At 34.5% G+C, this 54,421-nt stretch overlaps 5 protein-coding genes and 1 long non-coding RNA gene across 12 annotated transcripts; 3 read left to right on the forward strand and 3 right to left on the reverse strand.

Annotated features, from left to right (window-relative positions):
* Positions 1-8,393: 8,393 nt before the first annotated feature.
* On the reverse strand, positions 8,394-9,497 carry LOC142527394 (uncharacterized). Its single transcript, XM_075632180.1, has 3 exons — positions 9,330-9,497; positions 8,936-9,046; positions 8,394-8,722 (listed from the first exon to the last, which is right to left on the reverse strand). Exons 1-3 carry the CDS (start codon positions 9,439-9,441, stop codon positions 8,568-8,570), a joined length of 378 nt encoding a protein of 125 aa, XP_075488295.1. The 5' UTR covers positions 9,442-9,497; the 3' UTR covers positions 8,394-8,567.
* Positions 9,498-10,679: 1,182 nt separating this feature from the next.
* Positions 10,680-19,589, forward strand: LOC142528123 (gamma-soluble NSF attachment protein). The gene is made up of 9 exons (XM_075633207.1): positions 10,680-10,884; positions 10,954-11,021; positions 11,149-11,233; positions 11,385-11,543; positions 11,918-12,055; positions 17,369-17,447; positions 18,190-18,269; positions 18,615-18,744; positions 19,287-19,589. Exons 1-9 carry the CDS (start codon positions 10,754-10,756, stop codon positions 19,389-19,391), a joined length of 975 nt encoding a protein of 324 aa, XP_075489322.1. The 5' UTR covers positions 10,680-10,753; the 3' UTR covers positions 19,392-19,589.
* Positions 19,326-25,348, reverse strand: LOC142528122 (subtilisin-like protease SBT2.2). 4 transcript variants are annotated; one of them, XM_075633205.1, is made up of 11 exons: positions 24,888-25,343; positions 24,636-24,807; positions 23,927-24,080; positions 23,357-23,754; positions 23,110-23,205; positions 22,789-22,870; positions 22,237-22,519; positions 21,575-21,903; positions 21,199-21,466; positions 20,851-21,132; positions 19,326-20,479 (listed from the first exon to the last, which is right to left on the reverse strand). In XM_075633205.1, exons 2-11 carry the CDS (start codon positions 24,803-24,805, stop codon positions 20,055-20,057), a joined length of 2,487 nt encoding a protein of 828 aa, XP_075489320.1. In that variant the 5' UTR covers positions 24,806-24,807; positions 24,888-25,343; the 3' UTR covers positions 19,326-20,054. The 4 variants fall into 4 exon arrangements, with proteins under 4 accessions (XP_075489320.1, XP_075489317.1, XP_075489318.1 ...); XM_075633202.1 differs by having other exon boundaries at positions 24,636-25,343; XM_075633203.1 differs by having other exon boundaries at positions 22,789-22,861; positions 24,636-25,340.
* Positions 25,349-38,632: 13,284 nt separating this feature from the next.
* Positions 38,633-40,405, forward strand: LOC142526705 (uncharacterized). Of its 4 annotated transcripts, XR_012815316.1 has the most exons (7): positions 38,633-38,821; positions 38,854-39,056; positions 39,147-39,217; positions 39,460-39,559; positions 39,639-39,692; positions 39,879-39,998; positions 40,092-40,395. It is a non-coding gene; the product is annotated as an uncharacterized LOC142526705 (long non-coding RNA). The 4 variants fall into 4 exon arrangements; XR_012815315.1 differs by having other exon boundaries at positions 38,633-39,056; positions 40,092-40,399; XR_012815317.1 differs by having other exon boundaries at positions 38,633-39,056; positions 39,460-39,545; positions 40,092-40,398.
* Positions 40,406-41,216: 811 nt separating this feature from the next.
* Positions 41,217-45,170, reverse strand: LOC142526704 (UDP-arabinose 4-epimerase 1-like). Its single transcript, XM_075631256.1, is given in 12 exon segments — positions 41,217-41,718; positions 41,791-41,935; positions 42,047-42,147; positions 42,150-42,175; positions 42,355-42,449; positions 42,535-42,676; positions 43,111-43,202; positions 43,297-43,404; positions 43,497-43,610; positions 43,974-44,098; positions 44,197-44,355; positions 45,070-45,170. Coding segments are annotated over 11 exon segments (1,254 nt in total). The 5' UTR covers positions 44,258-44,355; positions 45,070-45,170; the 3' UTR covers positions 41,217-41,473.
* Positions 45,171-45,282: 112 nt separating this feature from the next.
* Positions 45,283-53,916, forward strand: LOC142526305 (vacuolar sorting protein 3). The gene is made up of 14 exons (XM_075630601.1): positions 45,283-46,311; positions 46,613-46,888; positions 47,401-47,597; positions 47,721-47,862; positions 48,613-48,870; positions 49,027-49,099; positions 49,326-49,374; positions 50,336-50,627; positions 50,795-50,850; positions 51,204-51,272; positions 51,351-51,462; positions 52,681-52,770; positions 53,041-53,211; positions 53,592-53,916. The coding sequence occupies exons 1-14, from the start codon at positions 45,379-45,381 to the stop codon at positions 53,682-53,684; spliced, it is 2,811 nt and encodes a 936-aa protein (XP_075486716.1). The 5' UTR covers positions 45,283-45,378; the 3' UTR covers positions 53,685-53,916.
* Positions 53,917-54,421: the final 505 nt, after the last annotated feature.

Consider the following 54,421-nt stretch of genomic DNA (forward strand, 5'->3'; position numbering starts at 1 on the left):
TTAAAAAAATGTAAGCTCTTTTTTTTTTTTTTTTAAGAAACAAAAGTTAGATATCGATTGATTTCAGTTCATTCAATTTCATTATTATTATTTTTGAAAAAACAAGTGATGGAAAAGGAATGAAGGTGGCAAGTAGCCGCAATTCTCGGACAAAGGTAGCTTCAGACCTTTTCGTCCTGGGACAGGTGACACCACTCTCGATCTCTTTTTCAGTATGTTCCAATATTTATTATGTTTTTTACTACATCATAATATTATATTAAACAAGGATCGACTCACGCACCTTCAAAATATACTAAAAGTTTGAGTTTCTCCACCGTATGTAAGAAATAATATATATATGTATATCTATATACTACTATTTATTATCTTATTGTCAAAAACGTGTGTGAGACGGTCACACGTATCGTATTTTGTGAGACATATATCTTATTTGGATCATCCACAAAAAAATATTATTGTTTATGCTAAGAGTATTAATTTTTATTGTGAATATCAGTATGGTTAACCCGTCTCACATATAAAGATTCGTGAGACCGTCTCACAAGAGACATACTTTATCTTATTTATGTTGCTATGATTGATTTTTCTAAGTTGTTTCGATAATTTATTTTATTGTGTTACATTCATTTTAGCTCATAATTAATACTCTCTGCATGAACGCACTATTTTTATTAATTGATTATCATCCCTGGTTTATAATTTTGCGCGACCAATTGTTATTTCGAAGTTAACGTTGCTTTTAATTTGCTAGGCAGCGTATGTAATCTACAACTAAAATATTGATTTAAGATATATTCACCAGACCAATATTGTTTTTTAAGACAATGGACATTTTCCGTATTATTTATTGATATTAATTTTTATTTTTTTGAATTGAGGGAGGGTTTTATTACAAATCGTATAAAGAATTTTTATTGAAAAATAAACAAATGAATAAATTTATAATCTAAACACTATATATATGGATTATAATATTTTTTAAATCAAATATTTTAAATTCGTTTATATATCAAATTATTGTATCCATTCCAAGAAAAATGTAAATGTGCTGCACAGTACTGAGTAATATTTAGATCATTCTCAATGTAATCACCAAATAAAAAATGTTAAGATACTCTCATTAGATATTAATTAAGCACAAAAATAGCTACAAAACATATGTCTATTCAGATTATCTGTTATATATCAATATCATGAGATATTATCATAAATTGATTTCACTTTATCATTTTCTTAACCATTTTTTCTAACAAATATTTTGTTTTCAAAAAAATCAATTTTTATACACATACAAATTTTATTTAATAATAAATAATAAAATATTTTTTTAGGAGAAAAGTATAAAAATATCTTTTGTTTAAAAAATCAATCTTCGTATTTAATATGCATGCTTTCTTAATTACTCGATAAACTTTTCAAGTTGCGCTTCTGAGTATTTCTTGACTAGATATCATTCAATATTCCAAAGTTTTACCGCATATTTTTCTTTGGTTTTTTTTAAATATATTTCTTGAGTATTTCTTGACTGATGTTTTTAGCCCAAAATAAAGAAGGCGAAAACTTTGTCAACAACCATGAAATCACTGGATTCAGAGATAAAAACAAGTACCTATATTTAATTATAATTTGAATTTTCAAGCTTTACCAGAAGTGCGCGCTGTGTCCTTGACCCCAAGATTTGGTTGGACGCGAGACTCTCCCTAGCTAGAATTGATCAACACAATTTAGAATTCAAAGAATCTCAAGGAATATATATACATACTTGTGTTTGGATCCAGTATTTAGAAGGGTTGAATAAACATTTATACTAAAAATATATTGTTTTCATGAGCTCTAAGCTGTGTAAGCAGCTAAAGTGAATTTTTCAACCAGACTGACTACTTCGAGCTTCTTAAACAGATAATTGCGGAATCAGCACGATGTACTTGGTGAATATTACAAACTCAATATCAGCTTAGATCATTTCAAATGAAAAGATATACAGTAAATGAAGAGGACAAATATTTGTTTACGGAAGTTCGAAAATTAAACTTCTAGGTCTCTACTTTTCATGTTTCCAGAAAGATTTTACTAGAAGATTTGATCGATAAAACTCTTTGTACAAACTCATTTCAGCTCGTTGTAACAACCCTATTGAGCTGAAACTCCTAACGGCTAACTTCTTGATTCAATCTCTTAAGAAACAACTTTATGACATTTACAATGATTTCTCACAACGCAAATCAACACGAAATAAACAAAAGATGTGTGAGAACACAAGTGCACATAATGATCCTTAAGTAATCGGACGAAACTTTCTGCTTGTGCAAGTCAGCTTGAAATAGATCTTGATAAGATGCTTGATAAATCTGAGAACGTATGAAGAAAGATTCAGAGTAGTAGCTTTTAAATGGATCGGATTCATTCGTCTTTTATAGGTGTCGATCAAACGTTAATAAATATGGTTGGTACTACTAGTCTATGCACGACAATTCTACACAGATTGTCACCTGTCTTTGTCATATTTCCAAATATAATACTGAGCAAATTCAAATTCATTGGACACTAGTTGAAATAGAAACTGCGGAAATCTTTAAACAATGATGGTCCTTTCTAAATAAGAACAGCAGTGAACTGACTATTGCACCTAGAGAATGTCATCAAATAAGCTTGAACCTGATCTAGATCAACTTGATCTGTTACATTGTTATTTCTTTGATCATCAGCTTGATCTCCCAAATCGATATTGGTTGCATCATCTATTTGATAAAAAGGTTCTCGTGCTGGATCATTTTTTCTCCTGATCTGAATCTCATCTACACGCTCAAGATTAAGATTAGTAGATTCTAATTTGTTACTCATATCATTTAATTTTGCATTGTGTGAAATAACAGAGGACTCGTCAAAAACAACATGAACTGACTCTTCAACAGTTAAAGTCTTATAATTAAACACACGATAAAATTTTCTAACAGACGAGTATCCTAAAAATATACCAAGTGGATTTCTTTAACATCTTAGTTTGACTTACTTGCAATCACTAATTAAAAGTAACCTTTGGTACTCATATCTCATCTGGGTCCAGATCGGATTAGTCCTTCTTGGGCCCACACTTGAATTATACCAACAGATTGATCATTGTATGTCTCCAATATAGTTTGTGATTATGCTGAAATCTTATTGGTGTTGTATGATGAATGGTTAACAAATATTTCTTTAGGACTTTCCTTCGGATCAAAAGCCTATATCATTTTTGAACTGGTTTGCAATTGTAGTAGTTGCTATGTATGACCTTCATAGAATTCTGTCTAGTTTGACTTTTATCAGACCAGCTTGATCTATAATTGGAACCATATCAGTTCTTGCTGAGTTTGTTTTTATCCAACTTGACTTAGACTTTCAGGTTCTTCATATCCAAGTCATCAATGCATTCTTATGTTCTTCTGATAAAAATGCTAATTTTTGTGAAATTATGGTTCTATATGTTCATATATTGTGCTAGATCTAATAAAATCTATGAATTTAGATTTATTCTTTTTCCAAACACAACTGAGTACTTGTTTATGAAGAACTACATTCATTATGATCAAAGCCTAAGCCTGATCCGTTACAAGCTAGCTTTTGACCTTCATGCAACTTCCCAAGTGAAACAAAAGACTTAGTACAAGTATTGACCAACTTTTTCAATATTTTATTTTCAATAATTATAACTTGGAATTCAGATTGCATGTTCTCATTTTCAGTTGTTAGCATAATAACTTTGGTCTTAAGACTATCTAGCTCATCAAGTTGTTCACAACTTGAGCGGCTACACTTGTATGTCAGATATTTGTTTTCTGTTTTGACTTCATCAAATGATTAGTGTTCTGTACTCCATGAACATTTCATTGGTGATTTAGTCATCTCATGTAAACTTATATGAGGTAATGTCAAATACCTCATCATTGTTGGATTCCAAATCGTCATTTGCTATTAGACACTTTGCTTGATTGATTTCTCATCAATCTCACTAAATGCATCTTTTGAGCCGGTGGTCTATGAGTTTGGCTTCACCCACTTGCTCTTGTTGTCTTTAGCTCGCAACACCTTCTGTTCTCTTTTGTTCCTAATGTATTTCTTCTCATATGTTGTCATTCTTCTTTCAAATGACTTTTTTCCATCCTTTTTTGGTTTGGTATAGTCGACAATGAAGTGGAATGTTTTTCAACAGTTAAAACAAGTTTGATCAGAAGAGTTTGATTATTTATTGTAATTATTTTTCTTATAAGAAATTTGAAAGTTAGTGTGATCATTCCTCATAAATTTTCTGAATTTCTTTACAAACAATGACACGACATCATTGGTAAGTTGTCCAGCGAACTTTGGTGGAGATTCTTCTGCTACCACAAAAGCTTTTGTTTGATGAGAGGTTGATGGTTCTTTTCATTTCTGATTCTTAGCTCGAACTCATAAGCCTTCAGATGAATGAACAAATCGTGCATCACGAGCTTGTTCAGGTCTTTGATTCTCGCATGTCAATGGTCTTCATGTTTTCTTCTATTAGTAAGGCTCTTATCACTTTCACTGCAACCTCTCTGTTGCTGTAGTCCTTCACAAGAGCAGCCGGCTCGATCACAATGCTACTTAATATTCCATCAAACTCATTCATCGTGTCTCAAGCTTTCATCTTGATGATATCAAGCTTCGGAATAGCTATCCTCATCTTGTTCTCATTGGTCTGCTCGTCTCTTCCACACAATTTTGTTAGCTTTTTCTAGATCTATTTTCCCGTGAACAAATTTTAATTTTATTTAACATATTTTTATCTAAAGTGATATTAAATATATCATTGGTCATATGTTGTCCAGATTAGCCTTCTTATTATCAACGACAGTCCACTCTATTCTGGGTTTTTCGACCATTTGTGGACCCCTATCTGAAATGGATATAAAAGTGTTCGCTTTTAAGTTTTTTATTGGTCCGTCTAAAATGACGTACCACATATCATTGTCCTTAGCTGACAAATGTACATACATTCGAATTTTTTGGTAATCATATTTTTCATTAGAAAACATAGAGATCTTGTTGAAAGAGGCAATAAAGGTATAGACATTCAGAGATCGGAAGGAAAACCTCTTTGATACCACTTGTTAGGATAAAAAATGTGTTTAGAGGAGGGGGTAAATAAACACTTTTACTAAAAATAGACTGCTTATATGAATTAGGATGTGTGAGCAACTAAAGTGAATTTTCCAATCAGACTGAGCATTTCGAGCTACTTAAACAGATAAGTGCGGAATCAAATTGATATATTAGCGAATATTATAGATTTAGTATCAGCTCATATCAGTTCAAATAATAAAATACGTATTAAATAAAGAGGACAAATATTTGTTTATTGAAGTTCGAAGACTAAGCTTCTGCATCTCTTCTTTTTTTCTGTTTCCAGAAGGATTTTACTAAAAGATTGTATCGGTCCAACTCTTTGTACAAACTCACTTCAGCTCGGTTCAACAAACCTATTGAGCTGAAAATCCTAAAAGCTAATTTCTTAACTCAATCTGTTCAGAAAAAACTTTTTGACAATTTCAATTATTTATCACAACAAAAATCAGCACGAAGTAAAAGAAGATCTGTGATAACAAAGTGCATAGAATGATCTTTAAGTAATCAGATGAAACTTTCTGCATGTGCAAATCAGCTTGAAAATAGATCTGATAAGATGCTTAATAAATCGGAGAATGCATGAAGAAAGATTTAGAATAGCAGCTTTTAAATGGCTTCACTATAAGAAAATATGCCTTCAACAACACTCAAAAGACATCGGTTTTACTGGAAAACCGTTGTGTTTTTACTTTTAACAAAGGTTTTAACAAAATGATCAAGTTGTTTCAAATCTTATTGTCACACCTCGAGCTTAGACTCGCACCTACACGACTGCACAATAGATTCCTATAGAAATTACTTTGTATTCATCATCGTTTTTAGGAAAATGATTAGGTTACTATAGAAGTCTATTATAAGCTTTTATAAAACAACGTAGGACAAGGATATCACACATATCATCTTATTGTCGATTCCATATAAAGAAAAAGTTGGCTGATTATCTATTCGCAGAACGATTGATATATAATGTGCTATATATGTGTGAACTCGGGTGTTGAATTTAATAGTTAGTCGTAACTAGTTTGAATTTGAAAATAAAGGTTGAGGTTGGTCCATGGCCAAATCCATAAACTTTAGTTTGGCATTATTTGTAGGATAATTGAATGAAGACAACACATACCCCACGTTCATGCATGAAACCAAAAACTAATTAACATGACCCATTAAAACACATCTTTTTAACGCTAATCTTTGCTACTACCAAGATTTTTTCTGTCATGGACCTATCCGGCTCTTTATGACGAAATGCTTACCTAAGTCTTTTCTTACTCAAGGCCAGAAACGCCACCAAGAACATCCGCCGCCGCTCAGAGGAGCTGCATTTTTCACGATTCATCGACGCGTTGCTTTCCTGTTTGAATTTGTAATTTTTTCTCAAAGGTGACGGCACACTCAGGAAATATAAACTTTGTAGTTACCTGGCAGGCATTGTTTTCATGGGACTATCCGCCGTGTTGTGCACAAAAATAAAAATCCTACAAGTTGTTGTCGACTCGGAATACACAATACAGACAAGGGGCTGTTCTTGGTTTTCTTAAATCTCCCGTCGCTTCCAGCACACACATAATTAATTACACCGCATAACTTGCGTTTGCATCATTTTAAGGTAGAGATAATGATGAAATTAGTTGTGATTTTGAAATCCCAAATTGATTCGAACTATATTGATGGATTTCATTGATAACTGATGGGCATGCGAGCGGCGAACTTATTACTTTTAAATAGATAAGAGTAATTCCTATCTTTTGGAATGAAAATGATGGAAATGCAAGCAAATTTGGTCGATTTAGCTGTTGGCAATGTATGTGAAGAAGCGTATCTTCAATTTTACCATGTCAAAATACTAATTTTTGTATTCAGCCAAACTGGCACGATCATCATGCTTTGGCTTGGCCGTATCTTCAATTTTACCACGTTAAATATACAAATTTAAAGCAAGTTATATAAACTAGGTCTTTTTTCTTTGGATGTGCTATTTTCTTATCGTTCTTCTTGTATTTCTCTGTGATCAATAGCTCAAATCGCATGTCTTTTAGGGATTCATGTCTTGAAACATCAAATAATTTCAATTATATATGTTTGGCTTTACCAACATAATTTTGATTCATGTCTTGAAAATGTTGAATAGTTCTCTTTATATGTGTTTGGCTTCGCCTATACATATTCCTCCTCCATCTTAGTTAAGATATGCAAGAGCTCGTCATGACCCATTTTTCGATGGGATGCGAAGAGGTGATGCAGCCTTTGCTGGCAAGGGTACAATCTTTGACTTTCAAGAAAAATATCTGACCAAAAATATTAATAGATCAGCCTCGGATATCGGAGACAGGGGATCCAAACATTTTAGTGATAGTGTAACTGAAGATGTAACTTACAGCCCAAAGGTGTCACCCACAGACATTGTTCTTGAACCTGTTGGAGGGTCATTATATGGAAGGTGGCCAAAGACTTACTCTCCACTTGCAGCTTCTCGGTCAGATTTGAATATTTACTTGCATGAAGCAGATGAGTTGCCTACCGTTTCTTGTCTAAATGCCTCTGAAACCAGTGAAGAGTCCGTTAACCAAATTGTCTTGGCAACGTCAGTTGTGCAAAGATCATATGATCTGAGGATGAGGCAAAAAGATATATCCAATGTTCCTTTTTCTCCTTCGGCTGCCTTGTATTATTATGAGCCCTCACCACTTATGCAAGTTGTTGGATCATGTGAAAGTATTCACAAGCTAAATTTGTATCTGAAAGGTAGGACGTCTGATGTAAATGCTGGCGTTCCTGGAAGGTTCTTGCATGCAGTACTGCTGATTTTTCCTTTTTTCTCAAATTCATTGTGAAAGCCTATCTATGTAGGGTACCAGAGCTAGACCCAGTCTGTACTTTCCTGAAAATATGAAGAATTTTATGCTCGTAGGTAATCACATCCAAACATAGTTTATCACCACTTCAAGTGATAGAATGACTAGAATAGATCAAGAAAGACATATTTCTTTTCTGCTGAGATTTGTTCAAGGAAAATGATATAACGCATAACTTTTTTTATTTTTCTTCGAGGATAAACCAAAAAATGATGATGTTTTATGAGTACTTTCTGTAATCTGACATAGTAATATGCAGATATGGGATCTGTGGCTTCAACCATCATGTATGCCTTTTATCTTGATTAGAATCATAGAATACATTGCCAATCATCAACATGAAGAGGACCGATTTAGAGTGTTGTGCTGATCTTCAGTGGCTTCTTAATTCATGTCATATTGAATAGTCTTGTATTATTTCCTTTCTAAATCTTGTTAATCTAGAATGACACCACTTATGAAGTAAAGGTCAGGACTTCAAAGAAGAAAATGTAAGGAAACTTGTTGCAGAAGTGGCATTTCTTCGCCCTCTCCAGGAAGATGCATGGGATGGAGAGACTACATGTGAGACTATATTGCAATGTAGGATTATGCTAAAGTGATACTAACATTTACGTTCGTAATGTATTGGCAAATTGCACATTTAACAGATGGAGCTCCAGCTGGATACATCAGAACTGTACGACAGTTTCCGCAGTTGACATGAGCAACATTACTAGGTGCCCGTGCTGGTGCTGCTGCATCTGGACATCCATCATTCAGTGAGCATCAACTACAAAGTGCAAGATAAAGGAAAACTAGCACCACAAAACAAAAGTTTAATATGCATCACCAAGGAGTGAAGCAGCTAGGCTACTTCTTAGCAAGCACGGCAGTATTATTTTGCAAGGATATGAGAGGATAAAATCATAATAGGATCAAGTATCAGATGCAAAATTCATTCAATGTCTTTATACCAGGCACCGGGTTTACAGTGTGACAGCAAGAGCATCTGACACTGGTAGCCCCTCGGGCATGCATAAGTAAGGTACGGAAACTTCCACAGATCAATTGAGCCATTTCCATCCCTTCATGGTCATAAAACTTTAGGAGTTATTGCCGACAATTATAAATATATGGGCCAGATATTCAAGAAAAGCGTCTAGCTACAAGCTTGTTTAAAGTTGCGATGTACCAATAGGATATCGATAAATCTCCCAGAATTCGTTCGATGTCAGATTATGTCAACAGCATATCCAGTTCCTACTGGACTCTAGGCAAAGTATATTCTCCCAAAGAGAATTTAAAGGATACATACAGCAACAAAAAAAAAAAAGGATGATTGAGTAGCAATGAGCTGTCGAGTAGCACCTGCAGGTGGCACAGCAGTAACCATGTTACACATTACGCAGCAAACATTTGTTGCTCCTCTAGGATAAAGGAGGACAGTCCTACATCCGCTGCAGACCAATTGGTTGCTCATATCCGCAGAGCTCGATTCTTTTCCAGAAAAAAGAGCTTCTGAGAGTTTGGTATCTATCTATCTATCTATCTATCATTTCATTTCAATCAAAAGTTAAGTGCATATTCAATCAATCTTCCATAACCTCGATCTAGCAGCTCAACGGTAAAACAAACAAAATTTTAAAGCTTTTCATAAATAATACTCACCCAAGAAAAGAAAACGAATCAAACTTGAGTGATCTGGAAATTGCTCGACAATCTTGTACCCAAAGCAGGAAATAAACGTTTAAGAAATATTTCCGACAATGTTTAAACGTTACGAAAGAGGACATTTTCTTACCACCAAAATAGGCGTCGAATTCCCTTAAACCAAAGGAGTTGGACGGGCAAAGAAATTATGGAGACGACGACGACGATATTGAAGCTCAATTCTTCTCCGTTGAAATGCCATTATTTTCTCAAGTTTTAGCACAGAAAGGAATTAAATAGAAGCACGATGATGGCTTCGATCTATGTAGCTAATATATCGAATACCAAAACAGTAAGGCTCACGTGGAAAAAGAACCAAAAAGAGAACATACCTGGGAACATTTTCAACTTTGTTTGGAGCCGAAGATGGGAGAAGAAATGTTCAAGAGGAGGATAGGTGGGAAACCAACTGTGATGCAAAGTCGACACCACTTAAATTCAAATCAGACTCATGCAAAATGTTGGTTGTTCGCATGAGCCTGTCATGGCTTTGATTGCAACCTTCTTTCCATATTACAAAGTTTTTTTTTTTTTTTTTTTTTTTTTTTTGGAGTTCTTTCTTCCTTTTGATCTAAATGCAACGTCAAGAAATTTCATAACAAATACCAAATTTTCAGCATTGATATGAGACAAACTTTGAAATAGAAGCTCATTACTTGATCCGACAAATCTTTGTTATATATTAATAAAAAAAAAATTAACTAGAAATGAAAGCTAAAAAATTTATAATCCATCAAGCCCAATGTCTCTTAATTAATTAAGGAATTTAAATGTGGCCTCCTCCAACCAAAATGCACGTACATTAGAGTTAACATATTATTTATAATTAATCTATTACCGTAAAGTGTATTGCTATTTCAAAAATCAAAGATTAATAAGTATTTTATAATTGTGTTTTATTTAATTCAATCATATAACCAACTTAGTTTATGAAATAAATTACCGTAAAGTGTATTGCTATTTCAAAAGATCAAAGATTAATAAGTATTTTATAATTGTGTTTTATTTAATTTAATTATATAACCAACTTAGTTTATGAAATAATATATTTCAAATTATATTAATCCACTGTTGTGCGGCGGATGAATAAAATTGGAGATGACAGGACAGTAGAAAGAACCCGGATCCGAAAAGGGGAAGAAGGAGTGACCCATATTGGATCGGCCATGGCTACTTCCGACCCGGATAAATTGATCTCCAAAGCCGATAAGCTGTCAGATTTCTCTTCCCCTCTCTGTTTGATTCTCGAATTATTGCTTACAAATTTTAATCTGTGATTCAGGACGAAACTCAGTTTAACCCGGTGGAGCGCTGATTGGAAGACTGCCACCGGTTTTTATGAACAGGCTGGCAAGATTTTCGAGATCATTTTTATATTTAGCTGATCTCTAGCCTTTGTTTTTTTTTTTGGGGGGGGGGTTAAATTTAATGTTTTTTAAAAAAAAAAAAAAAATTAAACTTGATTGTTACATGGCAGCAAACGCATACAGGCTAAAGAAAAAATATGAGGAAGCCAAAGATGCATTTGAGAAGGCTTCCAAAGGGCAAGAGATGCTCAGTTCGTATCCATTTTGGTTTACCTTTTGTTAGTGACATAATCTAATTTAATAATTGGATGTGGTTAATGTGCTTACATGTGACAATCACGTATTTAGGAAATATATATATGTCAATATTCCTTTAGAAATACAACCAACACCTTGACGAGTTTAGGCCTTGGGATGCTGCAAAACACATGGAATCTGCGGCAGCTCTTGCAAAGCAAGTAGGCAAATGGAATGAAGTTGCTGACTTTTATAGACATGCATCCGAGTTATTCATTGAATGTGGAAGGTCACAGCCTGCGTCAGATGCTCTTGCAAAGGGTGCTCGGTATATCCTGATTCTCCATCTTTGTTTTATGTTAAATGTATTTCAGCAATCTTATTATGCAATATATCCTTGTTGGTCGGTTAACAGTGACGAGTTGTGATTTATTTAAAGCCTTTGTGATTTTCTATGAAGTTGTGGTGCTATTACTTTACGGTTGTTGGAGGTTGTTGATTAATGGATCCAAGGCTTGATGTTTTGATCTACGTTTTCTTTTGAACTATCCATCATTTGCGTCTTTGATCTTTTGTGAAAAACTTGAAGTTGGCACTTTATATAAACTTTTTTCCCTATTCCCTATCCATTTTTCATATGACATGCATAAAATGAGCTTAGTGTCTTATGACGGTTGCTTTAAATGTCGTGTTTGGTTAAAGTGCCTTAGAAGATCCGTCACCCAATGTAGCTGTTCAGCTGTACATTGATTCTAGTGCTATTCTTGAAGAGGATGGGAAGGAACAAATGGCGTTTGATTTGTACCGTGCTGCTACAAGTGTTTATATAAGCCTTGAGAAGTAAGCCCACTCCCCCTTGTATGTATTGATTAAGTGAACAATCGAACAAATCACTTGGAGTTTCTAATTTATTTGCTCCATTGAAAATGAATTGGTGATACTTTTGATGTTATTTATCATGCTGTCTCACTTCTTTAATACTGACCCACATGTACTGGACTAGAGAGAATTTGGCCGGTTATCTGTCTAAAACTGCTGTAGTTATTGAACATCTAGTGGTAAAAAAATGAACTTTTGACTTTTCCGGATGCTGTTGTGAGGCACTGGTTCTTGCCAAACTAAATTCATCTCGATCGATTACTACATCATTGTCCCTACTTTGCTTCGCAGCTCTTTGTATCCTGGTTTGTTTTCTTGGTATTGGCTGAATTGCATTTGTTGAAGATCCCATAAGAATTCTATGAGAATCTGATAAGATCATATCGGATAAGTTGTTTTATGTTTAAATCTTTTATCTTTTAGTTGTAATTTAAATTTTGGATAGATTAGGTTGTTAGCTTTAGGTTTTCTGCATTCTATAAGTATAGCACTGTATTCAGATTTTATTTGAAGTGAAATAAGAGATTCTCACCTCCACATTCTCTTCATAAATCTCACATGGTATCAGAGCTCAAGTTCCACCGTCATGTGTTGAAATGTCCATAGTTGGGCCACCCATTCTGCCCATAATTAGGTCATTTGTAAACTTCACGCTCCAGGTCATGGCATGGTTAATCAATTCAATGATCCCTGAGATTGCGGAGAATTTCCTTCTTTATCCTTCTGCCTTGGAGATTTGGGACGCTGCCCGTGAATCCTCTACTCGTGGAGCGGCAGTACGGTTGAGCTCTTTGTAATTGAATCGGCTGTACACGATCTCCGACAAAAAGACTCCACAGTGACCAAGTATTTCTCTGCTCTTACTGGCAATTGGCAAATCATCGACTTGACCGAGACGCATGATTGGAAATGCTCCAAAGACGAGAAGCTGTTCAAATCAGTTATCGAAAACAAACGAGTCTTCAAGTTCCTCATGGACCTCAATAATAACTTCGATGATGTCCGAGGCAGAATCCTTAGCACAAAGCCACTGCCTAACCTCCGCGCATCTTTCTCAGTGGTACGCCAGGAGGAAAGTCGACGCAAAGTGATGTTGGGCTCATCACTACAATCATCTGATAGCTCTGCTCTTGTCGTTCAACGCCAAAATAACTCATCACCTGCTGATGTTACGGCCCACCAAGGATTTCGTCACGGACAGCCTCCAAACAACACAAAAGGAAAAATGATTCCGGGACGTCCTTGGTGTGAATTCTGCAATAAATCAACTCACAATATCAATAGCTGCTGGAAGATACATGGGAAACCAGTGGATTGGAAACCATCCAGAGAACGTTGCGCACACAACGTTATCTCTGGGTAGTCCTCATCTACAATAGCGTCTTTCACCAAGGAACAATTGGATGTTCTCCAGAAGTTTTTCTCCCAGCATACCACACCTTCCCCATTTCCTGTCATCGGAACGGGTAGCATAGCTATTCCAGGTGATATTTCCCTTACTCTTATTTCACAGACTGAGTTATCGAGTTACTGGATAGTAGATTCTGGTGCATCAGACCATATGTCCAGCCAATTGCAAATGTTCACATCATACAGCCCCTTACGGGTCTCTCAATCAGTTCGAGTCGCAGATGGTTCTTTGTACAAGATTACTTGGTTCGGGTTCAATTTGGTTATCCCCAGAATTATGCTTACATAACGTATTATTCGTTCCGGCACTTCATTGTAATCTGTTGTCCGTCAGTGCCTTGAACAAGAACTTGCATTGCTCTGCAATTTTTTCGACCGACTCATGTGTTTTTCAGGACCTGGAATCGGGGATGACGATTGGCAATGCTGAGTGTTGTGCAGGTCTTTACCTATTAAAGATGAAGTCGCCCTTAGAGTCCCTATCTTCCAATGCCTCTAGCCATCATACTTCCGCAGTCCAATCCTTTAGAGATAACGAATTTTTGTTATGGCACTATTGTCTAGGTCATCCAATTTTTTTGTATCTCAAGAAACTATCTCCATCATTAGTGAATAACAACACTTCTCATTTACCTCATTGTGATGTTTGCCAATTTTCAAAACATACTCGCACATCGATCAAACCACAAACATATACACCATCCAAACCATTTTCACTAATACATAGCGATATTTGGGGTCCATCTCGTGTCAAAAACATTGCGGGTACTCGATGGTTCTTAATATTTGTTGACGATCATACTCGTCTGTCTTGGGTTTTTCATGAAAGACAAGAGTGAGACGTCTACAATTTTTAAAACATTCTCCGCTATGATACACACACAATTCTCAACTGATATCCAAATTTTACGAGCTGATCGGACTCGGGACTTCTTTAAAACAGTTCTTGGAGACTACCTAACCACTCGGGGAATAATTCATCAAAGCTCCTGCGTAGATACACCTCAACAAAATGGTGCCGCAAAGCGGAAAAATCGCCATCTACTTGAGGTGGCTCGTTCTTTATTGTTCACACATAATGTTCCTCGTCATTTTTTTTTGGAGTGAGGCTGTCCTCACAGCCATGTACCTCATAAATCGAATGCCTTCTAGAGTCCTTGAGTTCCAAACACCTATTCAATCTATCCTCAGCATTTATCTTAACTCACATTTGCTGCACAATATTCCATTGCATGTCTTTGGGTGTGCATCATTTGTGCATATTCATTCCCAACATAGAAGCAAACTTGACCCGCGTTCAGTTAAATGCATCTTCCTGGGGTATTCATCCAATCAAAAGGGGTACAAGTGTTATTCCTCGACCACAAAAAATTTCTACAATACCATGGATGTCACCTTCAATGAGTCTGAACCATTCTTTCCATCTTCTTCAGCTCAGGGGGAGCAGGTGATTAATGACCTTCAGAATCTGGATCCTATACATCTTGATGATCTAGACCCAATAAACACTATCCCACCAAATCATTCCCAAATTCTCTCTTTTGATCATTATTATACACGTAGGAAGTTTCCACAAGGCCAAACACACAATCAGCAAACCAAAAGCACTCCCTCAATCCCAGATCCTCTAGAAAACAATCAAGGTACGCCAATCTACAACTCACATGATATTGATGATAGACCAATTGCATTAAGAAAAGGAATCAGATCGTGCACCCAACATCCTATAAGTAATTTTGTCTCTCTTGATCTATTCTCTCCTTCATATCGAGCTTTTGTTGTGAATTTAGACAATGTACAGGTCCCATCAGACATCACTGAAGCCCTGGAACTTCCACAATGGAAGGCGGCGGCTTTTGACGAAATACATGTTCTTGAGAAGAATAACATTTGGCAGATCACGGAACTTCCTCATGGAAAACGAATTGTTGGTTGCAAGTGGATTTTCACAATCAAACATAAGGCTGATGGGAGCGTTGAACGGTATAAAGCAAGATTAATAGCAAAGAGGTTTAATTAGACATATGGGATTTATTATCAAGAGACATTTGCACCTGTCGCCATGCTAAATACAGTTCGTGTACTTCTATCTATTGCTGCAAATCTAGACTGGCCCCTATATCAACTTGATGTCAAAAATACCTTCTTAAATGGGGATCTGGAAGAGGAGATCTACATGTGTATTCCACCTGGATTCGAATCCAAGACAACGGCCAATAAAGCTATCGGTTAAAGAAATCTCTTTATGGTTTAAAGCAGTCTCCCAGAACTTGGTTCCACAAGTTCACGAAAGTATTGAAAGAGAATGGATACACACAGTGCCAATCAGATCACACTATGTTTGTCAAGCATTCCAGGATTTCTATTATCATCGTATATGTTGACATTATAATTACTGGGAACCATGAAGAAGATCACTCAAGTAAAGCAACTACTCTCAAAATAATTCGAGACGAAGGATCTAGGGCAGTTGAAATATTTTTTGGGAATGGAAGTGGCCAGATCAAAGCATGGAATTTTTATTTCTCAGAGAAAATATGTCCTTGACCTTTTGAAAGATACTGGGATGTTGGGATGCAAGCATGTTGATACTCCCATGGATCCAAATATAAAACTTGTAAAGAATGAGGAAAGTCCAATTATCGACAAAGGACGACACCAGAGATTAGTGGGCAAACCGATATACCTATCTCACACAAGACCTGACATTGGATTTGTTGTAAGTGTTGTAAGCCAATTCATGAACAATCCAACTAAAGAACATATGGATGCCGTTTTTCGTATATTGAAGTACCTCAAAGGATCCCCTGGAAAGGGACCGTGCTTCCAGAAGACAGCTCTAAGAAACGTACAGATATACAGTGACGCTGATTGGGCAGAATCTTCCACTGACAGATGATCCACATCTGGGTATTTCTAATTCGTATGGGGTAACCTTGTAACATGGCGGAGCAAGAAACAACCTATGGTAGCAAGAAGCAGTGCAGAAGACGAGTTTCAGTCCTTGGCCAATGGTACATTCGAAGGGATATGGATACAAAGATTATTGGCAGAACTGAAAGTAGAGGGGCATCAAGTAGTAGAACTGAAGTGTGAGAACCAAGCGACGATAAGTATTGCCAAGAATCCAGTCCATCGTGATTGAACTAAGCACGTTGAAGTCAATCTTCATTTCATAAGTGAAAAACTCGAGAAAGGGACTTTGAAAATCTGTTACGTCCCTAGCCACGCACAAGTTGCAGACGTTCTAACTAAGGCCTTATACCGACCAATCTTTGAAAACTTGGTATCCAAGTTGGGCATGATCAACATATACAACCCAACTTGAGAGGGAGTGTTGAAGATCCGATAAGAATTCTATAAGAATCTGATAAGATCATATCAGATAAGTTGTTTTATGTATAAATCTTTTATCCTTTGGTTGTAATTTGAATATTTGGATAGATTAGGTTGTTAGCTTTAGGTTTTCTGCGTTCTAAGTATAGCACTGTATTCAGATTTTATTTGAAGTGAAATAAGGGATTCTCACCTCCACATTCTCTTCATAAATCTAACAGCATTTAATTAAAATTGTTTTCGAATTACAAGTTCACCTATCTTCAATAGCATAGTAAAAAAATCACAGAGTTCGTAAATTGGGTTTGATGGGAGGAAGCTGCCAAAAAGAAGATTCATCTTGCTAACTAACGTGTAATTTTGAGTTGATAATATCAAGTCAATCCTCTAGAGTCCTAGTTATGCTGGCCCTCTTTGAACTATATCCTGATTTGTTTATGGATCCACAAGTTATGTATTTCTTTCTCTTTTCAGCTACTGTGAGTTCCTATGTTTGATTTTATATCGTTCTGGTATCACTGCCTATAGGTATGTAGATGCTGCAACAATTCTTTTGAAATGGGCCTTAGCTGCTGACAAGAGCAATGCTACACATAGCCAATGCAAGGTAAAAATATTAAAAATTCTATTGAATTCACTCTATTTTTAAGAAAACAAGGTTGGTATATTTTTTCCAGAAAAAAACATCGGTGATATACTTAGCTGAAGAAATCATTTTTTTCACGGCCATGGGGGAAAAAGCATTAGTTCATGGCATGAAACCAAATTATATCAGTTAATATCAATCTCCGTCTCCCAACTTTGATTCGTATTTTGTGCTTTGACTTTTGATCCTTGTTAAACATGGTCTCTTTTACAAAACCATCTTTAAGATTTGGCCGCCTCTGTTGCTATTTGGCAGAAGCAACAAAAAATCTATTTGGACCGAAGTTCAATTTGACGTGAAGTTCAAATTTGGTCTCAATTTCTTTAGTTCGAATATAATTATTGAACTCTATTGAGCATATGCTTGACTCCAAGATTGAGCTAGTTATTTATGCTAATTTAATTGATTTATAAAGTACTAAAGCTTGCGAGCTATCGAATAAAAAATAATTTGGACTCAACTTTGCCTTGGAATGCATTTGAACAATTGTTGAAGTTTGGCTCAAAATCAATAATTTCTAATAAGAACTGAATAATATTTTAGTCGATTCGAAAAGGTTGCCGGACAGCTCAATTTACGTGTACCCCTAAACCGAATTCACAATGGTCTAATCAAATTTAAACACAAATAGGTATTTATAATTGCAGCTTAAGTGTTAAATACCATTATATAACAAAATATTAACATAACTGTTCTGATGTAGGCTTATCTTAGTGCTATCATTGTATACCTGTATGCTCATGACTTCAGGCAGGCAGAGAAATGTCATAACGATTGTTGCCAGTAAGTTGAGACTATTTTCATCCAACATTTTTATCTTCCTTCTGATTGATTTTCAACTCGTGTGCCTACAGATCATGCCACCTACTGGCGGTTGTTCGTGTATAAGTAGGCATCATTTGTTATGAACGCTTTGGTTGCATCCAAGGGTGGTTTTAAAACTCATATGCCAACCAAGCATTTTTTTTAAAAAAAATCACTCCACTCAGTCTTGGGTAAGAATGGTTAAAAAAGAATTGTTGGACTATCAAAATGAAGTTTTAGGGCTACACCTTGTGAAGTGTGAACAATTTTTATTCTTATTCTTGTGGTCAAATGCTAATAAACCTTTATTTGCTTCTTTGGTAGAGTTGAAGCCTTCTTGTACAGCGATCAAAACCGTGCTGCTACTAAGCTTCTGTCTGCTTATACTGATGGCGATGTGGAGGAGATCAAGCTTTCCGCTCAGTCAACAATTATTTCGAACCTAGACCACGTGGTAATGGTTTGATCAAGTCCAACATATCTATTAAGAAAACCGTTTGATTTGCAAGGATATCTACTTTCATGTTCCCTCCCCCACCTCATTTTTTGTGCTTGGGGTTATAAAACATTATTTATTTAAATAAAATGTGAAAATTAATGATAAAAAATAAAATGATAAATGATAAAACACGATACAAAGTCTAAGCTAATTTACTCCAATTTTCTCAATTTTTTTCTCTTTGCCACTGTGACATCCTTGAATTAATGCTTTTCAACTTTGGTCATTCGCTCAGGTGCTTATATTTTAATTTCTTCGAATATGGCATTGTGCAATCTTATAATAAGTATTTATAATTATTTACTCAATCTGCAACTCTAGTTTTTTTAACTATTTTTTTTGGAACTCTAATATATTAATTGAATTAAAATAATTAAAGTATTTTAAAATCATTTTAGGTAGGCTTGATTGCTATGAAACATGTTATGGATGCAGTATTGAGAACTTGAGCATTATATATTGTTGCTCTACTTTTTAGGATTGTTTATTCTCCGCAGATCGTTAGGATTGCAAGGAAACTGCCTACAGGTGATGTTAGTGGATTGAAGAGGACTATGACGGTGGAGCAAGATGAGCTACTGGATGAAGATGATCTTACTTAGCCCTCCCATCGATTCCACAAATCAGAAAGCGTGAACTTAAACTAAATTTGCTCGATTTTCTGTAATGAATTTGTCTAAAGTTCGTATTCAAATTTGTATAAATTTTACCAGAGGGTGATGTTTAGACTTAATCCATCTGTCTTGTATGTGTGATCGTTTAGATTTACCTGCCAAAAGAGCATCAATTATTAATCTTAATTGCATATTTTTCTAGGAAAAAGAATGAGAAGTGGACCTGGTGTTTTGTTTTGCTGCATACAACTAATCGGAATCTCCTGTACTATATCAATCATTATTTTTTTTTTGGAAGGATATCCTTAAATATTTGTTATACCTGTATTAATGGTTATTTGATAAAGCCGGAAACCATGAACTGAAATCAGCTTCATATTCATTTTAGATATTCTAAACAGTGCATTTTCCCAAACTCGTGTTAATTGTCAGTACAACACTAGTGAAAAGCAATTAGATAGAGCCAAGATCACTTGTTTCCTCGAATAGAGGACAAATCCAAAAACCCAAAACGGATTAGAAAAAACTGAAAATAAGCTCGTGGCTGCCATCAATCAATTGCTTATCTACATGTCAAGAAGATATACAAAGCAACAATTCAAAACACTAGACATGTTAGGGAAGATCACAAAGCAATCAACCACCATTTTATCAGCCACCAGTTGTATTGTATGAAATCTTGATAATAACTGACAGAGGAATGTTTACTACACGACCCTGAGTAGTACCAAATAGTCCAATTCTTCCATAGCTCGCAAATGAGCTATTCATAGTCGCACTAAATGCTACACTCAAGACCTGTTTCTCTCGGCTTGCAATAAAGAACTGTGTTGGTGTCACCTGAACGGAAACTCCATAAGGTGCACTCCAACCAACTCTGTACGTTTCATTTCTATCAACATTAGTTATGGTTCGTTGAACAACAGCAGATCTGTTCAGCTTTGATATGGTGATGGAGGGCAAGTTTATGTTTACAGCAGCAATTGTAGAAACCCCACAGCTTTCACCCGTGTAGTTCAGGACTACTGGAGATGAACCATTTATGCCACACAGGAAAGATATGTAATCTTCATAACCTAAGAGAATCAGCTAGTAAGATTCCAAATTCACTGTACAGTAATAGGAAGTAAAATAAAGATTAAGCAAGCTCTCGGGTAGACTCATCATAGCAAACGATGATAACATATGGACACACACTGCATGACCCTATGTCGCAATTGTACCAACAGTTCCAGCAAAATTGTACACTGTACAAATTCCAAATGCCATGTGTTGATCTCATCGTCTGCTACATTGGAAACCACACAGGACAAAGGAGACAATTGTTGTTCCCAACACACATGCACGCTGGTAACAAATGCATTTTTTGGTAGTGTTCACATGTCCATTATAGTAACAGCTAAACTTCCAGACGTGGTAAGATTTAGGAATAAATCAGAAGACTTACTTGAATAAAAAACAAGACCAGGATCCAATGCAGCAGTAGCATTAACAAACCCACTCCCCATATCAAAGGGAGTTGCAGGAAATTTGTTCAAATCTGGGTTAGCATAAGCATGCTGAGCCATTATAGGCCCGCCATTTCTATCCAAAAGAGAAGCTGTGGTTGAAAGTGCAGATCCAATGGCTGAAGGTGCGAAAAAGGGAAATCGCTGCTTGATCAGGGCTGCAAGTCCGGCGACATGAGGAGCTGCCATGCTTGTCCCAGACATCATAGCAAAGCTCTCACCTAGAAATTTTCATCGTCAATTCCTATGAACTATTGTTTGAAGGAAGTTAATATTTAAACAAGTACCTATAAATTCAATGGAATCAGTCCCACGGAAACTCCAAGCTGCCCATATGGAATTTCCAGGTGCAACAATGTTTGGCTTTAGTATGTCAACATTATCAAGGAGACTGTCTTCTGGGTCCGGTCCTCTAGCAGAGTAATACATAATTTTTGGAGCAGAAAGTATGAAGTTAGCTTCTATTCCACCTATACTAGCAACTCCCCCAAATTTAATAATCTTTTTTGTAGCTTCATCCTTCAGCAAAGAAGAATTATAGTACCGTAGAAAGACCTGCCAAATTGTAATCACATTCAGTCACCATTTTATGAAACTTCATTCATAAAGCGAGAGCTCCAACTTTAGTACAAAAAAATGCTTAAAACAAAGATGCATACTCACTTTGGAATCATCTAGAGATGGAATCACAACACCGGGAATGCTCATTGGAATTGGATTGAGCTGAAATCCGATCACATAAGGATCCATGTAGAACACAACACCAGCTGCACTCAAGGTTTTGGCAGTTTCTAATGCCTGTTTGATAGTGGATAACCCAAGTACGAAACGGATAGAGTAGCTACATATCAAGATGTTCCCTTGGACAACACCTCGATTAAAATTTCTGGAATCTTGGCATTCACTTACATAGATATCATTCACAGCTGCTGTGTTGTTCAAAGCATGAATAGCAGAAACTAGCGTATACATAGAACCATTAACGGTTCCAGCTGGGAAAAACAATTCAAACTGTAAATATATTGGATGTTCTTGTTAATAATAGGTTTAAAATCTGTAAGATGATAAAATGAGAAAGATAAGGTCTAAATTAGTTACATGATATGAGCCAGATAAGTAAAAGATGAATCAAATACTTTTTCATAAGAAAAGTTGAATCCAAATATAAGAGCAAACATAATTTCAGGGTTTGAAAAACTTTTCAAAACAATTACAGCTAATCCAGCATTATTTTGGTGTAGACAAATGAAGTATCACCCCAACACAAGTTGGCTCCGTTATGAAAATTCAATATCAGATGAATAAACAATTTATATTCGACTTACGAGCAAGTCCAACTCCAGGGATTGTGATGTTGTTGCCCAAAAGCACGGAGTTGCTGTATACCCTATCATGGGCTGCAGCGCCTACAGTGAAGATCCATGGGCTAAAAGAAGCTACGCTCTTCGGTGATGGTCCAGTATTTCCTGCTGCCTGTACCACAAAGATACCAGCCTTGACAGCTGACAACAAAGCCATATCTATAGGATTAAAGAATGTGGCAATGCCAGGAGGACGCCGGTTTGGGGTTATAGACAAGCTTATTATATCCACTCCATCCACTGCAGCCTGTACACAAGAACATAGCAATGACAATGATTCACAACACAGGATGAACATTTAATACAATGCAAGTAGTTAAATACCTATCGTTTCATGGAGGTGACTAGATTCTACCGATAAAGATGAAGAGAACAAAAACAAAAGAAAACAGAGAACTTCGCACTTTATCCCGACATGGAATCGTAGAGGCCAGAGGTACTGGAAGCGTAAAGAAGCTGAAACAATTGGGACTGAGTGAAAACTTAATCAAGATTATTCAAACTTGTCAGGGGTACCTGATCTATGGCAGCAACCACATCTGCAGCAAAGCCTCCAAAGCTCTTGTATAGTGCCTTGTAAACAGCAATGCTATAAACACTGTCAATAGTTAATAGCATAACAAATATATAGAGAGAGAATTTTGAATTAAGAATCAGCTGATTGGCTCAAAAGTGACGTCAATAGTAGGTTTTAAGTGTCAATGCTCTAGAAATGGTAAGTTCAGGCGTATAATGCGAAGGCAGAAACAATTTGATCTACATGGGAAAAGAGAAAATGAAATGGTTCTCAGGAAAGAAAACATAAAGAAAAAAATTAAAAGAGAGATTATTCCTTACTGTGAACGAGGAGCCATGCCACTAGCATTTCCAAAGTGATGCCCAGACACGACAACTTCAATTCCATAGTTTCCTGCTGCAATAGAAGCTGTGTGCCTATAAGAAACAACATTGCGAAAATGCTAATGAAAAGAGATTAAAAGTTAACAACTTTCAACGGACATCTTCTCAGGAAGAGCCACATCAATTATATGATTTTAAATTATATTTTTTGAAGCCTATTTCCTGTCAAGAGGGTAACACTTACGTCCCATGGCCGTCACCATCAGATGGGGATGCATAATCCTGTGTGGCATTAAATATCCCCCTGGTAATGGCAGAGGCCGCAAAATGACGAGCACCAATGAGCTTTCTGTTGCAGGATCCAGCTGGGAAATCTCGTGTGACTTCACAAATTCCAGAAAAATGTTTAGGAACTGGATATGGCTTCGTAGGCATATTATCAGAGAAGCTGGGGTGTGTGGGATCAATTCCAGTATCGATAAATCCAATCACAATTCCTTCCCCTGCCATTTCAAAACCACCATCTTGTGCCCATGCTCCTTGAGGTAGACCAAGAAATTGAGGTGTATGAGTGGTGGCAGTTCTGACTGAGAAATCCAAAACCACATTTGATACCTCTTTACACCTCGAAAGCTTGTCAGCCTTGAAAATCAGCATTTAAATGCACATGAATATTGAAAATTACAAGAAAAGCGAAAAAAGGATTTTCAAAGAATCAATCATGCTTCTGACATGCAAAACTACTTAGTTGCAGTTATTTTCGGAGTCATTTGACCATAGAAACGATATTAATTTGATGTCAATGATGACTGACCTGCTGTGGCGTGACAAGAACAGCAAATCCATTGATTACATAGTGATAGCTGTACACTTTAAGATACTTTTCACCCTTTAATATCCTTCTCAGCAGAGAATCGTGTGCACTGGATATGTATGACCCATTGTTCCAATCCTTTCTTAGTTTATTGCTGATTTCGGTGAAATGCAAATATTTTACCAACACTGTCTCATATCAATTAACAACACTAGCACTAGCACGCCAGAGAAACGACAACCATATGATTCCTACCTGCCTAACTTTAGCGGGCTGAGGTAACATGCGCAGATATTATTTGACATAACAAACCAGCGAATATTTGTAATTCACCAACAATTATGCGTTTCTATTTTTTCCTTCAATTATATATTACTATTATCCATTCCGCAACAATTTCCAAGTTGTCATACAATCAATTGACTCAATATTCCTTAATAACTGCTAACTAATTGTGGCTCACAGTCAAAGACAACCATCCCACGTAAATGAACAAAACTTTTATCCACTAAGTAAAAGAAAAGCAAAAAGCCCTCCATCTGTTTCATGTATAAAAAAGACCGGGACAAAGAAATTCATAAAGAACAAGAAATGGGTACAAATAAGGAAAAACACAAGGCCGAGACAAAAGTAAAAAGGTTCCAAAACAAGAAATTAACTGCTGATTAATATTGTGAGGTGGTTATAAAGAATTAAGAAAAAACTGTACCTTGGATGATCAAATCTACTCATTCCATCAGAACCATTGTGTTTACTACGATGCTGTTGGACTCGAAGCTCGCCGTAGTAATGAGAGGTGGGCACGTGTTTCAGAGTTACAATATATACAGCAGTAGTTGCACCTCCGTTATCCTGAGCACAATTGCAGCTTGCAAACATTCCTAAACAGAGCATCACTAGTGATAACCCACCCCCATCCATTTTGGATGAAACAACAAATTCCTAAAATAAAAGGTAGTACTTCTTGAAGGAGAAAGGACGAAACTTTCTTTGAGAAGTTCAACCAACCATATTCAGCATTCACCTCTCCCCTGCTGCGGAGTCCTCAGGTTCCCAGAAGAAGGAAACCCAAGCACTTCTTCTTAGACAGAAGCAGAACCACTATCCCCTGCTACTTCAGTAGAAGAGAAGAGAAAGCCGGAAGCAAGAAAGCCTTCGCACTAACCACACTTAGCTGTAAAGAGAAACTGCAGAACCCCCCATTAACTTTCACCTCGGCATAAAGAAAGTTTCTTCATTTACACTAATTGTTAATGTGAGGGAATCATACACAACTTTTTTGGGGCGGTGTGCGTCACACGGAACTAAATATTTAAAGTTTGGTTGTATTTTATTCGTTCATCTGAGTATGTACCGATTGAATTCCCGAGAGATGTGATAAATACATACAAGACCACGATGGATGGATGAGTGTGGTAGGGCAGGTCATGGGCATCTCTCCCAACATTCCAATTCTTTTTTGTTGCTTGACCAACCATCCAATTTATTATCTCATAATTTAAGTTACTTTGTATATATATATATATTATATAGATATAACAGCATTAGTTTGAGAGTTCAAACGTACAAATTGCATGTTCTAATTCTGCAACTTTCTGTACTAATTAGCTCTTCCAGCTACTAGAGATTCTGTTCTTGAATTCATCTTTTATTTGGATTGTTCTATGCTACATAAATAAATATTTAGCAAATCCAATTACTAGCGACATTCACATTCCAATTCAACTTCCAACTTACTGACAATATATTTCCCGAAAAAGATACATTGGAAATGTGTCTTGATTTCTTCCAATAAATTTCTTTATCAGTCGTTGTTCGCAAATCAAAAATGGAAAAAGAGAATATTTAATGGATTAGATACATGGATAGTTAGTAAAATAAATTTGGTTTAAACGTTTATGAAAACCAAATTATTTTTCAAAATTTTCCCAGTAATATTTATTATACATAAATATGTACGTGTATGTATATGAGTGACAGCCTTATCTGCTAAGTTCAATACAATGGCCATTGGAAGACGATGACATCAATGACATATTCTTCAATCCGTCACTTCCATAATTTTAACGTAATCGCTAATCCATCCCGAAAAGTTTCACTAAAGAAAGGATTCCAGACTTATAAATTTGATTTTACAACTGGCATTGGTGATTGGTACTTGGTTTTGTTAAAAGGTGGATTCCTGTGTAGAGAGTGGAATGGTGATAGGGCTAAGGTCTGGTCGAGCTTCTAGTTTTGCCACACAATATTTGGGGCAAAAACTTCTATATGTTGTCGTTAAAGATGTAGTTGTAGTTCTTTCTATACTTTCAAATATTTTTAATGACTTTTTTTAAATGATGGACTTTTGTGAAGTTGATAGATTTTTATTGACTTTTATGGAATCTCGTAGAATTGTAAAACAAATTTCATAGACTTTATATATTTTTTTTCAAATTTTTGTAGACTTTTGTAAACTTTTTCATAGAATTATGTGAATTTTGTAGTTTATAATTGTGATTTATTTTTTATTAATTTTTTTAAAATAATTATTGGACATAGATAACTTCTTCAATTTTAAATTATTATTTTTTTTTATGAATGTAAATGAATTTTACTTACTTAAAAGTTAAATCAATTTAATTTGTAAAAAACGACAAATGAACATCCAATTTATTGAAATCAAAATTTCAATTCTTTATGTCAGTTCAACATATTAATGAATAATATTTTTATAAGTTCATAATAAAATTTTATTAAAAAAATACTCAAAATAATGAGTAGTCTTTTATAAAAAAAATCTAATCATTACTGACAATTTGATCAACATCGTTCTACATTCCATTGGCTATGATATCCCATCATGCATTAGCATTTGTTCGTTGTTGTTTTTGAGTATTAAATAACTGATCAAAGTCGTCACCTTCATAAACTTGTGCTGATGAAGACAATTGAGCTTCATTATCTAGTTCAATTTGAAATTTATCAAATTGACACTTCTTTCAAAGAAAATTGTGTAATATAGCACATGCCAATACAAGCCCTGTTAGGGGTGGGAAAAAATATCGAATTTTCGATATACCGAGATTACCATAACAAAAAAACATTGAATTTACCGAATTTTAAGTATACCGAAGATTTCGATACGGTACGATAACAATACCGAATTTTTCGGTACGGTAATGATATCCAATTTGAAAATTTTGGTATATACCGAAATACCGGAAAAATATACAAAAATTTTAAAATATATAATATTTTAAAACAATAAATTATAAATTTTTTTAAAATGTAAGGTTTTTTTGGTTCGGTATACCGAAAATTTTGGTATAGTATCGGTATGAATTTGCTTATACAATAATTTAATATATAGATTAACTAAAATTAAAGAAAATAATTAAAAATAAAACGTTATATAATAATTAATAAAAAAATTAAATTTTAATTATGTTTTTAAAAAGTACAAATAAAAGGAAAAATAAATAGATGAGAAAAGAATGAAAATTTGTATTGAATTTGGGAGATTTCTCAATTAAATGTACATCCAAATCTTTAGGTTGAATCAAAGACTTTTGTTGACATTTTATTGTTGTACCTTATGCTATAATTCTTGTACTTAATAGAATTCCATAGAGTCATTAAAAGTCTATTGACATTTTGAATACCTATAGACTTTTGTAGAGTTTTTAAAAGTCAAGTTTGAATACCACATGATTTTTTAAAATTCTACAAAAGTTTACATTGAATACCACTAAACTTTTACATTGAATAAATCTGTGATAGACTTTTATGGATTTGATAGATTTTATTGACTTTTACAGAATCTCACAGATTTATAAACAAATTTATGTGGATTTATGTAGACTTTTTTGTAAGACATTTATTGATTTTTGTGGACTTTTTTTATAAAATTTTATAAATTTTGCACTTAATTATAATATATTATTTTTTTATTAATTTTTTTGAATCAATAATTAATTGACATATATAACACATTCAGTTTGAAATTATTTTCAATATTTATATTAATAAATAAATTTACTTATTTAAAAGTTAAATCATTTAATCTTTATATGTTTATATACGTGGGTTTGTATGCATGTTTGTAAATTTTTTAAAATACATCAATTGATTAACATGTAACCTTGTTTTTAAATTGATAATATACATGTGAAAAGAATATTATTTAGTATTGTGTGAATATAATTTTGTATAAAAATATCATAACTTACATATTAATTGAAAATGCTAAAATGAATTTTAAAAATCATAGTTGTTACGAGACTATTCAATTATTAAAAATTAAGCAACATTTTTTTGGATCATTTTTTATTATTATTGAATATTACATTAATTTATATAAATCATAAATTAAAAATCACAAAATCAATTCTATAATTCATAAATTTCAATTTCCTGTGATATTAAAATAAAAAATTATTAAATGAACAATCAGCCAAAAAATGAAAAATTTGAAAAGAAAAGATGAAAATATATATAAAGATACTTTTCGAAAATTTAATAGAGCGATAGAAATAGATGAGAGGAGAGAAGATAAGAAGGGAGATGATGTGAAGCGACAGAGAGAAAAATAAATAGCTTGTGACTGAGTTAAAAGTTATAAAAATCCATCCAAATCTTTGAGTTGAACCAAATATAATTTTTTACAATTTATAGTTGTACCTTAAGCTTTAATATTTGTATGTTAACGAATTCCATGAATTTATTAAAAGTCTATGAAAAATTTGAATACATATAGACTGTTATAGAGTTTTTAAAAGTCAATGTTGAATAGCACTCGACTTTTTAAAACTCTATGAAAGTCTAGTTTGAATACCATTAGACTTCTATAGAGTATGTAAAAGTCTTAATTGAATACAGACTTTTACAATCTACAAAAGTAATTAAAAGTCAATAAATCTCCTATATTGAATACACCCCCCTTATTAGTTACCCTTTCACTCACCATTACTTAATTAATGTTTTACTTAGTTACCATTTCACTCACCATTACTTCATTAATGTTTTATTTATTTATTTAGGTGATATATGAGTTTGAATTGTTAATTTACTTAGTTATCATTTCACTCACCATTACTTCATTAATGTTTTATTTATTTATTTATTTATGCGACTTTTCAATTTTCTGATCTAAAGATTGATATTGAAAATAAAAATAATTTTATTTCATTATTTTAGTTGAATGATCGAAAAATATTACAAACACATTAATGTGATACTTTATTTTATTTTAAATTTCATAAATTGTGATATTTAATTAATGTCTTAATACACATATCAAACTTCAGAAAATATCATTCTTTATTATACTCTTCCAATGAAAATAGACATTGAGACAATGTAAATTCTATATGCTCTTTTGCAAATTTTTCTTATATTTTATTTTTCGTATAATTTGATTTATTTCAACTAGACAGAGGAATTTATACTTTTGTATTAAATTTATTAGATAATCCTTATAATTTTTAACGAAGATAATTCTTTAAATAAATATGAATTATAGTGATAATTTATTTTCATTCATTAGAAATTAATTTTTTAATATGATATTTTTTTTAACTTTGTATTACTTATTATTTTATTTTTATATGTGCTTTACTACACATATTTATTTGATTGATATTATTTAAAAAATATATTTACCATGAAATATTAATCATCATTATTAATTTACAAGCGATTATAATATGTATTCTAAAAAAACAGAGGAAGTTAAACAAAATCCGCAATTGGTTAAAAGTTAGCAGATCTATATATCTATAAATATATGAGTTTGATTTGTGAATTTTTTTAGTTACACTTTTACACATCATTACTAATTAATGTTTCATTTATTTATTTTGGTGAATTTTAAATTTTCTGATTTAAGAGTTGAGATAGAAAATGAGAATAACTTTATTTCATTATTTTAGTTGAATTGACGAAAAATATAACAAATACATTAGTATGATACTTTTTTATATTTTTAATTTAATAAATAGTGATATTAATTAATGTCTCAATATATATCTCAAGCTTACACTTTTCTACAAATGCTATAAAAACTATGCGAGAAAATGTCATTTTTTTATAATTTTTTTCCAATTAAAATGGATATTGAGAGCATGCAGATTCTATATGATCTTTTGCAAATTTTTCTAATATTTTATTTGCAATATAATTTGATTATTTTGAGTTATTTCAACTTTATTCATAGAAAAAGAAATTAATGAGAAATTAAAAAGAATGAAAATTACTTTATACTTTTGTATTAAATTTATGATATAAACCTTATAATTTTTTTAATTAAGATAGTCCTTATAATAAATATAAATTATAGTGCTAATTTATTATCATTTGTTAGAAATTAAATTTTTTATATATGATATTTTTAAACTGAATGTTACGTATATGTGTTTTACTACACATATTTATTTGATTGATATTATTTTAAAATTGTATTTAACATGAAATTATTAATCATCAATATTAATTTTCAAATGATCTATTATGATATAAATTAACTATGTATAATATATATTTTAAAAAAGGAGAAAGTTAAACAAAATTCGCAAGAAGTTAAAAGTTAGCAAAAACAAAATTGATATTTAACTTAATAAGAAGTTTAGGGATTTTATTTTAACATCATTATGATAATTTAGTTAATTAAGAGAATTTTTTTTGACAATGTACTTCATTTAAAAATATTGTGATTTTGGTTTTAGTAATATTCATTATTCTATTAATTTTATTTTTATTTTTTTCCATTGTGAATAATATTTGGATGAAAAATATCTTTGCTAATTTGATAGAGCTATCATTATGTTATAATCGCAAGAATTGAAAAATGTTATATAAATAAATGAATATATATGATATATCGTCATCGTGTATTTTTATTTTTTGTGTTTTGATATATTTAGATTAATAAATACTTATAAACAAGATGTTATTATATTAAAAATTATCTAAATCTTAATTTTTCGTTATTGATGTGAGAACCTAAATTTTTGGGCATGCAATTAATTAAATATAGACATGTATGAGAATTTATTTTGGAGTTATAATAAAATTCAAAAATATTAAATAATACATGGTATTGAAAATTCCAAGCCAATAAATAAATGAAATTCAAAATTCAGTACAAATCATGTATTAATTTCCAAATAAAGCTGGATATCAATCAATTTGGAAGGAAATATTACACACAAAGTAGATTTTCTCAACAAGGTAACATCCTAATATTTAAGGAAGGAGTACCTCGATAATTATGAAATAATTATCTCGAAATTATGGAAGAAATATCAATCGAATTATGGTAGGATTTTTACATTACCCTTATAAATAGAAGGACCCTCTCATTCATAATTTACATGAATTTTTCGAGTTCCTCCCCAAATTTTCGAAATTTTGCTCATAAAATTTTGCACGAGTCATCAAAATTATGTTCAAGTTCAGAAATTCATTTCTCTCACTCAGTTGCTTGGAATCTGATATCCACCGTTCAGAATATGCTTCGGTATGTTTCGCATAACATATCCAAATTTCAGCAAAATCCAACGGTTAGTTTTTTGTTTATAGCCTTTGAAAGAAAACTGCTCAGATTTTAGGCGGGAATTCAGCATACCTACGGTTTTTCTGTATGAACAGGCCTAAAAAACTTCCAAACCCGATCTCCACCGTTCATAATATATTTAACGTACTTGTGAAGGTACTGTAAAATTTTGAGTCCGATCCAACGGTGAAATAAGGCGAAGTGAATTTTTCAAGACGGATGATTTTTCGGTAGATGTGCTGCTGCGTTTTCGAGGGGTTGGTTGCATGATTCTTCTATAGTTTCAGAGTTCTCCACGTTTTCTTCCAGTCTAAGGTATGTGGGCGTGTTTTAAAGATAAAATTTTGTTTATGCATATTTATTTCGTTTTTTTGAAAATACGGTCGAGTACGTTCTTCTTCTACTCCGTTCTTGTGTTGGTTGTCATACGGTTTTGGGCACTGTGAGGATTCGACTGTATATGGGTGGGAATCCCAACCATGACGTACCCTTACGCGGTGGGGGACATAACCGCTATACGGCCTCGCCCCCTTAGAGGAGTAAAAATTAGGGACTGATATCAGTAAACCATAGAAAGTGAATGAATCTCAGTGCTGGTAAATGTTATGCATGTGATATGAATGATGTTATGTAAGTGCTAGTCATGTGATTTTCGAAATTATGTATGTTGTTATATTGTGCTCGAATGACCCCCACTTGCTGAGTATTATCCAAAATACTCACCCCTTACTTTACTCTCCCCAGATAAATCAGAAAAGAAAATCGAGGAGGATGAGCAAGACCAGTTTTGGGGCTGATAATAAGATGATTCAAGAAGTTTATTTTAGTTTTGGCTTAGTAAGTTGTAAAAGCTTTCGCATATTATTTTTATCATTTTAAGAATCTACGTTGTAAAGACAATCTATTGATTGATTATGAGTAATAAACTGGTTTTTTGTTTATACTGTACTACGAGGCTTTGTTGTTTTCAATTGTTTGGTTGTAAAACAACGCTGGTGTCAACTAACCCCGGTCTCGGGGCGTGACATTTAAGTGGTATCAGAGCCAAGTTCATAATCCAGTTGGGAAGAAAAATTTGTCAGGTTATGGCAAAAGGCTGATGCAGTCCCTTTGGGAACTCCCAACAAGTATTATTCACAACTTTGATGTGAGGCGTGGTCCGAAAACAAGAAAATCTTTCGTTTAGACCTCCAAAATCGCGTTTTTTGCTATTTTAGGAAAGTTTCGTAGAATTCCTAACTTTTCATAGGAAACTCAGAATTTAATTCCGTCGACTGTTCTAGAATCCTCTCGATGTATTCTTTCTATCCATGGGTCAATGTCCAAACTTTCTAATTTTGGAAACTTTCTCGAAAATCTCGTTCAACGTGTTTCTTGAACTACTTGTTGATTTTTTTGAAATTTTATTATGAGAACAATTAGTATTTGTATTTATTTTGAGAATATATCTATCAGAGATAAGTTGACTTAAGCTTCTGATTTAAGGAAAAAAAAATTGACTCGAGGATGATAAGTTATTTATGAAAACTAATATGAGAAAAGTTGATATAAGGATTATATCATAAGTTTTGGGTACTGTACTATAGAAGTTGATTTTGTGTCGATAGTTAATTGTGTGAGCAATATGTTTGGGTTATTAAGAATATTAAACGCTAACTTTAAATATGTAGAACATTGGAATATCTTGTGAGAAAATATCATCAGGTTAAGGAATTTATATTATTTTGGGATAACAAGTAGGCTACGACCTTACGTAAAAAAAAAAGTAAGTTATGAGATATTGATGGGTATCAAGGAAAGTATAGTACAATAAGTTTTGACTTTTATGGTACTAAGAATGATTCAAAGAAAATGACATTCAATGAACTCCTTTGTTTTAGAGCGTGATAGGCTCGTGATCTTGATGAAAATAAGATTTAGTAAAAGAATAATTATTTGAGGTAACGACTAGGTTATAATTTTCGGGATTTAAGTCAATAAGCTATAGATCAATACTGAGTTAAATTTCAATATTCTATATGAGTCAGATACCATGGCAATGCCAAGGAACAGAAATGCATTTTTTCTGTTACCCAGAATTGGAAAGCCATAATATCGGGAGAAGAAGTTTACCTAGCAATGGTGAACAAAGTGCAAGAAGGAGATAAGCTGAAACTGGAAGATATTCAAGTAATAAGAAAATTTTCAGACGTTTTTTCAGAAAGGCTTCTTGGAATGTTCTTGGACTAAGAAGTAGAGTTCGAGATAAATTTGGTACCAGTGATGCATTAATCTCCAATAAACTGTACCGAATGGCTCCAGATGAATTCAAGGAGCTAAAATAATAATTCCAATAGTTGTTAGAAAAAAAAATGGATTAGGCCAAATGCATCTCTTTGGGGAGCCCCGGTCCTATTTGTAAAGAAGCATTATTAAAGTATGAGATTGTGTATAGATTATAGAGAACTCTATAAGATCACAATCAAGATAAATATATTCTTCCAATAATAGACGGTCTTTTCGATCAACTTAAATGAGCTACAGTCTTCTCCAAACTCGATCTGAGGTCAAGCTATAATCAGCTAAAGGTCAGAGCAGAAGACACCCCAATGTCAGCATTCAAAATAAGGTCATAAGTGGAACTAAGAAAGTAGAGGCAATTCTAGATTATCCGAAACATAAGAATGCAACCAAAATTAGAAGCTTCTTTGGATTACTAGGCTATTAGCTGAAATTTGTCGAGGGCTTCTCTTCAGTAGTTGTATCACTAATGAGACTCGCACAAAAGAACTGTGAATTCAACTGAAGATAAAGATAGCATCTACACCAATGTTGGTATTATCTACTGAGGACAAGGATTTTACCATCTACAGCGAAGTATCAAAGGAAGATCTCAGAGGCGTACTCATGAAAGACAGGCTAGTCAACTAAAGCCGTATGAGCAAAACTACCTTACTCACGATCTCTAGTTGGCAGCAGTGATTTTGCTTTGAAAATTTGGAGACACTATCTCTACAATGCCAAGTGTGAAGTATTCACTCACTGGCCACAAAGTCTCGAATATTTGTTCATTCAAAAAGAATTAAAAATGGGACAAGGACGGTGGATAAAGTTACTCAAAGAATGTGACTTGACAATAAGCTACCACGCCAGCAAGGCAAATAAGGTAGCCAATACTTTGAGTCAAACATGGGTAAGATAACCCTAACATCACTCTCTGTGCAATCATGTCTTCTAGAAGCAGTCAAGCTAAATCAGAGTCGAGACATGACACTAGAGAAGTTCAAAGAACAAGCCAAGGAAATAAAGTCGTCAGATTTTCAAGTGGGCCCAGACATAATCTTGGGGATGAGAGGACGATTATGTGAGCCAGACATCGACAATCTTCGATAAGAAGTGATGTTAGAGGCGCATAAGTCAACATTCCAGATCTATACCATCAGTACAAAGATGTATAGAGATTTGAAAAAAAAAGTTTCTGGCAAAACAGAATAAAAATAGATGTCGCCGAGTTCATATTTAAGTGACAAGTATGCCAACAAGTGAAAGTCGATCATCAGCGACATGGAGAATTACTGCAACAGTTAGAATTCCAGAATGGAAATGAGAACATATTTCCATGGATTTCGTAGTAGAATTTCCAAAGTCAATACAGAGTCAAGACGTGATATGGATAATCGTAGATAGACTCACAAAATCTACGTACTTTCCACTTGTTCGAAGGAATTATAATATTGATAAGTTGACTACTCTATACTTGGATAACATTATGCGGCTACATGGAGTGCCAACAATCATAATGTCGGATAGATATCCAAGATTTGTGTCACGTTTGTGGTAGAGCTTTCAAGAAGCCATGAGAACAAAAGTCACTCTTAATACGGCTTATCGCCCTTAAAATGATGGTCAAACAGAGAGAATGATTCAAATCCTAGAGGGTTTGATAAGGGCATGTGTCATATACTTCAGTAGTAATTGAAGTGAACATATACCCCTGATAGAATTCGCCTACAATAACAATTATCACGTCAATATTGGGATGACTCCATTTGAAGCCTTTACGGACGGAAGTGTCGATAACCACTGTACTGGGACAAAATAAAGGAGACATCCATGACATGCCAGAACTATTCCAAGCGACAATGAAAAAATTGGCCATTATCAAAGACATACTCAAGGCTGCATATGACCAGCAAAAGAGTTAGTCTGATCTTAAAATAAGACAAGTGGAATTCATAGTGAGTGAAAATGCTTATATAAAGGTCTCATTAATACAAGGAATCCTTAGATTTAGTAAAGCTGTAAAAGTTGAATCCTCGATACGTAGGACCATTCAAAATTCTGGATAGATTGACACGTTGTCTTACAGAATAGCATTGCCATCAGATATGTCTAGAATCCATAATGTATTTCAGAAGTCCAAACTAAGGAAATACACCTCGAGCCCAGGCCATGTTATGGAAATTGAACCGCTCATGATCAAAGGTAACATGGGGAAAGAGCTGAAATATGAAGATGTCTCTATTTATATTGTGGATAAAAAGACCAAGTACCGAGATGATGTATTATTCCCTATGTCAAGGTGCAATGGTCAAACACACAGAATGAGAAAACTACTTGAGAGTTTGAAGAAAAAATACGCAAGCAATATCCCTACCATTTCGAAAGTCAAGCCGACTCAAGTTTCGATGACGAAACTTATAATAAGAAGGGAGGGATGTGAAAACCTAAATTTTTGGGCATGCAATTAATTAAATATAGACATGTATGAGAATTTATTTTCGAGTTATAATAAAATTCGAAAATATTAAATAATACATGGTATTGAAAATTCCAAGCCAATAAATAAATGAAATTCAAAATTCAGTACAAATCATGTATTAATTTCGAATAAGGCTGGATATCAATCAATTTGGAAGGAAATATTACACACAAGGTAGATTTTCTCAACAAGGTAGCATCCTAATATTTAAGGAAGGAGTATCTCGATAATTATGAAATAATTATCTCGAAATTATGGAAGAAATATCAATCGAATTATGGTAGGATTTTTACATCACCATTATAAATAGGAGGACCCTCTCATTCAGAATTTACATGAATTTTTCGAGTTCCTCCCCAAATTTTCGAAATTTTGCTCATAAAATTCTGCACGAGTCATCAAAATTATGTTCAAGTTCAGAAATTCGTTTCTCTCACTCGGGTGCTTGGAATCTGATATCCACCGTTCAGAATATGCTTCGGTATGTTTCGCATAACATATCCAAATTTCAGCAAAATCCAACGGTTAGTTTTTTGTTTATAGCCTTTGAAAGAAAACTGCTCAGATTTTATGCGGGAATTCAGCATACCTACGGTTTTTCTGTATGAACAGCCTAAACGAATTCCAAACCCGATCACCACCGTTCATAATATATTTAACTTACTTGTGAACGTACTGTAAAATTTTGAGTCCGATCCAACGGTGAAATAAGGCGAAGTGAATTTTTCAAGACGGCCTGATTTTTCGGTAGATGTGCTGCTGCGTTTTCGAGGGGTTGGTTGCATGATTCTTCTATAGTTTCAGAGTTCTCCACGTTTTCTTCCAGTCTAAGGTAAGTGGGCGTGTTTTAAAGATAAAATTTTGTTTATGCATATTTATTTCGTTTTTTTGAAAATACGGTCGAGTACGTTCTTCTTCTACTCCGTTCTTGTGTTGGTTGTCATACGGTTTTGGGCACTGTGAGGATTCGACTGTATATGGGTGGGAATCCCAACCATGACATACCCTTACGCGGTGGGGGATATAACCGCTATACGGCCTCGCCCCCTTAGAGGAGTAAAAATTAGGGACTGATATCATAAACCATAGAAAATGGATGAATCTCAGTGCTGGTAAATGTTATGCATGTGATACGAATGATGTTATGTAAGTGCAAGTCATGTGATTTTCGAAATTATGCATGTTGTTATATTGTGCTCGAATGACCCCCACTTGCTGAGTATTTTCCAAAATACTCACCCCTTACTTTACTCTCCCCAGATAAATCAGAAAAGAAAATCGAGGAGGATGAGCAAGACCAGTTTTGGGGCTGATAATAAGATGATTCAAGAAGTTTATTTTAGTTTTGGCTTAGTAAGTTGTAAAAGCTTTCCGCATATTATTTTTATCATTTTAAGAATCTACGTTGTAAAGACAATCTTTTGATTGATTATGAGTAATAAACTGGTTTTTGGTTTATACTGTACTACGAGGCTTGTTGTTTTCAATTGTGTGGTTGTAAAACAACGCTGGTGTCAACTAACCCCGGTCTCGGGGCGTGACAATTAGTCACCTACGTGCATCACACGTGGTCATTCCTAGTACTCTTATATGTGGCAGTATCTTGATAAATTTATTACAAAGTTTCCTGAGTGATATATCACGACGTACCGAGGCAAATGGAGAATGTGGCAATGGGATACTCTTAAACAAAAAGAATTGAATTTTCATATGCAAGTTTTCATAAAATTCAAGTTTTTCCTCATCCCTAGTTTGATATCACTCCTCCCTTTGAACCCTAGGTCCATCCTATGCTATACTGCGTGTCTATTAAAAATCTTTTTATTTTTTAGTTTTCAACATGTACACATGTTGTTTGTGTACTGAAATGAGGTTTCATGCATTCACTCATTTCTTTCCTTTTGAGTTACATTATAGAAATGAATACATGTCATTATGTCAAAAGCTGTCGTCGTTGTTAACAGTTAAACCATACAATTCAAACATTAAGTTGTGATCACTATGCCGGTAAGAAAATTGTTGCATCTTATCAATATATCTCTGCACAATATTGCACCAACTTGCAATCCATGTGAATCAGTCACACGATCTTGGGTCTGATGTTAATTATAGAATCAAGAGTGAATTGTTGCGTAAAAACTATTACTAATAGTCATTACAATAGCTAAGCACCACATTTAATCATTATGCCAGCATGCATAAATTAGGAAAAAGATATATGTATGCACTCAGAAAAAAAAATTTCAACATGCGTATAGAGTTTCGAAACACATGTAAGGTTGTGTTGTCTGTTAATTACCTGTTTTCCACTGAGAAGATTTTAGTATTTCTTTAATCAAAAGCATTATCTTTGACATTGTATTAAAAACTTTTGTTAGTTGTTAGTAATAATATCATTTCTTTTTTATTGTTGTGATTGTAAAGCATAGCTTACCATACGACTTCTGTTATGAATAACCATCAAAAGTGTGATGCAGATCTATTAGCAGTGCAAGTGAAGCAGCAAAGGCTGGAGTCCCTTTAGATCAGTACAGAGATAGCTCTAAAGTGCACAATTTTTTTAATTTTATTTTTATTTTCAAATTATGTCATTATCTGGTTGAAATATTGTTGGGAGACGGTTTGAACTAGTATCATTCGATCTGCAAGAAGAGTAGTTTTCTATTTATTAAATTGGTGGTAGAATCAGGTAAAATGTTTGTCATCTGCGTGAATATGAAATAAAAAAAAATTAGCAATGCTCTTCTCTGTTCATATAATAGTAAAATTGGTGTGCAATCATGTGTTCGGATGCTAAGAAAGCAATATCTCTAGTGACATGGAACTGCATCATGATATTAACCTGTTGCGAGTAGGTCAGCATAAATTTTTTTTTTGATGGGTGATTAACCAAATTACCTTCCATATCTAGATTGATTCAGCATTTGACGATGCTGATGTTATAGATGAAGAAACACTTGCTGCATTCATTGGGTGTCAAAAGATGCAGGGTGGTGAGTCAATACTCGAACAAAAGGTTGGTGACAAACTCATATTCTAAATGCGATTTTTAGGGCCAACAGAGATAAATAGCATGTGAATTTTGATCTCGGGCACTGCTACTGCAAATTTTAATGTACTTCTGTATTGATATCTAATTCTAAAATCATATTCTGCATGCTTTTGGTATGACGCCTTTGGTCTTAGCTTCTCTAATGCATGTATCCGTTTCACGGTGGATATTTTTGTTCAGATACACTGCTACCTTCTGCTTTACAGACGATATTGAAAGCAACCGAGAAACTTGTACTCATTGTTACGGGCAAGCAGTATAGAGGTGTGTGGAGGGATTAATTCCAACCCTGGTAAAATCTATAAGGTCAAATGCAAGTTATTGGGCTTCTCTATAATAAATTTTTTATTGTCGTTTCCGGTAACATCTTTAAATATTATTTCAGATCAACCGATGGATATTGCCAAAGAAAGATGATCTGTTCGTCGGTGATACTGAGGTATTCTTAGTAAATTTGGATTCACCTTTACCATTAGATATAGAAGCATCCCATGTAATCATAGGAGCTTGAGTGGTTGTGAGTGGTGTATTGATTTAGTTAAACTTGACCTTTGAACTCAGATGTGTCGACTATGATTTGTGTAGAAAGGTCATTTCTACTGTTATTTTACCTTTTTGTATCAAGGTATGGAAGAGATATCATCCATTGGGTTTGTCAATCCATTAGGATGTGATTTTCCACTCATAACTAAAGAAGGGCATAATGTTCTGGATGTAATATTTACATCTCCAATTCCAAATCTTGGTAATGGTCCTGCATACTACTGAGCAAATATCTTTCCCTCCTTTTATTACTCGAATCAGAATTTTGTTGCGGCATTAATCGATATTCTTACAGCTGATAGTCTTGATCAAATTGATGCCGTTGTCGAGCATGGTGTCATTGCCAGGATCTTTTGAGTTTCATAATACCTCTTTTACAATAATACACACGCATACATGCAAACATATACGGTGATCTTGATAAAAAAAAAATTATGAGAAGTTTGTTGACTACTCTTTGCCACCTTGTTAAAACTTGCAATTTAAATTGTATTATGGCAAAAACTTGTGTGAGACGGTCTCATGAGTCGTATTTTGTGAGACAGATATCTTATTTGGGTGATCCATGAAAAAGTATTACTTTTTATGCTAAGAGTATTATTTTTTATTGTAAATATCGATAGGGTTGACCCGTTTCACAGATAAAGATTCGTGAGACCGTCTCACAAGAGATCTACTCTCGTATTATTTCCTTTTTAGATCCAGTCTTATTTAAATAAAATAAGTAGATGTTCTATTGCTGGAAATGTACTATATACGCCTTACCTTGTCAGATAAAACTATCTCCTCATTATCATTTATTTTGGTCGAGGTTTCTCAGTACCACGTGGCTCAGACTATTGAATACTGATCCGATGAACTAAGTTCTCCGGCATTACAAAAGACTCCACACCCTTGGAGATTTGAAATTTTGTCAATTAGCAATATCGTGTGTTGGTGAAATGCCAGGTGCACAGCAGTGATTGCTTCAAAAGATGGATTGCTCACTGTTGATAATACTCTTGGACTTAAAGGGAGCAAAGTTTAATCTCCGAGCTTGGATAGACGGTGGCTTTGTGTCAATTATCATCTCATCGATACTGAGCACACATATTACCAAAGTCCTCAAATTTTGTTTTATGTCAGTTAGGCAATCTGTTGCTTGAAATGCCGCCTTCGTAAAGCTGTCCCGAGAACTTTCCCAGGAAAAGAGCACCTTGTTAGCCATATTATCTTGTGCTCCTAGAGTCTAATTATCTCTTGTAATCAATTTCGTATAGCTTTTTCCCGCTTTTCGCATACTTCGTGAATCAGTAGGTGTAATGTTCTTGAAACTCCAAACTAGTGTTGTACAACAGTTATTCAAATTTTTTTTCCAAATAATGTGCGGCCTTCGTACTATACGTATGATCTATGGCGGTAACTAACAAAGAACACCATATTCTCGAACATATATTTGTTTCCAAAAGTTTTATACGTCACCCCAACACACGAGGGATGTTGCTCAGATTGTGGTCACACGCACCCCAGCTCTTCATCTTATCCACGACAAAATTTGATGACAAAAATAAACTATACCTATCAGAGACTCGTAATTAAACTCAAGCTCTTTTTTAATACAACACTAAACTGGGTCAAAATTTGAGCTGTAAATGGTGTTTCATGTTAGTTCCTGTAGTGAATGTCAAGCTTATATGTTCACGCAGACATGACTTGAGGGGTGGTTCCATAACCATTAAGATGTGCCTTCTGCCATCTCCACGCAGTTTGCAAACTTTCTTGAAGATTAGTGAATTTTGCAGTCCAGTTTAATTCGTTCTTGATCTTGGCTGGATCACTATATACTTCTGCATAATCACCAGACCTACGTGGAAGGTAATCTACTCTCATGGGCACCCCAGTTGCCTTCTTACAAGCCTCCACGAACTCCTTCACTGATCTTCCTGATATTGACAGAGACTAGCTGTTAAAAGTTTATACAAAAATAAAGATCAAGGTGTGAAGGTGGCCTGTACCTTTTCCTGTACCAACATTGTAGATGCCAACTTTACCGGGCTCTGCCCTTTCCAGAGCTTTGACATGAGCATCAACCAGATCAGTAACATCAATATAATCGCGTATGCATGTGCCATCTGGAGTTTTGTAATCTGTTCCTCTAACCTGCATTACGAACGAATTTATGAATTATGATCACATAATGACATATTAGTTGTTAAAAATGTGGTCAGAGATGTGAGGATATCATGATATGTTCATTGGAGATGGAGATACCTTGAGACCAGGGATGATGCCACGAGCAGCATCGAAGCAAGCACCAGATATCCGCCCATGCTCACGAAGTTCTGGCCTGGGAGCTTCTCCAAGTCTTCCTCAGGATCAGAGCCAATCACATTGAAGTATCTGAAACATAAAAAAATTGCGAAAGATAAGAAAGAATGCTGCTTCAGATTTTCCACAAATGAAAACAGAAAACCGTATCAGCCATAGTTCAGTAATAGTATTCAATGCAAATTGAAGTTTCTCGATGTAGAAATAAAACAAATTTGAGCTATATAGAGTCGTACACATTAAATACCAACCTTAAAATCATTACTGCCTTATCTGAGTTTTTATGAAAATCCAGAATTATATCTTCTGTCATCTTCTTGGCTTTTCCATAAGGATTTATTGGAACCTGCTTGGTGTAAATAAAAATATTGCAGTTCAGTTGGCATTTACAATCTTTGTATAGGCATGTGTCTAACTGCAGCAGTTCTCACCTGTGCAGTGTCTTCTGTAATGGGCATCTGTTCAGGTTCCCCATAAGTTGCACATGTACTAGAATAAATCAAAGTCTGAACTCCATGAGCTGCCATTGCTTCTAACACAAGAAGCGTATTGGATGTGATGTTGTGATAATACCTGTGTTGCAGAAGTCATTGGCACAAGAAATATATTTTACGAAAAGGCAAGACAATCAGAAGACAAAGTGGAAAGCATGAGCTTCCATTTACCATCAGTATTCACTTCTAACTGTTGATATCGCACATTTTGGAACACCTCACCCCTTTATGCATAAGAAACGAGAATATCATATTCAATTATAAGTCTATATTCCAGGCTTCAATGGAACAGGCATCATGAGTATTCATCAAGCCTCGTGTCCCATAAATACTAAAATAAAGACAATAAAAATTTTAGTTTCTTGCGTGAATGTTATCCACTACTGAGAATATGCTAGAACTCACCAATTACAAATTTGACAATCTTGAAGAGTCAACTACCATTCTAACAAGTGGAATCCTCAAGACACACTCATGTTTGAACAGCATAAAATAAGACCAAGAGTAACTCACTTGAGGGGATCGAGAGTACTCTCCCCAACATACGCTACAGCTGCAAAATGCATCACTGCATCAAAAGCATTTTCCGAGAAAATTTCGTGCACCTGGACAAGGGTCAAGCTAGTCCTTTGGTTATGAATGTTGAAAATAATCGAACAAAAGAATATCTTATGAAATAAATATGCCCAATAAAGATACCATTTTTGCATCCCCGAGGTCAGCATGTATAAACTGAAGTCTTCCAGGTCCAGGAAATAGTTGTTGTAGGACCTTTATGGCCCCAAGGTTTCCCCTTGAGAGATTATCCTGTCAAATGATATTTACATTTTTCAAGGCCCCAGGTAATATTTATGGTAACGAATGATTCTAGACGACAACTATTGATACCAGAAAGATACCACTATAGTCACCCGGTATGAGTCCTTGAGAAGTCGTAACGCAGCATGTGATCCGATGTAACCGGCACCTCCAGTAACTAAGACATGAATCACCCCCGGTTCATGGCTTGAGAACTGTATAATGATTAATGCGGACGTCAAATATAGTTGGTCGAAGATAAAAAAAAGTCCTGCTCTAGCATTTTTTTTGCCAGTAATTGGAAAGAAAACACGAAATTGAAATAAAATGGAAACAGAAATCTGGCAACCAATAATGAAGTCAGATTCACTTCTTTTGATTTCAAGGTAGATGAAGGGGTAACCAACGAAAACAGAACTTGAGACTAGTAGAACAAAGAAAATTATTAACAAAATACATAACAAATAGGGAAGGCCTAAAACTGCAGCATAGTTTTAAGATAATAAAGCATAAATACGCAGATAAATGGGAATCAAATCTTCCAAGAAATGAAACAGGAAATACAAATAGAAAATTACTTCACTGGGGGTGTTAAAATTTGGGGATTGCTTCAGCATAAGAATACACAATGCTGTAAGAATAGCAGCCATCAAAATTTTTCCTAAAATATTACTCTTCTTCTTTGGGTCAGTGTAATCCATGCCTGCTAGCAAAATATAAATTGTAGTGAGAATTGACTAGATAAATGATACACCACAAAATAACAAGTGTAATAAGAGCAAAAGGAAAAAAGATTAACACCTCCTAAAGACAGAGATCTGTTAGACCTCTGCTGAGTTCTTATCCGTGCAAAACTCAGCATTGAGGATATTCCTTTCCAATCGTAATCAGACAAATTAATTAAATTATATCAAGTTTTGATATCAACAGTCAGCAGATACCCTTCCGCAGCTCTCAAATCTGCAGCAACAAAAGAATGAGCATTGATCAGTAAGAAAGAAAAAAATACAAAGATTTAAATCCTCCTAAATCCATGCATTTCAAATCCTATGGTTTTGAAAACCTCCCACGAATTCAATTCATTCCATCCAAATACAAGCTGGGCCGAAAGATGAAAATGGAACTAATAAAATTTCCCATTTAAGCAAGTAATTTGACCCAAGATCAGAAAATCACTAAAACCTAACGCAATTTTCAAAATCGTGTTGCAAACACCCAACTAATTAGAACATGGACATGAAGAACAAGATACATGAGTCAGAATTTAAACACAAAAAACTCTCAAGATCCGTCAGATTACAGTCCAAAAACCAAAATCACAAATTGAATTAACTAATTCTTGAATTCGACACAAAAAAAAAAAAACGAAAAAGTAATAACGAACAAAGGATAATACGACCACATAAAAAAAAATCCCCAATTTTATACAAATTGAAGAGTCCGTGAGTCATTCAACACGTTAAATCAATAATATTGAGCAAAGATTATATTTTTTCAACATTTTCCCGCACATGTGTGCATGCGTTATACGACAAGAAGATCCGAAGAACCACAAGGGAAGGACGATCGTCCCAATGCAATCACCATTACCAAAACACACAGAGAAAATTCAGAAAAACAAGATCAAATTCCTAAATTATAATCACCGAATAAAAAAGGAACAAGAGGACGTACGACAAAAAGCGGGGAGTCGTTCCTAGTTGGCAGGGATCGGAAAATGCAAGAACTCACACCGAAACAGATTGTTGTAAGTTTCCAATTTTAGTTAATTATAAATTAATAGTTTATTAAAAACCAATTTGATGGAGACAATTTATTTAAATAAAATAGTAAAACTTCAAAAGTCATTAATAATGGGCCAAAAGCCCGTTACTATGTTATTTTCACAGCCCAAAGCCTAAAGAATAAATGAAGATTTCTACCGGGAAGTCGCCGTTGCCGCGGTTTCAGAAGAAGAAGATTGTGATCGGGAAGTAAGTGCAAATGGCCGTAAAACCCAAGTGTCGAACAATTCTTCTACCCCTCGCAGAATACCCCCTCGATTCCGCTACCCATACCACCTGTGTCGCACTCTCCAAACACTCCCAAGATCAAACCCTCGTATACGTTGGCACTCTTGCAGGCACTTTGTTCTTATACTCCTTTCGAACTGCAATCTCTTTCCTTAAACGCATCTCCGTCTGTGCCAGTCCCCTTAATTCTATTTCTCCCCTACCCCGTATTGGTAAAGTCATTGTCTTCGCCGATGGCGTTTTGTTTCTTATCGACGCCACTTTACTTGAATCTCCTAAAAGAATCAGTCTCATTAAAGGCGTTACTGCTTTTTCTCGCAAATTTCAGACTCAAAAAAACAACAGCCGGAATGTTCACAATCACAATAACGACTTCTTTGCTATTGGGATAGGGAAGAAGTTGGTATTGGCGGAGTTGATTTTGAGTGGGACGTTAGTAATCTTGAAGGAATTTCAGGGGATTTTTGATGGGATCATTACGACTTCATCGTGGATCGATGATTCTATATTTGTCGGTACCAAGAGTGGGTATTACTTGTATAATATTCTAAATGGGAGATGTCAATTAATCTTTTCGCTTCCCGATGCTTCAAGTGTGCCACAACTGAGATTGTTGGCCAATGAGGCGAGGGTATTGTTAATGGTAGATAATGTTGGTATCATCACAGATATGGTGGGGAACCCTGTAGGGGGGAGTTTGGTGTTTAAGGAGACTCCAGATTCGTTTGCCGAAATAGGTACTTATGTGGTGTCTGCGAGGAAAATGAAGGTAGAATTGTACCACAAGAAAACGGGATTTTATGTTCAGAGTTTGGATCTTGGGGATACAGGTGCTTGCCCATGCGTGGTGACAGACGAGGGGGCAGAAAATGGTATGCTTGTTGCTGTTGCGACAAAATCAAAGGTACATTTTAATTAATTTGCTTTCACTTGGATCTGTTGTTTGAAGTTTGAGCTATAAGTTAACTTTTTCCCAGCATGTATTGCTGATGTACATGACACAAACACATTGGATAACACTTTTTGCTTCTCTAAATATCTCATTTTTCTGCTATTATGAAGTTTAAAATAAGTGTGAGACAGAGTATTACTAGAGAAATGACCAATTTCCTCGTAAGTGCTTACAAAAGGTCCTGAGAAATGACCAATTTCCTGTTAAGTGCTTACAAAAGGTCCTGATTATTCACTTGCTATATCCTATCAAGGTTGTTTGCTATGGGAAAATTTCTGGAGAAAAGCAAATCAAGGATCTCCTGCGGAAAAAGAACTTCAAAGAAGCCATATCATTGATTGATGAGCTTGAGAATGAAGGTGAAATGACAAAGGATATGCTTTCTTTTGTTCATGCACAAGTGGGATTCCTCTTGCTCTTTGACTTGCATTTCAAGGAAGCAGTGGATCACTTCCTGCTTTCCGAAAACATGCAGCCTTCTGAACTTTTTCCCTTCATAATGCGGGACCCTAATCGCTGGACCCTGCTGGTACATCCTGAATGCCAATTATTATGCCTATGTATTTGATTTCATGTTTGCAAGGTCTTTTTTGCCCAATTGAATTTTTTTGCTATGTCCTTCCAGAAGTCTTATTCGGTGATTCTGGAGATGTATTACATAGTAACATGCAATATCGTTCGTGCAAGTTAATTACTTTTGTATGTCATTTAAAATAGTAGTTTATCCCGTGAAGCTAAGTATTTATGCCGTGTGTTATCATAAAATAAAAATGTTGAAGTGCTTGAGATATATTCATTGAAGGCTATCCAATGATGGACAAAGAAATAGAATATGCAACTATCTTGTGGCTTCTGATATATAATGTGCTTGCTGAACATTTGATGCAGTGGAATGCTTTAATATCCTATTTGTTTCATCTTCTATCCATTTAATTGCACTTGGATATAAGTGGGCTTTTTTGAGCGTATGTGCCATGATTTCACTCGCACTTGATAATAAATCCTACACGATGTTCGGTTAACTGTTATGAGAATTTTTAGGTTCCAAGGAACCGGTATTGGGGTTTGCATCCTCCTCCAACGCTTCTGGAAAATGTAATAGATAATGGATTGACAGCCATTCAAAGAGCTGTGTTTTTTAAAAAGGCAGGTGTGGAGACTTCTGTTGATGATGAATTTCTTCTAAGTCCACCCAGTAGGTCTGATCTATTGGACTCTGCAATTGAAAACATGATAAGGTGTTTATTATTTTAAGTTGGTTTTATTTGAAATTCATCATTTTCAATTTTTTTCTAAAGTTCGATGATATGCTTTCCAGTTTCCATCCACTTATTTCCCTTATGATTGCTCATTTGCCACAGATATTTGCGAGTTTTCCATGATAAAGATTTGGATCTTTCAGTTAAGGAGGGAGTTGATACGCTTTTAATGTACCTATTTAGAGCTCTCAACCGTGTTGAAAATATGGAGAAACTTGCATCATCTGAGAATAGCTGTGTAGTGGTAGGCATCACTTTACCTTTCTCACTTGTTAGATGAAATTTATTGCTCACTTGCCTTTTCTATTACTTTTAATCATAGTTGTTAAAAGGCGAGCGCCTCTCGCCACCACCAGACGATCCCTCCACGCTTGGGTATATATACCCAGGCCCTGCGGTGGCTCGCCTTTGGAAGCCAAGCGTGCCTGAGTGGGCTTTTCTTTTCTATTTTTCTTTTTTCTCTTAAAATCCTACCAAACCCTAGAAGAATCTGCCAATAATAAAAGATAATTGCAGTAATAGATAAATAACTAAATATATTTTTGTGATATAATATATTTTTGCTTAGCTTAATTATTTCAATAATATTGTTTTGTAATAAAATAGTAGTAAATAAATATATTATTTTAAAAAATTAATAGTGCGCCTTGCTTCGATAAGGCGCATTGCGCCTCAGGCTCCAGGACTTTTTTGCGCCTTGCGCCTTTAACATCTATGCTTTTAATGTCAAAGAAATTATAAACTTCAGTCAAATATCTAGACTCACTTGGATTATTTCTGATTTTTATGATTGCAATGTTGTGTGTCACTTACTTTACAATTATTCCAAAGTCATTTATGGCGTCAGTTCAAGTGGATGGTAAGCTTAATGAACTTACACTAGCATGGTTACTTAGTTTTAGCATATAATTTAATAAGTTTAAGATTGGATAACTGTAGCAAATGCAAAATTTGACGTCAAACAATGACTACTGTATTTCAATGGGCAGTACAGGAGGAGCTTGAACCATTGCTCCATGAATCTGGGCATTTACGTGCTCTTGCATTTTTATATACTGGTAAGGGGATGAGTGACAAGGCTCTCGCCATCTGGCGTATTTTGGCAAGAAATTATTCAACCAGCTATCATAAAGATCAATATGAGGTAACTGGTTCACTAGAACCCTTAAGTCCGGAGATGGCTGCAATTGAGGCATCTAGGATTCTGGAGGAGTCTTCTGACCAAGATCTTGTACTTCAACATCTTGGATGGGTACGCGAAAAAGATCTTGTTAGCCTTTTATTTTCTTGTGACACTGTGACATTAATAAATACTTCATTCATATTTCTACTAAAGGATTATGACCTTGTCAGTTAAATGATCTTTTTTGCTTGATACTAATTGCTGATGGTACTTGTTTTCCATTAGATTGCAGATCTTAGCCAGGTGTTAGCAGTCCAAATTTTGATATCAGAGAAAAGATCAAACTTACTATTACCAGGCAAGAATAATAATAAGCATGTGGTTTGTGATGTTTATAAGTTCAGCTACCAAACCTGACTGTTTTCTCAGTAATATTATATCAAGGGACCAGTGACTTTTGAATTATAAATTGTTTTAGCGATTCCTGAGAGAAGAAAATGCCTCGATTGGACTTTGTGATTTAACTAGTTAGATTTATTTTTTTTATAGATATGGTTGGTGAATTTTTCCTATTTTTCTCACAGATAAAGTAATATCTGCTATTGATCCCAAGAAAGTGGAAATTCTTCAAAGGTATGCCCTGGTATTCTTTAAATTTTCCATGGCATTATGTGGCAGAGTGAACTTATAGCCTTTTGTGAATGTGTTGTCAATTATTACTTGCTTCTTAAGGGTTTGGGACAGTGACAAAGAAATAGAGACTATTTAATATGCTTTCCTTGTCCATATTTCCTCTTTATGGTGTGTTCATGGCTCTAGTGTTTGCTATTGTTATCTTGTTTAAGGGTCATTCATTTTTCACCCACGACAAAAGCTCTAAAAGTTATTAATCCAGTTATTCTAACCGTAAGAATGTGATAGTTGCATGTTCTCATTTTCTTTGGACACCGACAATTCACTCGGTCACATGTTAAAGATCTTTTGTTAAAAATAAATTGCTTTTCAAGGTTGTATGATGGCAAACCTTTAATGATGTTAGCTTTAGTAGAATGAGCTTCAATGGTGTTTGGTTGGGCTTTGGATTATTTTTAAGTTTATTATTTTAGAAAGAGTTTTGTACTGTTTTATACATTAATAATGGTGTTTTGGAGATGATCTTTTAACACACACCTTAATAAAGCACATGTTTCATAATATCTTAAAAACACACAACCTAATTTTGTGATGTAATTTTTTTTCTGAAGAACCACTTTCAATATTTTTGAGTTAGTAAGTACTGGAAAACTCAAATGAACCCTAGCTTTTAGCTCTTACGGAAATGGTTATTGTAATTATACCTTTTGCTTATTACTACTCCAATTTGACTTGTAGCTCAATAGTTCTAACCAAAATTAATTAAGATAGGATTAAATTGATCGGTTCAATTTTACACCAATCATTTATCTTCTATGAATTGATTCTTAGATATTGCAATGCTGACTTGTGTACAAAAGCAGTAAAATTATCAGTACAAATGCAGTTTTTCCTCTTGATAGTTTAATACTACCATCTCTAGAGCATCACATGTGTTACTGTTATTAATTTATTGATGCAGATATCTACAATGGTTGATTGAAGATCAAGATTCTGACGACTCTCGGTTCCACACAGCATATGCCCTCCTACTTGCCAAGTCAGCTCTTCAAAGTTATGAGATGGAGCGTCCATCAGAAAATTCTGTTGTTGGAATGTCTGATGACGAGATAAATATTTCTAATGCTGGAAGGAGAACAATGTTTGAAAGTCCTGTCAGAGAAAGATTGCAGATTTTCTTACAGTCATCAGACTTGTACGACGCAGAAGAGGTCCTTGATATGATTAAAGAGTCTGACCTATGGCTAGAAAAGGTCCACTAGCATTTCTCTGGTCATCATACCTTATGATACATGCACTTCCCGATAGAATTATTAGTGTTTGAAATATTTGTGCACTTACCGAACTGTCAGCTGGTAGTAATGGCACAATTTTTTTGGTTTTATCAATATATGTAAGCTGGCTCTAGTGTTTTTGGCAGGCTATTTTATACCGGAAGCTTGGTCAAGAAACGCTAGTGCTTCAGATTTTGGCCTTGTAAGTCTACCTGTTTAAGTGATAATGGTTGTTCAACCTTCTTTATCCTTAGAGTAGTTTGTAATGATTTTGTTTTTTTAAATTTTGTATGTCACTGCTTTTCCTCTTTCGATCGATTGAACTATGATATATCATGTGTGATTTCAGGCTTTTCAATATTCTCGACTGTTGTCATGCTTCCTTATGTATGGTCTCTGTAATATCTTATTAGCACGATATTTTTTGCATTATGTTGCCCTTGTTATGTTGTCCTTTGTAATCATGGAAGACACATTCCCATAATTGCATTGATGAATGTGTCCTGCATATAGTATGATTGGACTTATGCGATTTGTCTTTTCATCTTGTATTAGGAAATTGGAGAATTGTGAAGCTGCTGAACAATATTGTGCGGAGATTGGTAGACCAGAAGCTTATATCCAGTCGGTCCATTTTGATATTTTGACAGTTCCATGAATATTGGTTTTGGTGCTATGCTCACGTTATTTTTCTCCTTTTAGGTTACTTGAGATGTATTTGGATCCAAAGGATGGTAGAGAGCCCATGTTTAAAGCTGCTGTCCATCTTCTTCACAATCATGGAGAAATGCTAGACCCAATGCAAGTCTTGGAGGTATGAAATCTATCAACCTCCTTTTCCAGTAAACCAATAACATTTGTTCTGGAAATGCTCTGGATTCATGATGAGGAGATGGCTTTTAGAAAGTTTCGTCTCGATGGTCAAACTGCATCTTTACTTAATTTTTTTTATCACTATCTTGTCTCTTTAATTGCAATAAAGTACTTTTATCTATGAAGTCAATGCTTCTATGCTAGACAAAATAATCCTGCATCTTATTTTATAGGATAGACCAAATTGTTCAGTATATATAAGTTTTCAACTTTTCTTTTAGTTCTACATATCTTTTTTTATAATGAAGAGTTAAAGAGATCACAGTAGTCTGCCTTTTTTTGTTTGGAACCCATTTTCTTTTGCAGGTATTTTCTGAATAATAGATGTTCAGATATGTTGGAGAAAGGCTAATAATTATCTTTCTCAGATGTTGACTGTATTCTATATTTCCAGTCTCCAGTTGATGTCACACAAAAATGTTACATAATAATATTCTTTGTGGGAGAATTTTCTGTATTTGCTTTAGGTTTGCATAATTGTGGTCATATGTGTTATGATTTCTTTTGGCATGACATCCTACCTGTTCTGGCATGTCAATGTATTAAACACTTGTTATTATACTGTAGTATGCTATTGAAAGTGACACAGGGATGAAAAGGTGGCCTAAAGATGAAAAAAATTGATAGAATGTTGCAAATTATCTGGTAAATGCGTTAAAGATATAAAAAGATAAAAAGAAGAAATAAATATTCTGGTCAAGGTGTTCTTACCTCTAGTGTGAAGCTGATTTCCCTTATTGTCTGGTAGCATGTGGTTTGGGATACACTGGCTTAGGTTTGACCTGATATTAGTAGTGAAATCCTTTCGATGCAGTGCAAATACTCTTTTCATGGTGGTGATTTAAGGAGCCCTCTTACGCATTCTTATTTTTGGAGGTCGATATTCCTGCTTCACACTACATCTATGCCATAGCCCCTTGTCCTGTTATATGTTGTTTATGATAAGCGTACGTAAGAGAACTTTGGTAGAAGGAATCAAGTAGAAACAATGACTATATATTTATCTGTCTTTGAGTGCAAATTATCTCGGTAACTTTTAGCTGCCATCTTTTGGTGTCTGGAACTGTAATGGTTCGAGAAAGTTGCAAGTTTCTATGATTATTATGATTTGTTAACATAAATTATTATTTTAGTTTCCACAGTACTGTTTTTTCCACAGAGATTGTCTTCTGATATACCCCTGCAGCTTGCCTCAGCCACAATACTAAGGATTCTTAGAGCTCGGCATCATCATCATCGACAAGGACTAGTATGTTTTTTTATGTAATCATGTTTTATGGCTTCCTGAAAATACATAATCAGGTTTTTGGGCCCCCTTATTAGGATTAAGTTATTTGGAATCCTTGTTTTTATGTTTACATTATTTTGTTTGGTCCTCTATTCTAGGAATGTGGTTTGGATTCTTAATCTTCCAACTGTTTTTCATATTGTATAATGATTCTCTTTGAAGCTATCTATTCTTCAAGGCACTTTTTGTCGATCTCTAGTCATGTGCTGAAAACTGTTGAGTTCTTGCCAGATTGCGCACAGTTTGTCCCATGCTTTGCATATTGATTTGAGCTTGGCAAGATTGGAAGAAAGATCGCGTCATGTGCCGATTGATGATGAAAGTGTTTGTGATTCTTGTCATGCGCGTCTTGGTACTAAACTTTTTGCTATGTACCCAGATGATACCATTGTTTGTTACAAGGTATTTGAACTCTTCTTTGAAATTAAATCTGATGCAATCTAAAACTATAAAAGGCAAGTAAACAAAAATCCTATCATTCTTGAAGTCATCATAATCCTTCAGCTTATTTTTTTGAATCTTCAATGAGTGAACCGTTGATGTTCCACATCCTTGTGCTTTGCATCTTGGTTTGGGCCTGGGTCGGGCGTGTTCGACTTATCTGGTTCCATTACACTCGATATGAAGGATATCTTGGTCTAGTCCCTTGACCTGTATCCACCACCACCATACCTCCACCCTTCATTGCATATGTCCTCTAAAGTTCTGTCTGGTTAGTGTAATGCATGAGGTTGATATCATGCCTTTAACTGATTGAAAGTTGAAACTCATCTTTATTGCAGTGTTATCGTCGTCAGGGTGAGTCAACGTCTGTCACAAATCATGATTTCAAGAAAGATATATTAGTTAAGCCTGGTTGGTTGGTAACTCGATGAACACATATCTTGAAGTTGTGACTTGATGAGGTGGCATCATGAAATATGAGCATTGAATAAAAGCAATGACTCTTGTGTTTGTTGCTTGATATATGGAAGGTCCAGGAAAGCGGTTGTTGAATAGTATGGACTGCTAAGGCAGAGTACAGTGTATAGCAGTTGTATCGCATTGCTGCTACTTACAGTGTGCAGAAGACGTTCTCTTCCCTATATATATATATATATATATATACTATGAATCTAAATATATATATATACTATGAATCTTAATTTTTAGTTAGAATTATTATGAATATTTAAAAAAAAAAAAACTGAATATGATTGTGCTCGAGGAAGTGACGATCCTTTTTCCATTTTTCTTGTCCAGTAGTGATGTAGATATTGTTAACTTTTATGGGGTCATGCCAAAGAGAAGGAAGTAGCGTGATTGTAGTGTCTCTTGTGGGGTGTTACGAGAGACAGAAACTCCATTAATAATAATAATTTATAAAGAAACACTTTATAATAAACAGAAACTAACAATTTGCTGGCAATGAACAACTTTTTTTTACGTCCGAAAACAATTAATTCAATGAACATAAAATTTGTAATTTTTATGTACGAAAAATGTAAGATCACCACGAAATGTTTTGCGTTGGTGAAGACCTTCTTTAACAAATCATCCGGCTTTTTTTTTCTTTTAATTAATAACAGTATTTTCACGATTTTTATTAATGAAATGGTTAATTATGTTTATG

The sequence above is a fragment of the Primulina tabacum genome, chromosome 15, assembly GCF_025594145.1.
Source record: "Primulina tabacum isolate GXHZ01 chromosome 15, ASM2559414v2, whole genome shotgun sequence".
NCBI lineage: Eukaryota > Viridiplantae > Streptophyta > Magnoliopsida > Lamiales > Gesneriaceae > Primulina > Primulina tabacum.

Excerpts from the sequence above, each read along its gene's own strand:
- LOC142527394 (XM_075632180.1), bottom strand. The coding sequence starts at position 9,441 with ATGAGCAACCAATTGGTCTGCAGCGGATGTAGGACTGTCCTCCTTTAT. Across the intron at positions 9,047-9,329 it reads TACTGCTGTGCCACCTGCAG|GGATGGAAATGGCTCAATTG; the intron begins GTGCTACTCGAC and ends ATGACCATGAAG. Across the intron at positions 8,723-8,935 it reads CACTGTAAACCCGGTGCCTG|ATGCAGCAGCACCAGCACGG; the intron begins GTATAAAGACAT and ends ATGGATGTCCAG.
- LOC142528123 (XM_075633207.1), top strand. The coding sequence starts at position 10,754 with ATGAATAAAATTGGAGATGACAGGACAGTAGAAAGAACCCGGATCCGA. Across the intron at positions 10,885-10,953 it reads ATCTCCAAAGCCGATAAGCT|GACGAAACTCAGTTTAACCC; the intron begins GTCAGATTTCTC and ends TCTGTGATTCAG. Across the intron at positions 17,448-18,189 it reads CTACACATAGCCAATGCAAG|GCTTATCTTAGTGCTATCAT; the intron begins GTAAAAATATTA and ends GTTCTGATGTAG.
- LOC142528122 (XM_075633202.1), bottom strand. The coding sequence starts at position 24,847 with ATGGATGGGGGTGGGTTATCACTAGTGATGCTCTGTTTAGGAATGTTT. Across the intron at positions 22,871-23,109 it reads GGCATGGCTCCTCGTTCACA|TGTTTATAGCATTGCTGTTT; the intron begins GTAAGGAATAAT and ends AACTATTGACAG. Across the intron at positions 21,904-22,236 it reads CCCTGGAGTTGGACTTGCTC|CTGGAACCGTTAATGGTTCT; the intron begins GTAAGTCGAATA and ends TGTTTTTCCCAG.
- LOC142526305 (XM_075630601.1), top strand. The coding sequence starts at position 45,379 with ATGGCCGTAAAACCCAAGTGTCGAACAATTCTTCTACCCCTCGCAGAA. Across the intron at positions 50,851-51,203 it reads GTGCTTCAGATTTTGGCCTT|GAAATTGGAGAATTGTGAAG; the intron begins GTAAGTCTACCT and ends ATCTTGTATTAG. Across the intron at positions 53,212-53,591 it reads ATACCATTGTTTGTTACAAG|TGTTATCGTCGTCAGGGTGA; the intron begins GTATTTGAACTC and ends TCTTTATTGCAG.